The sequence below is a fragment of the Notamacropus eugenii genome, chromosome 1 (genome assembly GCF_028372415.1).
Source record: "Notamacropus eugenii isolate mMacEug1 chromosome 1, mMacEug1.pri_v2, whole genome shotgun sequence".
NCBI classification, from domain to species: domain Eukaryota; kingdom Metazoa; phylum Chordata; class Mammalia; order Diprotodontia; family Macropodidae; genus Notamacropus; species Notamacropus eugenii.
This window is the reverse complement of record NC_092872.1, coordinates 70,051,844-70,123,932: the sequence shown is the minus strand read 5'-3', so window position 1 is coordinate 70,123,932 and position 72,089 is coordinate 70,051,844.

Sequence of the window (72,089 nt, the reverse complement as noted above, 5' to 3'; positions counted from 1 at the left end):
TTTTGACTATGTGTCAAGAAAAGTTTCCTAATGTGTAAGACTGTCCAAAAATGGAAATTGACTGCCTCAAGATATGATGGGTTCCCTCTCCTTTTACATCTTCAGAAATAGACTGGATGACCACTTGTCAGCTCTTCTTCTCGTGGACATGTCAGACTAGATGACTACTGAGGCCCCTTCCAACTCTTAACCTCTGTGATTCTTTGAACACCAAATTGTAAGAGATAAATGCAAAGAGCAAATGACTAAGAGGACTGTTGTATTATTTGGATTCTTTCCTCTCCCTCATAAAAGATATAAGCTAATACCTTTGAGAGGCTATGGAATATATTTCTGATTATCCAAGAGCAAAGTTATGTTATGTCCTTGCATTAAACTGGGCAGTTCACGCTAGTAATGCTAGCCAGCAAGACAGTCCTAGAACAGTCTGGGTGAAAGTAAAAACTCAAAAAATAATTTTAGGTGAGTGATGGGGAAGGAAGTGGTAATTGGGGGTGCTATCCATGACTCTTCTGTAGTTGAAAAAGTCAGAATGCAGTACCTGCGGGGGTGTTCGTATAGGTATAAAATGTGAAGGCAGATGCAGATAGATAAAGGTGCACCTCCTCCACCATGTGGTAGCATCTCTGAACCAGATGGCACCAATGAGAAAGGGCATCAGCATAGATTAGTTAAAATATATTATTTCTCAACCAGGCTATAAACTTCGATGGAATCATCCATAAAAGAGGATTTTGACAGTCTTCAATAACATTTGTGATCTCAACTTCATTCTGAATACATTCTTCAACCAATGTTTGATTTTCTGTTTGATGCCTACCATTTTCCTTGTAAAGAGAATTATAATATCATAGATTTAGAAAAGGAAGAGACTGAATCCAACTTTCTCATTTTACAGATGAGAAAACTAAGGCCTAGGGAAGTTAACCCAGAATAACCAGGGTAGTAAGTAACAGAGCTAGGATTCACAGCAAGGTCTTCTTGACTAAAAATCCAGCATACTTTTCACTATAAAAATGATGTGCCATATTATAAAAACCTTTTGAGAAAGGACCCAGGACTTTTACAAAATACAAGACAACAAGAAGTCTTAGCTTTTAGTAAGTGCTTCAGAAACCTGATCTAAATTTATTTGTGATTTTCACCATCAGAGAGACAAATAAACAAAAAGTGGTATGAGAGATAGAGTGGAAAGAGGGATTTGAATACATCCTAGGACATGAATCAGAGATAGGAGATGTGCCCTCTGCTACATTTGCCTGGGGGGACCACAAGCCTACAAGGACTTTGGGCAGAAAAGGGTCAGAAAATAAAAAGTATCTAGAGTTCTCCCAGAAGGAGAAAATTAAAGGCAAGAGAATGCAGAGATAACAATGGAAAGAGAACCACAGAAGGTGAATTGGAAGGTCATTCCTTTCCATTCACCAGATGAAGAAACTGAAGCCCCAAGAGTTGAAGTGATCATTCCAATATCACACAAGTAGTGAGCAACAGAGCTGAGATTCAAACCCAGGTCTTCTGATACCAAATCCGTATCCTTGACACCATATTGGATCAGTGGCTGCTTTCTGATCCAGGGTTTTATCACAGATGTGGCTGGAACCTTTTTCTATTTTCTCATGAATCATTCTGCCCTGGATTAAACTCCAAAAGAAAAGAAAAAATAGATTTTCATAACCTCAGACTATTTCCATTTAGAGTTCCATCTCTGCCTAGATCCTCCAAAGAGATTTAGTAAACAAACATTCCTTCCATGCTGAGAGAGTAAACTGGGACAAACAGCAGCTTTAAGTCAACAAAATATACTAAGCTAGACTACAATATCCAATAGTACTTAAATTTACTGAAGAAGATTAACTCTCACCAATTACTTGAGTCCTCTCTATCTTGGGAAAAATAACAAAAAGTCAACCAAACTTTTAATTTGGACTATGCTCCACATTTTTTTAATACCAATGATAATACCATAATCCCTGCATTCAAGGAACATCTTTCCTCAAAAAAAAAAAAGGAATCTTTTCTTGGGTTACTTACATATATCTTGTCTTGTTTGTTCTCATATTTTCGCTATGAAGTAGACAGGCATTAAATATATCAACCAAATAACAAGTATCTATTAAGCACTTAATATAAGTGCCAGGCATTGTACTAAGTTTCCAGTGACACAAAGACAAAGCAAAAACTGACCATATCATCTAGAAGCTTACATTCTGATAGGAGACAGCATTTACGTAAATTAGCACATACGAGATACTTAGAAGAGACAGAAGAAAAGTCTTCAAGGAAAGGCACTAACAGTTTGTGGGACTATGATTCCCTTGAGATATGGCACTTGAGTTTAATCTTAAAGGAAGACTTGAATACTAAATTGGGTAAATGAGGAAAGAGAGTGTTACAGGCATGGTGGACAACCTGTCCATGGTTGGCACATGAAGATGGGAAATTGGGAACTATGTGTGGGAAACATGAAATAAGACTATATGACTGGACAGGAACACGTATGGAGGGTAGAAATGTTGAATACCAAAAAAAGGAGTCTACATTTGATCCTAGAGGTATAGGTAGCTACTAAAGATTACTGAGAAGGGGAAGGGTAATATGGCTTAGTCAGACTTACTATATTTTTTAAGAAACTACCAGCTGTATGGGGAATGGATAAGGATAGACGGAACTTAAGGCTGGGAAACCAATTAGGAGGGGAAATGACATTAACTAGGGTGATGGCTGTCTGAGTGAGGATATGGAAATGTGTATAGAGAAAGAAATTGTATGATTTGGCAACTGATTAGATATAGTAGAGAGGTGGGCATGAGAATGAAGTCAAGTATGGCACCAAGTTTACAAAATTGTGTGCCTAGAAAGATGATAACAGATATTCAGTAGGAATACCCAGTAGGTCTAATGCATTATACTAAGTGGTACAAGGGAAATAAAGAAGGAGTCATGAATTTTTCCCATGAAGAATTTGCAATATAGTTGTATAGACAAGATATAAAAACAAAAAAGGTGGATTAGAAGAGTTAATAACATGAGACAACATCAAAAGCATTCTTTCTTTAAAAGCATATAAAGTAAGGATATCTGTACTCTTGGCTTTTTATTTGACATCGTATTAAAATTCTAGCAACTGTGACATGAAAGAAAACACATCACAGAAACTAATACTGGACTTTAAGAGGTCAAAATATCATTATTTGTAGATGGTATGATAATGTATTTTTAAAAATCCAACTTCCTGTACCAAAAATATTAATGGATACAATAAATAAGTTCAGCAAAGTTGCAGAGTAAAAGATTAACCTGGAGTTGGGAAGAGGGGAGGCAAAATGGCAAAGTGAAAGCATGGATTCACCTGAGCTGTTTCACAAATTCCTTCAGATACCTCTAAAAAAGTGAATCTGGACAAATTTTAGAGTGGCAGAATCTATTAGGAGGCAGAGTGTGGCAGACTTCCAGCCCAGGACAGCCTGAAAAGTCAAGGGGAAAGATCTGTTATATTGGGCTGGTGCATGGGTTGCACCAGCACAGACTCAGCCACAGTCCCTGGGTAGTCTAGGTCACCAGCCACAATGCAGATTCCCAAAACTCTTAGCACATGAATGGAGTCAAGCTGAGCAAGGTGAGAGAGAAACCTGCAGCGGAAATAGCGGCTGCTCCTGGGGCTATCAGCCCACAGACTGAATGTTTGAAAGTCACTTACTTGAACTTCCAGTAGCCAAGATGGTGGCTGTTAAGTGCTCTCACTCTCCCTTGATGACTTTGAAAAACTCAGAGAATATTGCCCCAGTAAAAATCTGAAAATAGTGGATCCAACAAAAGGGTACAGTAGTTTTTAGCTCAACAAGTGGGAGAGATTGACAGGAAGGGTGCCTCTTGCTGTGGCTGAAGGAGACCAGTTCAGGACCAGAGGCATCCCAGCAAGCCCCACATCAGTGGACCCACATCAGGAGATCTTGAGCCCAAGGGGGGGTAAAGCCAGTACGTGCCAACACCTGGACCCCAGATATGCCTTAGCACAGCCAGGAGAATTGGGCAGACACCAACACAGACAGGGATCCAGCAGCCACTGAGCCTGCCTGTGCTCTAGCACAGCCCCAGGGGAGGAGGAGATCTCCAGTGGTCAGACCATCCCTCCCCCACACCTTGCAGCACAGGCTTCAGTGTAACCCCAGGGAAACTCAGAAAGACTTCAAGTGGCCTAGGTCTTGGAACATACCAGTCAGCTCAGCACCACATAAGCTGTAGCATTATATAACTTCTAGCTAACAGAATCAGAGGTCACAGCACACAAAGCCAGTAAGCAGGCCCCTAGCTCCAAGAACAAGAAACATAGGACAGAGCCCACTGTGCCCCAGAAGCAAATATCCACTTTAAAAGCCAGAAAAAAAAGGCAATAACCATGAGCAAGAAGTAAATTAGAAAACCAAAGATCATAGAATCTTACTATAGGAACAGGGATGATCAAAATGTAAATTCAGAAGAGGACAACATTGACACTATACCCACATCTGAAACCTCAAAAGGGAATATGAACTGATCTCAAGCCCAAAGAGCATTCTTGGAAGAGCTGAAGAAGGATTTTAAAAGCCAAATTAAAGAATTAGAAGAAAAATTGACTAATGATTTCAAAAATACAACCAGCTCCTTGTAAAGCAAAATTGGTCAAATGGATAAGGAGGTACAAAATCCAACTGGGGAAAATAACACCTTTAACAAAAGGTACAAAAGCTATCTGAAGAAAAGAATTCTTAAAAAAATAAAATTGGACAAGTAGAAACTAATAACTCTGTGAATCATCAAGAATCAGTCAAACAAAATCTAGAGAATGAAAAAAAATGGAAGAAAATGTAAAATATCTCATTGGAAAAATAACTGACCTGGAAAATAGATCCAAGAGAGAAAATCTAGGAATTATTGGTCTACCAGAAAGTCATGATGAAAAAAAAAGAGCCTAGATAGTATCTTTCAAGAAATTATTCAGGAAAACTACTCTGAGGTCCTACATTCAAAGGCAAAATAGTCATGGAAAGAATCCACTGATCACCTCCTAAAAGAGAAACCAAATTGAAAACACCAAGGAATATTGTTATCAAATTCCAGAATTATCAGGTCAAGGAGAAAATACCACAAGCAGCTAGAAAGAAACAATTCAAATATTGAAGAACTACAGTCAGGATCACGCATGACCTGGCAACTTCTACATTAAAAGATCAGAGGGATTGGAATATGATATTCCATAATGGAAAGGAGCTTGGACTATAACCAAGGATCCATTACCTAGCAAAATTGAGCATAATCTTTCAGGCAAGGTGTTGGACATTTAATGAAATAAAGCCTTTCCAGACCTTCCTGATGAAAAAGCCAGAGCTCAATAGAAAATATGATCTTCAAAAACATGATTCAAGAGAAGCATAAAAAGGTAAATGGGGAAAAAAGAAAAAAAATTATCCAGTATGGGAAAACTGTTTACATCCCTGCACGTGAGGATGATACTTTTTAATCTTGAGAATTACATATTTATTACAACATTTAAAAGAGGTATAAGTATGAATTAACTGATATGAAGATAAAAAACCTAATTAAGGGATATGAAGGGAGAAGAGGAAAGGATGAGGTTGAAAAGAGTAAATTACATCACATGAAGAGCCATAAAAATATATTATAGTAGAGGGAAGGAGGGAGATGAGCATTGTTTGAACTTTATTCTCATCATATTTGGTTCATGCATGGAATAACATACTCAATTAAGTATAGAAATCTCACTTGCCCTACAGGCAGTGGAAGGGGAAAGAGTAAAGAAAAGGGAGGCAGGCTGCTAGAAGGGAGGGAACATTGACAGAGGCGGTGGTCAAAAGTAAAACTTTTGAGGAGGGGAAGGGAGAAAGGAGAAATAAAAGCATAAATGGGGTGTAAGGATAGAATGGAAAGAAAGAAACAGATCATAATCATAACTGTGAATGTGAATGGAATGAACTCTCCCATAAAATAGAGGCAGATAGCAGAATGGATGAAAAAACATATTCATTCAATATGTTGTTTACAAGAAACACATTTGAAACAGGGAAATACACACAGGGTAAAGGTAAAAGGTTAGAGTAGAATATATTATGCTTCAGCTTACATAAAAAAAAACAGGGGTAGCAATCCTATTCTCAGACAAAGTAAAAACAAAAATAGATCTAATCAAAAGAGATAAGGAAGGAAATTATATCCTGCTAAAAGGCACCATAGATAATTAAGCATTAGCATATGTATACACACACACACACACACACACACACACACCCCCATCCAAATTCTTAGAGGAAAAGTTAAAGGAATTACAGGAAGAAACAGAAAAATTACACTAGTGGAAGATCTCAACCTCCCCCTCTCTGAATTTGATTAATCTAACTTCAAAATAAACAAGAAAGAAATTAAAGAGGTAAATAGAAATCTGAAAAAGGTAGATATGATAGGCCTCTGGAGAAAACTGAATGGGGATAGAAAGGAATTTACCTTTTCTCAGTAGTACATAACACTAACATAAAAACTGACCATGTACTAGGGCATAAAAACCTCACAATTATATCAGCAAGTACCCCAACATACACAGGGGAGTCTGTTATCACAGGTTCTTAGATCTGCATTCATAAAAGGAAAGGCAACTTTTTAGCAGTCATTTTAAGCAAGCACATATATCATTCCTTTCACCAAGTATACATATATCATTCAGTTAGTTCAGAGAATCAGCACCGTGAATTTCAAAGAAAATACAGAGAAATCAAAAGATCAACAGATACAGCCTCCTCTGCCTGAATTCAAGAGACAATTGGACCCCAACTGTCTGACCATAGTTACCAGAGAGGGAAGCATGATATCTGGGTTTTCAAAGCCAGGGAGCTCCTTAGCAGCTTTCCAGAGCCCTCATCTGACCAAACAAACATTTTCAATCAATAAACCCCAAAGTAATCAACAGACATGGATTCCTTTCCCTGACCATAATTCAAAAGAAAGGTACAGCTATTGACCATTATTACCAGAAAGGGAAGCACGATATCTGGATCTCAAAGTCAGGGAATTCCTTAGTGGCTTCCCAGAATCACCATCTGGCGCTCAAATCTTATTACCAAAATCTAAGCCCCAAAATAAGACCTTGACTAAGAGAATTTATAACTTTTTTTAGAGCCAGAGGGCATCACATCCCTTTGACCTAGTGCCTCAATAGAAAAAACAAAAGGTACTTGAATGCTCCTACAAAAGAATTCCCTTATTCAAGTTTCCCGCTGTTGGCAAACCCATCAAAGAGTGGGAAAGATATTTAATCACATTAAAATAATTAACAATACAAATACATATACTGTTTCTAGTTAAAGAAAATTTTGTTTCTGTACTTTACTCCTTGTAAAGACTCTTGATTGATAAAGGCAAGATTCAATCAGAGGCACTTGATTATTCTAAAACAAAAACAGCAAAAGATCCTGTTTTGATTGCCATCACAACAATCCAGTGCAGAAAGGCACCAATAGTCAATGCATCCTTTTCAGATCATGATGCAATAAAAGTTATATGGAATAAAGGGTCATGGAAAGATAGAAGAAAAATTAATTGGAAACTAAGTAATCTAATTGTAAAGAATGAATTAGTCAAACAACAAATTATATTCATGAGAATGACAATAATGAGATAACCTGCCAAAACTTTTGGGATGCAGTGAAAGCATTTCTTAGGGGAAGTTTTATATCTCTGAATGACTACATGAATAAAATAGAAAGAGATCGATGAATTGGGCATGCAACTGAAAAACCTAGAAAAAGAACAAATTGAAAACCCCCAATTAAAACCATCAGCAGGCAATATATGTAGTGAGGATAAACTAGATGCATTTCCATTATCACCACTGTTATTCAATATGGTACTAGAAATGTTAGCTTTAGCAATAAGAGAATAGAAATAAATCCAGTAAAAAAAAAACTACTTGAAATAATAAACAACTTTTGCCAAGTTGCAGGGTACAAAAAACCTGCATAAATCATCTGCATTTCTATATATTATCAAAAAGCTGAACAGCAAGAGATAAGAAAAGAAATCCCATTTAAAATTACTGTAGATGCTATGAAATATTTGGAAGTCTACCTGCCAAAACAAACACAGGGACTATATGAACACAATTACAAAATATTTTTCACACAAATAAAATCAGATTTAAAAGACTGGAAAAACATCATTTGCTTATGGGTAGGCTGAGCTAACATAATAAAAATGACAATTCTACCTAAATTAATTTACTCATTCAGTGCCATACCAAACAAACTACCAAAATGTTATTTTATAGAGCTAGAAAAAATATCAAAATTCATTTGGAAGAATAAAAAGTTCAGAATATCAAGAGAATTAATAAAAAGAAACATTAGGGAAGTTGGCCTAGCCATACTAGATATTAAATTGTATTATAAAGCAACAATCATCAAAATCACTTGGTACTGGCTAAGCAATAGAGGGGTTGATCAGTGGGATAAGTTAGGTACACAAGACACAATAGTCAGTGACCATAGCAGTCTACTGTTTGATAAACCCAAGGAACCCAGCTTCTGGGATAAGAGCTCACTGTTTAACAAAAGCTGCTGGGAAAACTGGAAAATAGTGGGGTAGAAACTGGGCATAGACCAATGCCTGACACATGGGTACATGATTTAGGTATAAAAGCTGACACCATAAACAAACTAGGAGAGCAAGGAATAGTTTATTTATCAGATTTATGGAAAATGGAGGCATTTATGACCAAACAAGATATAGAGAACATTATGAAATGCAAAATGATAACTTTGATTACATTAAATTAAAAAGTTTTTGCACAGAAAAAGCCAATGCAAACAAGATTAGGAGGGAAGCAGAAAAGTGGGAAAGAATATTTACTATTAGTCTGAAAGGCCACATTTCTAAAATATATAGAGAACTGAGTCAATTTTACAAGAATACAAGTCATTCCCCAATTGAAAAATGGTCAAAGGACATGAACAGGCAATTTTCAGAGGAAGAAATTAAAACTATCTATAGTCATATGAAAAAGTTATCTAACTCACTACTGATTAAAGAGATGCAAATCAAAACACCTCTGAAGTACCACATCACACCTATCAGATTGGTTGACATGACAAAACAGGAGAATAATAAATGCTGGAGAAGATGTGGGAGAGTGAGAACACTAAATCATTGCTGGTGGAGCTGTGAGCTGATCCAGCCATTCTAGAAAACAATTTGAAACTATGCCCAAAGGGCTAAACGAATATGCATACCCTTTGACCTAGCAATACTGTTTCTAGGACTGTATTCCAAAGAGATCATAAAAATTGGAAAAGGTCCCACATGTACAAAAATATTTATAGCAACTCTTTTTGTGGTGGCCAAGACCTGGAAATTGAGGGGATGCCCATCAATTGGGGAATGGCTGAATAAGTTGTGGTATATGAATGTATGGAATACTATTGTGCTAAATGAAATAACAAACAGGCTAACTTCAGAAAAAACCTTGAAAGACTTATATGAATTGATGCTGAGTGAAGTGAGAAGAGCCAGGAGAATGTTATATACAATAACAGCCACAGTGTGGGAAGGCTGTTTTTTGATAAACTTAGCCCTTCACAGCAATGTAAGGATATAAATAAAACATTTCCAAAAGACTCATGGTACAAAATGTCATCCACATCCAGAGAAAGAACTATGGAGTTGGAACACAAAATGAAGGTACCATTTTCTCCTTTATGTTTTGTTTTTCTCATGGTTTGATTCCATTTGCTTCAATTCTTGTTTGATAGGAATGTATGGGTAGAACCCATATAAGATTGCATGTCATCTTGGAGAGGGAGCAGGGGAGGAGGGGGAGAAAATTTGGAATTTATGGAAATGATTGTTGAAAACTGAAAACAAATAAATTAATAAATTTTGGGGAAAAGTTTAACCCACAAAAATCACTTGAACCCTTATTCATTCATAGTATAGATAAAGCAAACATACTATCAAGATGCCCTTTTTGTCATAAAAACAAGAGTGAGCATATATTTTGAAATTAATCTATGCAGGAATGCTCAGGAACTATGTTCAGGACCACTGTAAAACTATAATGACCAAAACACTGTAAAGCCATAATGACCAAAACAAGTTCCTAAACCAATGGAAAGATATTTAAACTTCAAGGACAGATTAATATAGCAAAATGGCAATACTCTTCAAATTAATTAGTTCATCTTACATGATAGCAAATAAAATGCTAAAGAACTTTCTTTAGAACTAGACAAAGCCATAATGATATTTGTACAGTAAAATAAGGCCATAAGAATATCAAGGAGAACACTGAAGTGAATAACTGAGAAAGTTGAACGTTCACTTTTAGATATTAAAGTCTACTACAAGGAAAAATATCATCAAGACTATCGAGTATCAGAGGTATGTAGGAAAGGTGAGGGCACAGACAGAGAAACAGAGCAATTGACTAGAATAGATATAACAGGCATTAAATCAAATGTATATAAAGATTAGTGTTTGGTAAATCTATTGAAAACAACTGGCTAAAGGAGTCATCATTAACTAAAGAAATGTCATATTGCCTAACAATCTTCTAGGAAAGGAATTTATATATACATCATACAACAAATATCCAATTTAATTCCAGATGCATATGAAACAAAAAATTTTTAACTATAAAAATGATGGGGGGAAGGGACATGTGGAGCCAAGATGGTAGAAAAAAGGCAGGGACCAACCCGAGCTCTCCCAAATTGCCTCCAAATAACTTTAAATAATACCTGAGAACACATTCTGAAGCCACAGAACCCACAAAAGGATAAGAGGTACAATTTTCCAGTCCAAGACAACTTGGAAGGTAAGTGGGAAAGGTCTGTCACACCTGGGAAAGAGTTGAGGGCACTCTAGAACAGGTTATACAAGAACAAGCCACAGTATAGGAAACCAGCAGCTGTTTTTCAAACTCTCAGCCCACAAATGGTAAAGGGACTGCTCAGAAGATCACAGGGATTCCTTTTCTGGTACTAGGTGCAGAACTATTTTGCATTATACGTACTTGGATCCAAGTCACAGTCCTAGGACAAGAAGAAACACTAGCAAATAAAAGCTTGCAGTTGCAAGGGAGTGGGGACCCTGGTTGTTGTTGTGGGGTGGGAAGAAAATGTTTGTGATCACTCTCAGATCAGAGTAGAACCAGGAGAGTAGTAAACACACCTCTCCTTAAATCATACCATCTTGGAAGAACTGAAAGCTTACAAACCCTCAGAATTAGTTCTGAAAATATGTACACAAAAATACCTGAAGCTTGGCACAGTGCCCCTTCTACCCAGGAGCAAAACCCAATTTTAATATAAAGCTAAAAATCAAGAAATATGCTGGACAATGATCAAACAACAACAAAAAATCCTGATCATAGAAAGTTACTGTGGTGGCAGGAGAGATCAAAACCCAAGCTCAGAAGGCCACAAAACAAAAACTGCTATATCTAAAACCTCAAATCAAAATATGAATTGGTTTCCGGTTCTAGAAGAGTTGAAAAAGGATGCTTAAAAATCAAATAAGAGAGGTAGAGGAAAAACTGGGAAAAGAAATGAAAGTAATGCAAGAAAATTATTTTTCAGAAAGAGTCAATGGTTCAGTAAAGGAACCACAAAAAAAAAAAAAACTAAAGAAAATAATACCTTAAAAAAGATAATAATAGGTCAGATTGTGAAAGAGGCATAAAAATTCAATAAATAGAAGAATTCCTTAAAAACCAGAATTAACTAAATGAAAAATGAGATACAAAAATTCACTGAAAAAAAGAACTCCTTAAAAAGTAGAATTGACCAAAGAGAAAAGAAGGTACAAATGTTCAATGAATAAAATAATTCCATAAAAATTAAAACTGGGCAAGTGAAAGTGTGCAGGAGACACTGAGAAATAATAAAATAAAGTCAAAAGAATGAAAAAAACAGAAGGAAATGTGAAATATCTCATTGGCAAAACAACTGACTTGAAAAAATAGATCAAGGAGAGATAATTTAAGAATTACTTAACCACCTGAAAGACATGACCAAAAAAACCGCAAAATAACTTAGGTATCATCTTTCAAGAAATTATCAAGTAAAATTGCACTGATATTCTAGAACCAGAGGGGAAATAGAAATTGAAAGAATCTATCAATCATCTCCTGAAATAGAACCCAAAATGAAAACTTTCAAGAATATTGTAGCCAAATTTCAGAGATCCCAAGTCAAGGAGAGCAATCAAAAAGAAACTATTCAAATATCCTGGATCTATACTCAAGATTTTGGAGTTTCTACATTAAAGAAATGGAGAGGTTGGAATATGATATTCAGTAGGGTAAAGGAATTAAGATTGCAACTAATTATCACCTATCTGGCAAAACTGAGTATAATCTTTTAGTGGGAAAAATGGATATTTAGTAAAACAAAGAACATTAAGCATTCCTGATGAAAAGATCAGAACTGAGTAGATAATTTGACTTTCAAGCACAAGACTCAAGACAAGAATAAAATGATAAACAGAAAAGAGAAAGCATAAGTAATTCAATAAGGTTAAACTGTTTACATTCCTACATGGAAAGTTAATACTGGCACCTCCTAAGAACTTTCTCATTATTAAGGCAGTTAGAAGGAGCATACATAAACAGAGAACATAAGTATGAATTGAATATAATGGGATGATAACTTTAAAAATAAATAAAATTAAGGGTGGCAAAGAGGAATGCACTGGGGGAAGAAGGAATGGAGAAGTAAAATTGAGTAAATTATCTGACAGAAAAGAGGCATAAAGGAGCTTTTGCACCAGAGGAGATGATAGGGGAAATAGGCAAGAGCCTTTGAACTTTATTCTCATCAGAAATGGCTCAAAGAAGGTCTACTCAGCGCAGCAGCAGCCCTTTTTCTCCACAGCTTTCAGCTATGTTCCCCAACTCCTCAGCAACCATGTCGAAGGGACCTGCAGCTGGCATTGATTTTGCCACCACTTACTCCTGTGTGGGTGTCTTCCAACATGGGAAAGGGGAGATCATTGCTATTGCCCAAGGAAACAGGACCACCCCCAGCTACATCACCTTCACCAACACAGAATTGATGATGCTGCAAAGAATCAAGTTGCAATGAACCCCACCAACACAGGTTTTGATGCCAAACGTCTGATTGGTGGCAGATTTGATGATGCAGTTGTACAGTCAGACATGAAGCACTGGCCTTTTACTGTGGTGAATGATGCAAGCAGGCCTAAGGTCCAAGTGGAGTACAAAGGGGAGACCAAAAGTTTCTATCTAGAAGAAGTATCTTCTATGGTCTTGACCAAGATGAAAGAAATTGCTGAAGCTTACCTTGGGAAGACTGTCACAAATGCCGTAGTCACAGTACCAGTCTATTTCAATGATTCCCAACATCAGGCCATTAAAGATTGCTGGTCTCAATGTGCTCAGAATCATCAATGAGCCAACTGCTGCTGCTATTGCTTATGGCTTGGACAAAAAGGTTGGTGCCAAGAGAAATGTGTTGATCTTTGACCTTGGAGGTGGTACTTTTGATGTCTCCATTCTTACCATTGAAGATGGCATCTTTGAGGTCAAATCCACAGCTGGGGACACCCACTTGGGTGGGGAGGACTTTGACAACCAAACAGTCAACCATTTCATTGCCGAGTTCAAGTGAAAGCACAAGAAGGACATCAGTGAGAACAAGAGGGCTGTTCGCCATCTTTGCACCACTTGTGAATGTGCAAAATGCACCCTCTCTTCTGGTACCCAGGCCAGTATTGAGATTGACTCCATCTATGAAAGTATAGACTTCTATACATCAATCACTCGAGCTCATTTCAAAGAGCTGAACGCTGATCTCTTCCGTGGCACACTGGACCCTGTGGAAAAGGCCTTAAGAGATGTCAAGCTAGATAAATCACAGATTCATAACATTGTACTGGTGGGTGGTTTCACTAAAATTTCCAAAATCCAGAACCTTCTGCAAGACTTCTTCAATGACAAGGAGCTCAACAAGAGTATCAATCCTGATGATGCTGTTGCTTATTGGTACAGTTGTCCAGGCTTCCATTTTGTCTGGAGAGAAATCTGAGAATGTGCAGGACTTGCTGCTGTTGGATGTCACTCCTCTTTCCCTTGGAATTGAAACTGCTGGTGGAGTTATGACTGTTCTGATCAAATGTGATACCACCATCCCCACCAAGCAGACACAGACCTTTGCCACCTATTTGGACAACCAACCTGGTGTGCTTATTCAGGTTTATGAAGGTGAGAGGGCAATGACAAAGGATAACAACCTGCTTGGCAAATTTGAGCTCACAGGAATCCCCCCAGCACCCAGAGGTGTTCCTCAGATTGAAGTAACATTCACACAATGAAGGGACGTTGATGCAAAAGGCATCCTCAGTGTTTCTGCTGTGGATAAGAGCACAGGTAAGAACAAGATCACCATCACTAATGATAAAGGACATCTGAGGAAGGAAGACATTGAGCGTAGGTCCAGGAGACTGAGGATGAGAAGCAGAGGGACAAGGTGTCTTCCAAGAATTCTCTTGAATCTTATGCTTTCAACATGAAGGCTACCATAGAGGATGAATAATTGCAAGGCAAAACTGGTAATGAAGACAAAGAGAAGATCCTTGACAAATGTAATGAAATAATCAACTAGTTGGATGAGAACCTGACTTCTGAGAAGGAAAAATTTGAGTATCAGCAGAAAGAGTTGGAGAAGGTCTGCAACCCCATCATTACCAAGCTGTACCAAAGTGCAAGAGACATGCCAGGAGGCATGCCTGGTAGATTCCCAAGGGGTGGAGCAGCCCCATCTGGAGGTGCTTCTTCTGGACCCACCATTGAAGAGGTGGACTAAATAACAGAAGAAAGAGCATTCCACACAGCTTTCCAAAAGCCGAAGGACTCAAAATTTGTAGCCAAGGCAGTAGCAGTTTAAAAGTACCATTTAAGCTACTGTGTAAATCTGGACATTCTGAATACTTGAATGTGTGCAGAGAGAGAGAAATGAACAACATTGCACTTTATCGGTACTGTAAACAAGTGGAAATGCAATTCTTGTCCTGGACAATAAAAACTATTTAAAATTGACACCGTTAAAAAAACAAATAAATAAATAAATAACAGAGTGACTCAAAGAGGGAATAGCACACACATTAAGTTGGATATGAAAATCTATCTTACTCCACAGAAGAATAGAAGGGGGAGAGGATAAGAGAAGGGAAGAGCTGAGAGAAGGCAGAGTAGATTGGGGAAGGTCATAGTCAGAAGCAAAACACTTTTGAGGATGAATAGGCTGAAAGGAGAGAAGAGTAGGATGAACAGGGAGAAAATAGGAAGGAAATACATAGTAATCATAAGTATGAAAACTATGAAAAAATAACAGCAAGCATCTCTGATAAAGGTCTCATTTCTCTGATACATAGTCAAATTTATAAAAATAAGAGCCATTCCCCAGTTGATAAATGGTCAAAGGATATAAACAGACAGCTTTCAAAGTAATCAAAACTATGTATAATCCTATAAAAATGTTCTAAATCACTATTGATTAGAGAAATGCAAAATAAAACAACTCTAAGGTACCACCTCACACCTATCAGATTGACTTTAATGACAGAAAAGTAAAATGACAAATTTTGGATGGGATATGGAGAAATTGAGATACTAATGCTCTGTTAGTGGAGTTGTGAACTGACTCAACCATTCTTGGAACTAAGGCCAAAAGGTTACAAAACTATGCATACCCTTTGACCCAGAAATACTACTACTGGATCTGTATCCCAAAGAGATAAAAATATAAACAGTACAAGACCTACATGTACAAAAATATTCATGGCAGCTCTTTTAGTGGTGGTAAAGAATAGTAAATTGAGGGGATACCTATCAATATTTGGGTAATGGCTAACCAAGTTGTGATATATGATTGTAATGGAATACTATTGTGCTATAAGAAATGAAAAGCAGGATGCTATCGGGAAAACCTGGGAAGACTTACATCAAATGATGCAAAGTCAAGTAAGAAGAACCAAGAGAACAGTAAATATAGTAACAGCAATACTGTACAATGATCAACTGCAAATGACTTAACTCTTTTGAGCAACACAATGGTCCAAGACAATTCCTAAGGATTTATGGTGAAAAATGCTATCCATATCCAGAGAAAAAAACTGATGGAATCTGAATGCACATTGAAGCATACTTTTTAAAAATTTTTCTTGAGTTTTTTTACCTGTGTTTCCTTTTACAACATGACTAACATGGAAATGTTTTGCATGACTACACATGTATAAGCTATGTAAAGTTGCTTGCCTTCTCAGTGAAGAGAGTGAGGAGGGAAATAATTTAGAATTGAGAGTTCCAAGAAACAAATGTTTAAAATTGTTTTTACAAGGGAAAAAAATATTAAATATTTTTTAAATAAAAATCAAAGAGATAGAAGAAAATAGAACAATGTACTTAATAAAGGGGAAGATTTTATTTGGCAATATGACAAATTATTAGGGAAAACACATATTTTATGCAGGAAAATTTAAAACATATGTATAGCATACAACTAAAAATAATATGAGAAAATTTTTTAAAAAATAGAATCATAATAGAAAACTGTCTACAACCTCTGACCCAATGATACCACTGCCAGTATGTTATTTATTGAAAGGAAAGAAAGAACTCATGAGTTGTCTTTCCCTTATAACAAGAATGTCAATATTGATGTGGTTCAACTCCTCAAAATAGAAATCTAATTCATTAATTGCTGGACAAATTTCTCATTCTTAGGATTTTGGTTTGGTTTGGTTTGGATCTGTGACTTCATTAGTAGAGAGATCTTCCTCAAGGAAGCATCCACTTCTCTCAATGCAGATTAATTCTTGCTCTTACTAGCTGTGTGACCCTGCTCAAGTCACTCAATCGTGTATGCCTCAGTTTCCTCATCTGTAAAATGAACTGGAAAAGGAAATGGCAAACCACTCCAGTATCTTTGCCAAGAAAAGCCCAAATGGTATCACAAAGTGTCAGACATAACTGAAAAATGACACAACTTGCTCCACAATTTATTCCTCACAGTTTCCTGGAAACAGTAAGACACTAAATGATTTGGCTAGGATCACTCTGCCTTTATGTGTCAGAAGGATCATCTGAACAAAAGTCTTCCTGGCACTAAAACTGACTCAACACTTGTATGCTTCTCCCATATTCTGAGAGTACCAACAGTTAAATACCTGTATACCCTAAAGAAGACATCCCCTACTTCTTTACTGCCACTATGTCACTCACCACCATTGTGAAAGAAACGATGGGCTTGAAAGAGTTATTTCGCTTCTCTTGGCTTCAACTTACTCATTTATAAGATGAAGGTGGTGGGGAAAATAAACATCTTGGATAATCTTCCAGCTTTGAAACCCTATGGTTCTACGAAACTCTTCTTGATAACCTTGCCTCCTAAGACTATAATCCAAAGACTACTTTGTAGACCTCACTTGAGGCATGATATACTGAGATTTTAAAAAATTATAAAGATATGGTAGATATGACACTTTTGTATCATAATAGTGGGAATGCTATCTTGCATTTTTATCATGAAAGTATACAATACCACCCAAAAATGAATTATGCATGAACAATCATGATCATTTCCATTTTATATTGCAGCCTGGGCTTCTCTGCGTATGACTGGTTCCAGCATGGAGGCACCTTTGAGGCCTTTTGAGCATGCCTAGTTTATCTGACATGGAATCTGGGGATCCTTTTCAACTGTCTGCCTGTATCTTTAAAAGTGGTGAGACTAAACTGTCTGCTCTCTTTTCTGCTATGCTTTTACGTCTTCAGTCTTTCTGATGACTCCTCTTCACTAGGAGGACTCCTATCTGTTAATCCTGGCATGGATAACATGAACTGAACCAAGATGGGTTTTGGATTTGTAACAGGGACTGTGCTCTATAGAAATGGAGTTAAGCTATGAACCTACTAATCTTCTACTCCCGAGGGACTGAGGTGGAGAAAAGGATTATGCCTCCCACATGTTGGAGAGAGTCAGTTTATGATTATTTGTGATTACACCTTCCGAAGTGAATATGTTCCTTTGTAAAAGGTCCTTTGTTACAACAGTGAAGAGAAAAAAGAAAAAAGAAGTTAAATCCTATGTCCAAGCTTACACAAAGGGTTCTGTAACAGAATCAGCCCTGGAACCAAGTCTCCTGAATCCTAGTCCATTGTCACGGATTGTGCTGTACAATAATAAATAAAATTTTCTGAGAGTGACAGAATTAAAGTTTGAATGCCATAGTCCCCTGTGTGAAAGAATTCTAACTCAGTATTTGCCAGTCCTCCTCATAACAGCTCTTAGCAGCCCTGAGGGTAGAGACTGTGGACTAGAGAGATGTAGTATGCATTGAAACGTCAATCAATAAACATTAATCCCCTACCATGTTCCAGCCACTGTGTTAAGGTCTAATGGAGGAGAAAACACGCAAACCATGTAGAAATAAAATATATACAGGATAAGTTAGGCATAATTAATAGAGGGAAAGCACTAACATTAAGAGAGATGAGGAAAAGCTTCTCAAAGAAGATGGCATTTTAGCTGGTACTTAAAGGAAGCCAGGAAGTGGAGACAAAGAGGAAGAGCTTTTCAAGTACTGCAGGACAGTCAGTGAAAATGCCCAGAGACTTGGAAAAAGACAATCTGGATCTGCTACATCTACCTTTGGCAGGCTATTTCACCTCTCTGTGACTCAGTTTCCACTGAATGAGAAAGTAAAATGAGAAAGTTGGACTAGATAGCGTTTGCCCATGCCTCAACTTCACTCCCTCCTTCCTTCCTCCTCACATATTCCCTCTCTTCCTCCAAGATACAACTCAAACATCATTTTCTGTGTGGAGCCTTTCTTGAACTCCCCCCAACTGCAGGGCCCTCCCTCCAAAACAATCTCGTATTTAATAACTTGGAATGTATGTATAAATAATACATATGTGTTTCTATTTCCTAACAATAGTCATGTTGTATATATCTTTAGATGACCTTGTTCTCACCTCCTTTAGAACATAGCTCCTTGAGAGCACTAGTAGTTTATTCTTTGTACTTGTATTCCCAGTGCCTGGTGAATACATAGTAGATATTAACAAAGCGATTTTTATTTTATCAACCAATAAGTTTATTGATGTAAATCTATGATGCTATGATCCTAAATCCATTTCTTTAAATGTGTGGATATTAAGAAGTCCAAGGTTCTTCTCAAATACTTCAACAATATGTAATTTCACCAATATGGGCACTCATTCCACTGATGCAGATTTCAATTCTTCTGTAACTGAGGAGGTCTTTGAGAGTTCCTATGGCCAAAATGGTGGCCACTTTATGGCCAACCTGGTGATAAGTTAGTGAAGTTAGTGAGCTGGGCTGTTCCTTGTACGTTGAACATACATTCTGTCACCTAAGTCCTTACCTGAAGCCTTTCCAATGAGATACAGTCAGCCAGAGAGTGTGTGCTGCTGATGAATCCTTAGAGAAGTTAGGGTCATCTCCAAATTCTAATGGAGCATCAAAGAAGAACCTTAGTGTACTAGGTTCATTGTTACTAATTGACCTGCTATCAACTCAAAGGTCATCAGTTGGGGAGAAAAAAGCCCGTACCTAGGTTCTTTCTTTTCTTTCTTGATATTCTTTTTAATGGAAGCAACCCTGTTTCCTTTAGAAAATCCTGGATACAATCTTCACTCATTTCAATCAGTCCTCTTTAGTCTTCTCTATTTCCCATTCATTGATTTTTCAAGTAGTTTCCTCAAAGGGTTCAACCTCACCTTGGATGAAATTCCATCACCATAAAACAGAAGGTTTGAAAACTGAGGCATTATTACAAAGTAATAAGACTTAGTCCTTAGACATGTCAATATTGCAAATAATAATAGGTAACATTTATATAGCCTTTACTATGTTCCAGGTGCTGTGCTAGGCACTTCACAATTATTATTTCACTTGAACTTCACAACAACCTTGGAAGGCAGGTGCTATTATTATCCCCACTTTACAAAGATGAGAAGACTGAGACAGATATAGGTTAAGAGGCTTGCCCAGGGTCACACAACTACTAAATATCTGAAGCCAAATTTGAACCAAGATCTTCTTAACTCCAAGTATCACACCCTATCCACTGTACACCCTATCCACTGTACACCCTGTCACTAATGATATGAATTACATCTGTATGTTCTCTTCCTCTGCAGCTCATGTTCTCTCATTAGTGCTACATGGGTTTGGGGGAAAAGGGGAGGAAGATGAGGTTGGAGAAGAAGGGTATATCCAAATACTGGAAGCATTCTTCTACATTTAAATTCCCGAAAAACCAAAATATTGGTCACCCAAAGGCAATGGGGAGATGTATGGTGTACCTATATAATAAATAGGGCATCTCATGCTACAAATGATGAATTATGTACACAAAATGAAACAAAAGAAATCATCAAAGATATATATGGCCACAAAGGGTTGTTTGTTTGTTAATTAACAAGAATGAAATTATGGTCTATAGATTAAACTATACCTTAAAAAGGAATCTTTTTAATAGTCATACCCAATGATGTGCTGGTAAATGTTTAGCAACCTGCTCTCTGGAGGAGAGGGGGGTAACTATACGTGCCACACACCTTTAACTTTTAACTGCCTTTTTCACATTATTCCATCACATTCTTAATTCCAGAAAATCAACAAAACTATAAATCAAGCCTTGATTTGTAATTGCTGAGATGTAAATGTTCATGTTGAAAATTTGACAGTTGGCTTTCAGCCGTCCCTAACAACTGGCTCCTAGCAAACTCCTTGGCCATACCTCAGTACATTATCACCATAATTAGTCCCCATGGACTTGTAATGACTATATTTTTCCAGACTGGACATCCTTTTGTAAGTAGTACATTACATGTATCTTACACAAATCCTAATTAGAAAACCCAAAAGATTACCCAATCTCCCCACTAGTTACCATACTACACTTACTTTGTATGTATTTGTATTTATTTACCCATGTGTGTATTGTATTACTCCGATATGCGTACTCTTTCAGAGTAGAGATTTTTGCCTTTGTAGCCATAGCATATCGTGTGGTTGTCATTGTTTGGTTGTTTTTCAGTCACATCTAACTGTTCATGACCCCTTTTGGGGTTTTCTTGGCAAAGATACTGTAGTGCTTTGTTGGGTAGCTAGGTGGTGCAGTGGATAGAGCACCAGTGCAGGAGGCAGGAGGACCTGAGTTCAAATCTCACCTCAGACACTTGACACTCACTAGCTATGTGACCTGGGGCAAGTCACTTAACCCCAATTGCCTCATCTGGCTCATCTCCAGTCATCCTGACGAATATCTGGTCACTGGATTCAGATGGCTCTGGAGGAGAAGTGAGGCTGGTGACCTGCACAGCCCTCACTCAAAACAAAGTCAAGTGCACATCATGTCATTATTTCTCTGATGGCATGGTCTTCTTCAGCAACAAAGGACAAACACACACACACACTGTATTGCATTATTGTTTCCTTCTCCAGCTCATTTTACAAGTGAGGAAACTGAGGCCAATAAGGTTAGGTGACTTGCCCTGACAGCTAGGAAGTGTCTGAGGTCAGATTTGAATGTAGGAAGATGAGTCTTCCCTATTGCAGACCAAACCCTCTATCCACCTAATTGCTCACAGTACATTTAGGTACCTAATAAATGTTTGCTATAAATGTTTTTCTTCCTTCATATGTTTCATTTCTACAATCTACTAATAGGTCTGATAGTACTAAGTGATTGGTTTGTAAATAGTGTCAGTGGAAAACTGGAAACTCTTCATTAAAACCTTAAAAGAACAGTTAATGGAAATGTTCTAGATGTGTATTAAACGATGCTTGGAGAAACACTGTCAAAAAGCTCAAAGAACGACGTTCTATCAAATACATACACTAACTAAAAATCAAGTATTTCCCTGAAAACTGGGTGATTTCATACCTAACAGTTCATTTATGTCAACTCTCTTCAGCATACAAAGAACTGAATAGAAAACTGGTTGTTTTTATTTGTTTGTTAATATTTTGGGATCAAAATATTATAGGGGGAAAAGCATCTTGAGACCTGTTTAGTAAATACTGATTCCAAAATATGTCTATTTTAAAATATTATCAATTGACTTTTTTATTAACTAATTAATTTATTTTTAGTTTTCAACATTTACTTCCACAAGATTTTGAGTTCCAAATTTTCTCCCTCTCTCTCCCCTCTGCCCACCCTAAGATAGTGTGCATCCTGATTACCCTTTCCCTCAATCTGTCCTCCCTTCTATCATATCCCCCACCCTTCTCTAAACCTCTTCCCCTCTATTTTCTTATAGGACAAGATAGATTTCTATATCCCATTTTCTGTATGTCTTATTTCCTAGTTGCATGCAAATATAATTTTTAACATTCGTTTCTAAAACTTTGAGTTCTAACTTTTCTTCGTTCCTCCCTCCCCACACACCCTCATTGAGAAGGCAAGCAATTCAATATAAGTTATACATGTGCAGTCATGCAAAAAACTTCCGCAGCAGTCATATTGTAAAAGACTAACTATATTTCCCTCTATCCTATCCCACCCCCCACCATTTATTCTACTCTCTCTTTTGACCCTGTCCCTCCTCAAGAGTATTTACTTCTAATGACCCCCTCTGCCCATTTGCTCTCCCTTCTATCATCTCCCCACCCCCTTTTATACCCTTTCTCCCTGCTTTCCTGTAGTTTAAAATAGATTTTCATACCAAATTGAGTGTGCTTGTTATTCCTTCCTTAAGCCAAATCCAATGAGAGTAAGGTTCACTCTTTCCTCTTACCTCTGCCCTTTTCCACTCCACTGAAAAAACTTTTTCTTCCCTCTTTTATGTCAGAGATATTTTACCCCATTCTAATTCTCCCTTTCTTCTTCTCCCAACATATTCCTCTCTCACCCTTTAATTTATTTTTTAGATATCATCCCTTCATATTCAATTCACCGTGTGCCCTCTGTGCCAAGCCTAGAGGCCTGTATTGGGCTACCCGAGTCTTTCTTACCTGTCCAGGTCTTCGGCTGGCCACGCCGGATGCACGTATGAGAGAAAGGACGTTCCAGAGTCAAACAGGGGTTGAGCTTTATTACAGGGTTTCGGTTACAAGTGCAGGGGGTCTTCTTTCTTAGGACGAAGAGGGGGAGATTTCCTAAGAGGCTAAGCTTAAGGGTGGAAGTAGAAGTACAAGCGGGGAGAGAGGGGGAGGGGAGAGAGGAAAGAAAAGAAGCGGAGCCCTACTTTTCTCTTTGGCTCCACACGTGCTAAGAGCGCTTTTAGGCTTCCTCAATCCTACTTAATCTTCAGCCACACAGTTTGCATCTCAATACCATGCTGTTAGGTAACTAGGTGTGCTCCAATCCGGGACGACCTCGAGGGCAGGGAGACTCCACCCATCAGGTATCTCCGGGGGAGAGGCGGAGATACCCGAGCTAGCCGAGCTAGCTCGGTCTGACCTTCTCGAACCCCCGCTGTTCATGGAGGGCCTCGTAAGACTCTAAGATTTAGAAGTCCCACTTTTACCTGCCCGAGACTGTCCACACGGAATTGAGCTTCCAGTCCCAACACCTCTGTCTATTTGTATATAATCCCTCCAACTACCCTAATACTGAGAAAGGTCTTAAGAGTTGCAAATATTACTTTTCCATGTAGGAATGTAAACAGTTCAACTTTAGTAAGTCCTTTATGATTTCTCTTTCCTGTTTACCTTTTCATGATTGTCTTGATTCTTGTCTTTTAAAGTCAAATTTTTTGTCCAGCTCTGGTCTTTTCATCAAGACTGCTTGAAAGTCCTCTATTTCATTGAATGACCATATTTTCCCCTGAAGTATTATACCCAGTTTTACTGGGTAGGTGATTCTTGGTTTTAATCCTAGCTCCTTTGACCTCTGGAATATCATATTACAAGTCCTCTGATCCCTTAATGTAGAAGCTGCTAGATCTTGTGTTATCCTGATTTTGTTTTCACAATACTTAAATTGTTTCTTTCTGGCTGCTTGCAATATTTTCTCCTTGACCTAGAAGCTCTGGAATTTGCTGCAATATCCTGAGGAGTTTTTCTTGAGATCATTTTCAGAATCCTTTCGATATATATTTTCCCCTCTGGTTCTAGAATATCAGGGCAGTTTTCTTTGATAATTTCTTGAAAAATGATGTCTAGGCTCTTTTTTTATCATGGCTTTCAGGTAGTCCAATAATTTTTAAATTGTCTCTGCTGGATCTATTTTCTAGGTCAGTTGTTTTTCCAATGAGATATTTCACAATGTCTGCTATTTTCATTCATTTGGTTTTGTTTGATAATTTCTTGGTTTTTCACAAAGTCATTAACTTCCATCTGCTCCATCCTAAACTTTAAGGAATTATTTACTTCATTGAACTTTTGGACCTCCTTTTCCATCTGGCCAATTCTGCTCTTAAAGGCATTCTTCCCCTCATTGGCTTTTTGGATCTCTTTTGCCAGTTGCATTAGTCTAGTTTTTAAGGTGTTATTTTCTTCAGCATTTTTGAGTTCCCTTTAGCAAGCAGTTGACTCATTTTTCATGATTTTCTTGCATCACTTTCATTTCTCATCGAAATTTTGCCTCTACTTCTCTTACTTGATTTTCAGAATCTTTTTTGAGCTCTTCTATGACCTGAGACCAATTCATATTTTTCTCGAAGGTTTTGTATGTAGGGATTTTGACTTTGCTATCTTCTGTTTGTATATTTTGGTCTTCCTTGTCACCAAAGTTAGATTGTATAGTCTAATTCTTTTTCCAATTTACTTGACTTTTGAGCTCTTTGTCAAGGTAATACTCTGCTTCCAATGGTGGTTGGGTGGGGGGTGTACTATCAGTAGCTAGGTGCTCCCACAATCTGTGGTCCTACAGCTCCAGAAACAGCAGCAGCTGCTGTCACTCCTGCTGCTGCCCCTGCTGCTTCAGCTGCTGCAGGCTCCTCCACCCCCTCTATCACTCTGCGGCTGAGACCAGACCACTCTACTCTCTCACACATGTCCTACAGATTTTTTCCACTGAACTTCCAATTTGTCCTCAGTGTTTTGGGGTCATGAAGTCTGGAAACCAGCACAGGTGCCAGAGATTTAGTCCCCCAAGGCCTGCTCAGGTCCTATCTGCTCAGGTCCCTGTGGGCTGGGTCCAGCACAGCCCACTCTGGATTGTGCTCTGCTCCCAGCCCAGCATGATAGACACTTCCTGTTAACCTTTCAGGATGTCTTGGGCTGGAGATTTATTTCACTTCTTCATTCTTTAGGTTCTGCAGTTCCAGTATTTATTTAAAGTTATTTTTCACAGATATTTATTTGGGTTTGGGGGGAGATCTATAGTAAGTCCCTGCCTTTATGCTTTCATATTGGCTCTGCCCTTATCAATTGACTTTTTAAACCTGATTTTTTTATGTTACAAGACTTTCTACTTCCCCAGATTATCACTATAGCTCATTGGGGACTTTAGTTACTCAGTCATGAGTGGAAATGACAGTATCTAACTCAACCTACATTTATTACATGCCTTTAAATAGGTAGAAATAAGGTTTATGACTATGATTTTGAAGGACAAATTAGATCAGGAATAAAAGCACGTCTACAATGGGTAGATTTCAACCTATAGTGAATGTTTGTAGCTATATACAACTCCCCATAGAGAGAAGCTTATAAGGAAAATGCAGTTGATTACTAAGGACATTTCTCCAGGTTATCCTGTCAGCTCTGAAAATGAAATGAATGAAATATATTTAGTGAAATTATTCAGAAGCAACACTGTTATTGTGGTTACTTTTGTTGACCTTAAAAACTTTATCTTGTACGTGATGATGACAGCAGAACTTCTTTTGCTTAACATTTCTATATTTCAAAGTGCTTTGTACTCATTATTTTGGGACATCTAGGTGGTACGGTGGTTAGAGAGCTAGAACTGGAGTCAGGAAGACTCAAGTTCAAATCTGGCCTCACTTATTAACTAACCCTAGGCAAGTCACATAACCCTGTTTGCCTCAGTTTTCCTCATCTGTAAAATGAGCTGGAGAAGGAAATGATGAACCACTCTAGTGTGTTTGCCAAGAAAACTCCAAATAGGGTCACAAAGAGTCAGATATATCTGAAATGACTGAATGACAACAAATATTAGCTCACTTAACTTCAGTTTCTTCAATTGTAAAGTGAGAATGATAATATTCATATTACCTACTTCAAAGATTTATTGAAAAGATAGTACCTTGTGAACTTTAAAAGGCTATAGAAATACACATTGCTATTATATTTAATGTGAATAGCAATCAGGAAGAATACAAGACCAAGTAATATCATCCTCATTTTATGGATGAAAAGGATGTATATATGGAATAAACTATACCAGTTACAATGCACTGGGTGTGTCTTTGTACTAATTTTAACAAGAATACTTTCCATTTTTAATGGATCTCACACATAAAGCAATTTAGGTGAATTCTGTTTGGAAAAAAATTTGAATTTAACAAATTAATTATTTACTAACATTACACTATATATCATTTTACTCTATTGATAGAGCATGCTCTACCCAATTAATATTTAATCATCCCCAAAATCTGGGGAATAAAGACAACTGCTTTTAATTGGACATTTTAGATAAATCAGAGAAGCTTGCAATACAGAGGAATATTATTGTGAATTATTTTATAAAAACATATTTTCTCTTTTGTACAAATAAGGATTTTTTTATATTATTAGTTTAAGAGCATACAACAGTATCACATCTATACATGTTGGGAAAGTGAAAAATTGATGTGATATTATACATGGTTTGAGCCCAAATATATTTCTCAAGAAACATGGTGAGTGTTTCCTTGAATTACTTAGTGTCAAATGTGTATATGTAGGAAAGGAAGAACAGGTGTATGCCTGAGGCTGTGGGCGATATACAGCTAGCTACTTGTCATTCCTCAAGTCTATTTATGGGGAATAAGGAAATTGTCTTAGGGCTGGTGTTTGTCATTTTGGAGGTTGGAAACTGCCCTGAGTGTGGAGATGGAAGATCATAAACAGAGGAATCCTTGGCTGAGAGAGTACTTGGCTTTATTGATGATAACGGAGACAGCTATCTATGATCATGAGAGGCAGGAAAAAGCTAATGAACGAGATGATGAATGTTAGTGAGTTGAGCCTTACAAATATTTTCTGTGTACATAACTGGCAATAACTTTTCTATCAGTATTATCATTATCATCATCATCATTATTACCATATAATTATAGATAGTTTATCAGGTTTTTTATAGATTATAGATAGTTTATCAGGATGAGGTCATTTGGGGGGGCAGATGTAAACATCTACATGGACTAAACTAGGTTCAAAACTCTTTGATTGCATCCCTCTATTGAAGGCAGGGACAGAACCATTGCCAGCATGTTGGGATAGCTGAGAGTGTCAGCTCTACACATATCATCCCATTCAAACATCATTGAGGATGAGTTATTAAGTCTCAGTATTGAGGATAATTTGATTGACTAAGGTTAATGTGGATCAGAACCACTTGTTTGTACTGAGCCTGTGAAAGGAGATGATAAACCTTCCAGAAGCCTATTAGAGAGATCCAAAGAGGGCTAAGCATAGATTGGAAACTAGGGAACTGAGTAGTCTTGGGACCCTGGAGAGAAGGAGGAGGGTTTGAAGTGTCTCCACATGGATTCTGCTCAGAGTAGTGAATGCACATTAGCCTCAGGGAGCCCTATGGAGAGGCAATAGCAAAGCCTCCTGACCAGTGATATGGCAACCATTCTAGGGAGACAGTATCAATGTAAACAAATAGACTAAAGTTTACATTATAATTAGTTATTTCTATATTTAGGGACACTTCTACATAATTGGCCAATAAAATCAGATGTAAATAGTAAATAAAATCACATGATCAGTGTTCTTCAAGTTTTTTAAAAAGCATTATTCTTTTCTCCTAGTGAACTAAAATAAATAATTCAAATCAATAAAAAAAAAAAAAGCTTTTAAAGCCCTTACTATGTGCACAATATCATGATGGGCTTAGAGAGAGATTCAAAACTTGGGCTGTCAGACTCCGTGGACTGCCCAGGATTGTAATAATATTGCCTTTCCAGACCTAAACCTTTAAATTCCTCTCCTACCAGATTAACAAGATCAAACCTTGCTATGGGCAGCCTATTTGAAATGTAAAAGCTGCCATCTTATTTCTGGGGAGATCAAACCATCCTTGGGAGGGAAAAAATCCTCATCAGTGCTTCCAATACTTGGTATTCTTTTTTCCCCAGAAAACTGAGGCACTGATTATAGTAGAATCCAATGGTATCTTACTGAATTTGTTAACTAAATGAGTTTGAGAGAGGGAGGTATTGGCTAGGTCCCAGTTCAAGTAAGTAATAATTATAACCCATTTTCCTAATCTACCCTCATTGTTTAGAATGAATCAATCCATAAAGCTAAAATACAGAATGTTAGGAAGTACATTTTGAACAAGAGTAAATGTGTCAAAACTTTAGATTGCCCATTTTTAACTGAGCATAGATCAGTCAAGTGCCCTTTCTTTGTTTTCCTCCTTCCTAAGCTTTTAAGATAATCTTGATTTAATTTGGTTTTGTTTATTTCCAAATAAATATCCAAGCATATGTACTTTAAAAATAATGAACATATGTGTTTAGATTAAAATGGAAGGTGGGGAGAGCAAGTGAAAATATATAAACTGCAGCTATTGTAAGGCCTACCTCGCTATGTTTGCCAACCTCTGAAGTCTGGGAGAATTTCCCATTTCTGTGCCCGCTGGAAAGTCTCCAAATAGTTGATTTCAGTACATACTCACAGGACAATGCCAAGTCATCCAAAAATGGGAGGATGGGATTAGGTTCTTTGTAACACAAATACTGCAATCCTATCAGCATGATCTAGCTACAATCCCTTTGTTTGTAAGGCTATTAAATGATTAAAATTATATTTCAAGATCTGAGAGAGTAGTGGAGATAAAAATGACATGCAAATACACCAAGTATTACACAGAGGGGTAGGGGATGTATGGTTTGTTAATTAATCAGCTTGACAAACAAGACCTCTTCTCCTTACAATCAAGCTAGTTTTCCTTTTGAAATGTGTATTTTTCACAAACAATTGTCTCATGATGAAACAGAACACATTACAAAGAAGAATCAGAATGCATTGTTTGGACTTCCTTTTCTCCAGATGCCATTTCCTTAAAGGCATGCCTTGGTAATTGATTTAGGTAAAGAATGAAAAGAAAGGAACTGCTTTTGACGATATTAATACAGTCATTTGGTGAAAAGTGGATGAATCTTTAAATTGGCTAAATCATTTGCATAGACAAGTGTCCCACCTATTACACAAGTCGTAAGTTATTGACAACCTGTATGTGAATCAGGCTTTTAGGTAGTCATATTCCTCCATTGATTTACAGTATAACTTCAGATATTTTGTATCTTTCTTTCTGATTTAGCTTCATTTAATGTGATTCCAAGCACTTCGTTTCCATAATCTGCCAATATATTGCTCTCTGCAAACAAACACTTAACTGTACCAGAAGTATTTTTAAAACATTAAAGAGAAAGCTTAAAAGCTTAAAGAAGCATTTTAAAGTACCCTGTCATGGATCCTTCTATAAAATGAAGATTTATAGAATCATAGGTACTAAGACCCAAAGAGTTTTCAGTGACTTTCCCAAGGTTACATAGAGATTAGGTAGCAGAGTGAAGATTTGAGCCTGAGGCTCTCTACCTGTAGATCCAACATGAAAACAATTACCCTTTGACTCATTGATTTTAAATCAATGTATGATCAGCTATTGGGTTATAGGATTTTCTTTCTTGGTAACATGGGTTATGTTAGCACTGAAAAACATCAAATATTTTAAATACATATATTTGAGTACATACTTTAATAGTACTATATAGTTCCTAAATGTAAAGATGAAATATTTGCCTTCTTTGGTGCTATAGAGATTCAACAATTTTGCATTTTGCTTATGATTTGAAATTATGTAATCATTCCTCTATTAAGTAGAAATGAGCAGTATAATCAGCTATAATAAATGCAAATGTAGGGTCATAATCAACCCATTTGGCTCTGACGCCTTGATGAGGTACAAGTATTTTTTTTTATTTAATCAGTCAGAACCAAGTATGAAAAAGACCTGTATACCTGCTTGAATCAATCAAAGCCTTTTTGCAAGAGACTGGGAAGAGACTTTGTATAAAGAGGAAAAGCTTTCTCAGAACTAGAGAAGAAGAAATTCTGAGGTCTGTATTTAACAATCTTGTCTCTACAGGAATAATTAAGGATATAGACTGGTAGAAATTCAAAAAGAAGATTGATTTTTTTCACCTTCAATTTCTCCTTCTAACGCCTATCTATCCAGAGACACTAAATATAAACTACTATTTTCTTACCTATATGTTTTCAGAAAGTTGAATTTTGCCTTAACCATGCTAATATGTGCAAATGAATATGTACTTATATGTATATGTATGTGCACATATGTGTTTTGGAGAAGAACACAGACTTCGATGAAATGTTAGGAATTTTTCCTAACTGGCGACTCAGAACAATTATGACTAAACTCAAAATTTTTTGTCTAAAGTAAATTCCTGAAAGCTGAAGAGAAGGAAACCAATGGACCTTAGGAGCCCTCAAGGCCTAAAATGAGTTGTATATTATATAGAGTGATACATAAAGAAATTCAAATGAATTATGTAAACCACTGACTCTCTGCCTTCTCTGTTCCTCTTATAACCAATATGGGAAAATGGAATCTACCAGACTAACCAAATTGGGCCAAACTAAAATTTTAGATCTGAAAGGCATCTTTAAAATTATATGACACAATCATTTAACAGTTAAGGGAAAAGAGACACAAAAAGATTAAATGATTTGCCCAAGGTCTCACAACTAGTTAGTGGCAGAGCTGGGATACTACAGAGGGGCAGCTAGATGGTGCAATAGACAGAGTCCCAGCCCTGGAATCAGGAGGACCTAAGTTCAAATCCAACCTCAGATACTTATTGAGGTAGCTAGGTGGTATAGTAGATACAGCACCAGTGCAGGAGTCAAGAAGACCTGAGTTCAAATCTCACCTTAGACACTAACTGTGTGATCTTGGGCAAGTTACTTAACCCCAATTGCCTCATCCTGGGTCATCTCCAGTCATCCTGAGGAGTATCAGGTCACCGGATTCTGATGACTCTGGAGGAGAAGTGAGGCTGGTGACCTGCACAGCCCTCCCTCCCTCAAAACAAAGTCAAGTACAAGTCATGTCATTATTTCTCTGATGGCATGGTCTTCTTCGCCAATGAAGGATGAACACACAGATACTTATTAGCTCTGTTATCCTGGGCAAATCACTTAACTTCAATTGTCTAAACACACAGAGAAATGCCTTTCTCATTGGCTCTTCCGAATTCTACCCTCTTTGCCCTGAATAAGCCTACAAACATCATTGTACATACAAATACAAACAAAATGAAACAATCGTGTGAGGAATGTGCAGCATTTATTAGGAACCAATTATGTGCTAAGCATGGCAACAGATATTAGAAATACAAATGCAAAGGCAAAACAGTCTCTGTCCATGTTTTACTAGGGAAAGATAACATAAGGCAGAAGCAGCCAGGAAAGGGAATTTTGAACTGGGATTTATAGGGTTGGTAAATGGAATACTCAGAGGCAGCTAGGTGGTGCAGTGGGTAGAACAGTAGGCTTGGAATTAGGAAGACATCTGGCCTCAGATAAGCTTTCTGGCCCCTTGGTAAGTCATTTAACCCTGTTTGCCTCAGTTTCCTCATCTGTAAAACGAGCTGGAAAAGGAAATAACAAACCATTCTAGTATCTTTGCCAAGAAAACCCCAAAATGAGGTCACAGAGAGTCAGACATAACTATAACAACAGAACAACAACAACAAAAAATGGAGTACTGAGGGTGGTATAATACCTCACTCTTTTCAGAACCAATTATCATCTTAATCTAATTACTATTCCCAGAGCAAGAGGTAGAAATTATATAGAGAATTAGAGGAGAAAGATTTTAAGCCAGAAAGGAAGGGAAGGAAAAATAAGTACACAGCTACTGGGCAGATGAGACAAATATCAGGTAGACAGCCACAGATAGGATGAGAAACATGGTCTGGGGGCTACTAGCATTTTAGGTGAGTTTGCTCACTTGTTGGTTAGGCATCCATTTACAGGGTAGAGTTCCAAAGCTAGGTGAATTAACTCCCCAGGGAGGAAGAATGTTGTCTGAAACCATGGTCCTAAGGGTGCTTTAGGCAGGGAGATTGGTAAAAAAAAAAGAGAGAGAGAGAGAAATGAGGAAGTAAAAGAGCAGGTGGTAAGAAGCCTTGTTTGGATGACTGTGGATGATATATGAGAACCAGCTGAATGAAATGAGAATGTGGAGCTTAAAGAAAAGAAGATTTAGGAAGGTATGAGAGTTGTCTTCCTATACTTGAAGAGTTGGTCCAAGGAAGAATGTTTATAATTACCCTACTTGACCCCATGAGGCAGAAAAATAGATGGATGGATGGATGGATAAATAGATAAATGAGTGGACGGATGGATAAATAAGTATATGAATGAATGAATGATAGCTAACAATTTAAAAGTGCTTTAATATTTCCAAAGTATCTTAGAGATAACTTCTCATTTGGTTCTCACAACAACCCTGTGAAGTAAGGGCTATTACTATCTCCATTCTACAGACAAAGAAACCCAATCTGACAAAAGCAAAGTGACTTTCCCAGAGTCACACAGCTAGTAGACATGTAAGGTAGGATTTGAACTCAGATCTTCCTCATTCTAAGTCTAAGACTTTGTCTACTGAATCACAGAGGTAATCCTTGGCAGAACTAGGAACAACAAAGTAGAAGTTGCAAAGAGACAAATTTAAGCTGGAGGTAAGGATAAACTTTCTAACAATCAAAGTTGTTGAAAAGAAGAATGGGTTGTTTTGGAGAAGAGCAGCTCCCCCATCACTGAAGGCCTTGCAGTAAAGACTGGAAGACTTCTTTTTGGGTATATTGTAGAGTTAATGCTTGCCCTGGTACAGGCTGGGCTCTCTGGCTCCTGATGTCCCTTACAATTCAAAATGGTGTAATTTAGCATGATTCTGTGAATTTAACAGAGACTTTGAGTTGAAGCATAGACACTTCCCTCTGCAGTGCAAAATGGCTGGTCATCCTGAAAGCTTGTAAACCAGTAAAGAAGTGCTAGATTGCAAACAAGGTATGATGTCTTAATCTGAGATGCAATTCATTGCCTTTTCCCATGCCTCTCAGCTATGGTCAGTTTTAGGGGAGTGGCATTTTGGTTTTTGGTATTTTTTTTTTAATTTCAATACAGAATAAAGAAAAGTCAAAAGGTTGAATCATGAAGTCTCGATTCTTATGCAGATAAGCTCATTTGTTAAACCCTGGCCTTAAAGACGGCCATGACTAGAATTTATTAACTCATTCAAATTGATACTATGAGGCCAGTCCTGAGTCATTGTGTAGTGACTGCCTGCTTAATTACCCATGGCTAAAGAGTTAACAGTCACTTTGGCTGATTTGTGATTTTTCTGGTACTATGTAACTCACTGGAGATGAACAACACAGACCATTGAGTACCCACTGAAATCTTGCTTTGGAAATACCTGAAGGACACTCTGAGCTCTTCCCAAATCCCTTTCCTGATGCTTTCCTGCCTCCTGGGTTACCAGAATCCATGCCAGAGTGATTCCCCAGCAGGCAAGTTCCTGCTTTGAGTGGTCAGCTAAAGTGCCAGGCTGTACTGGTGAACTCCAAAATGAAGCAGTGTAATTTTATTCCAATTATACTCTTAGTACCATGATGTCACAGCATAAATTTGTACTTCTGCATGCAGCTCATGCTGGTGTGATGACAGCTCTTAAAATATTGAGTGATTGTGGGCCCGTCAGCATAAAATTATTCTAACATGGTGCCTTTATTAGTGCTTCAATAAATGCCATTTTTCTTGTGTTCCGAGGTGGCATTTGCAAATGAGCTAATTTCTCTGCAGTAAAATAATTGTGTTGCATTTATTTTGCAGAGGGGGAAAAACAGCCCTATTACATAAAAGGGGCTCTTTTTCCATCAAATCTACATTTGCTGTAGTTAGGCAAGTTTAAAAAAGAATGCATTAACTAAATGACTGGGTAATTATTTAAATGAACTCACTGCTTTAAAAAGCTGTGGATGGGATAAGCACCTTAAAAAAAAAACCTTATTATTATAAAAGAGATGGCAAATTAGTCATGAAAGTATCCATCCTGAAAGTAAGGGGAAGATGGTGTTTGCTGATCAGTGACAGGTATTTCAGTGGTTCATTGTGTGTCTCAATTATGATGAACTCTACTGGATAGCATGCTGACTCCCATCTCCAGGAACAGCAGGGCTGGGAGGTAAAGCACATTTCAATCTGGGAATTTTACCTGTCTATATCCTCAAGAACTCAGAGTCCTAGAACCTCAGAACTAGAACAGTCATCTAATCCAACCTCTCACCCAAAATAGTGTGGGTACCAATACGAACCCCCAGGGCAGGTTGTCACGCAGCCTCTGGTTGAACACAGACAGCTCATTTCTGTGATGATTTAAGCACATTCTTGGGGGGTGGAGGGAAGAGGAGGATCCTGAAACTTCATCCAAATTCACTATTTGAGTGTGACTGTCAGATGTTGGAGACTGGAGGGAAAGTGACTAACTCTGAATTTTCCATGACATAAATTATAGATTAATGTTTCCTTCCATTTTACAGACTCAGGAAAAAAAAAAGATTAAATAAAGGTGAAATTTAGAAAAAAAAAGTCTTCCGAGGTACTGTGTTAGGATTTAGGCCAGTAAAACAGTAAATGATGCAATCAGTTCAAGGTATTACTAGTTCTAACAAAAGTTACTAGATTCCTGACTTCCATACTGCACTGAAGCTCCCCAGCGATTATATTCTTAAGTTAATAGCTCCAATTTTTCCTTCACCAGTGAACAATGAAAGACATGGGAAAAAGTTAGCTTTAAACTACACTTGTTTAAAGGTATATGGATTCCCCAAACTCAGAAGGAAGAGAATGATACTGTGATGAATTGGCAATCCTAGAGAAATACCTTAATTTGTAAAATAGACATTTACTAAAAAAAAAAAAAAAAAAAAAAGTCATCTGAGAAGTCAAGAGAATAGATTTTACGTAGAATATTATTGAAGGGGTAGGGAAGGGAGGAGGTAGGCTAAAGAGTTGTGAATTTAAATAAGCTCCATCTTACACAAAGGCAGAGTATGTACAATCTATTTTTGCTGTGATTTGAGGAAGGCTGGAAAGCTTTCAGGTCACAATGCCTGTAATTCCACCATTAGAGATCCTACAAGTTAAATAAAAGATTGCTATAAGTTAAATATATGTTTCCAAGAATACTCTATTAAAATGCAAATATCTCCAGAGAATGGAGAAAAAGATAACACATTAATTCTTTATGTCATTAATGTTAATGGGGATTAACTTATCATTTTCTAATGTGACAACCAGCTGAGGGGTAATAGGACATAGGATGTAAGACAAATAAGTCTTAATGGGGGGCAAGGGAAGAGGAGTGGAAATAGGGAAGACAGAAGGAAAGATCCACAACATCGGAACAGCAACCCAATCCAATAAACATTTAGTAAGTGTCTACTATGTGCCAGGCATTATGCTAAATGCTGGGGATACAATTAATAAAAGAAATTCAGTCTCTATCCTCAAGTTTACAATCTAGAGGAGAGACAGCATACAACAGGAGGCAGGAAAGCTAGGGGAGGTGGGGTGATATCTCATAAAGGGGAATCTTGTTCCATGGGATTGAAACCAGGTGGGACAGCAGATGTAGCATGAGCTTGGTCCAGTTCCTTAATAAAGGAAGGGATTGGAAGAGTTTAGTATTTTACCTACCAGCCTTCCATTAAGAGAGGTGACAAGACTGAGGGAGGTGGTATCAATAGCAGCTTGCATTAGAAAGTGAGTTTAGAAGTCATGAATTGAACCTGGCAAGTAGGCATCTTGTTGTGTAGAGTTGAAACCATTCCAAGTGGAGAACAGGCCTGGATAAAATATCGTATTAGGAGGTTCTCAGTAGCTAAAGGACCAGACAAGGGCATGGAACCAGAAGCAGAGGAAGCAATCTAGGAGTGATAGAAAGGGTCAAGGAAGGTGAAGAACTTTGCCTACTCAAGAACTTAGTCTCTTTGATTCCAAAGATACATTATCATCACAGGAGAAGTTTCCAACAAGATGTCAAAGGGTTTAAAGTAAAGGATAACAAAGGCTTATTCACAGTGTTCAAACGATTTTGAATTATCATGACGAGATTGGCAAATTCCAGAGAGTGAAACCATTGAGAACTGAAAGGTGGGATGCACACACTCACCTGGAGGATTCGTTCCCATGGTCCTTGTTTTACTGTCCCAGTGGTTCCTGGTGGATCTTCCTACTTCCAATTCTTTCAAACGTTTCCATGATCTCCTTCAAGGGAAATGAATGAGCTCATGGGTGAGACACCTAGGGACAGAGGCCCCCAAGGGCCTACACACTACTAGGTGTATTTTCATCAGGATGGAGCCCCATAACAGACACAGAACTTTCTGAGAAACAACATGATAGCAGGGCTTCTTAAACTGTAGGTTATGACTCATACAGGGTCACAAAAAATTTGGTCACAGTGAAAGGTTTTTGAACAAGCAATGGCCAAAAATTAATTAAAAATCAAATGTAGCAGGGTTTGCCCACGTTGCATCACACAACCTTACTGCAGGCTTGGTTCTGAACACAAAGCATGCACACTTTGGACTGCACATGCTCTCAGGCTACACAGAGCCAACGAATGCTGCCAAAACATGGAAAGGGATCCAGTAAAAAAGTTTAAAAAGCCCTGATAATAGAATGAACACTCAATGTAGAGTCTGAATTTAGGGTTTGAATTCTGTTTCTGTTACTTGCCTGTGTGACCTTCGGCACACAATTAAATTTTTTGGATCTCAATGTCCTGGTCCTAAAAATGACCAAGTTGGACTAGATTACCTCAGAGATCCCTTCCAACTAAAACTCTGGGCTATTATTAGTGAGTTATCACCTTATCTTACAAGTCCCTGCCTACCATATTTCCAGAGCATCTCCAACTAAGGTTATCTTTTTTTTTCTCTCTCCTTTCCCACCCTGGGAACTTGGCCTCTGATTAGTGAGTCTTCAACTGATTTTACCTAATCCTGGGCCATCAGTATTCACTGGTTTGCTTCCTAATGTTACCCACTGGACTGTCAGTGCAGTGCTCCTCATATATCATCTTTCCTTTTTAGAATGTAAGCTCATTGAAGATAGGCCTTACCTGCTTGAATTTATATTCCTGATGCTTAGCTCAATGTTTTACACAGTAAAATGGGGTTTTTTTCTTCATTTCAGCTTTTGATCCTATAAACTAGATTTCTTTCATTAACTTCTTCAATAAAAATGCTAATAATAGCATAAGACACTGTGTGATGCTGGACAAGCCACTTAATCTCTTTTGCCCTCAGTTTCCTCATCTGTAAAATGGGCGTAATAATATGCCTACTTCACAGGGGTTTTTCTGAGGATCAACTTAGCATGTAAAGAGTTTTGAAAATCTTAAAGAGCTATATAAATACAAGGTGTTATTACTATCGTTATTAATGTATCACTTCAATGTTAGCAAAACACTGTATGTAAAGTAAGTCGTTTGATCTCACACTAACTCTGAAGTGTTTACCACTTTCAGACATGAAGAAACTGAAACTCAGAGGGGTTAAGTGGTTGGCCCATGGACAAGTTTTTGAGGCAAAACTCAAACTCAAGCCTTCCTGACTCCAAGTCCAGAACTCTGTTATAGCATGCTGCCTTTCAAAATAAAAAAAAGACTCTCCAAATGAGAGGCAGTGAATTATTCTTTCTCCTCGGTGATAAGCCAATTGCAATAATATATTTTCCAATGTCTTTTCCTTTACTCTCTTTGGAGGAAGAAGAAGCAGTTGGTTAGTGATGACATAGGAAAGTCACTAGACAACCAGAAGCCTACTCAGGAGGTTTCCTCATTGGCCAAAAGTGGTAAATTAATAATTGCCATCTGGAGCATTCCCATGGGTCAATCTAAAATCAGGCAAAAATATTCTACTCCGAATTAGAAGGTTAAATAATTTGCCTAAAGTCACACAGATAGTGAATATTTGAGGTCACATTTGAACTCATGTCCTCTGGCTCCAGATCCTAGTTCAAAGATGAGGGTGACTAGGAAAAACTTTGTAAAAGAATGCAATCAACTGTAGCAAGCAAAGTTCACAGCATCTTGATTTACAGCCATTCCTCACTCTTACTGAGTGGGTAGTCCATTAAAACTCTAAAGTATTTTTCACATTAACTGTGGTCAAGCCATATCTTTCTAGTTCTTTACTTATGCAACCAAATTTTTGAAGCTAAGTATAAGACATACATTTGTCACTACTACATTTTGTCTTGTTAGATTTGGACCATTTGGCAGTGATACCAGACTATTGAATCACTTTAAACCCTTATTTTGTTATCTAAAATGTTGGCTTCATTCACTCAGTTGTGAAAAGCATATTATCAATCAAATTACTGATAAAAATGTTGAACAGTGCAAGACTAAGGACAAATCCCCATACTACATTACCAGTGATCTCTCTAGGTTGATGTTAATTCTTTAATAAAGTAAGGAATTTTTTTGATATGGTTGTTTAATAAGAATTAAAGGAGGTAACATATGTAAGGAACTTTGCATACCTTAAAGTGCTATTATCATCATCCAACTCACATTTCTCTATATTGTCACTAAGTATAATGTTAATCAATTCTAACAATTAATTAGCCAACAGGGTGAGCTACTTCTGATTAGATATAAAATTATTATTTAAATCAAAAATTCTGACTTAATTAGGGTCATTAACATTCATGAGTAAATACAAATTTGTTTGAATTTTCATGTCTTGTGATTTGCAATGAGGTCCAAAACTCAGTCAATATTTTTGTCTGATAATCCAATAGATTTTATTAAACAAATAACTAGCACAATTAAAGTATCAATGGATGAATAATTAATAATTTTGCTATTAATTTTTTTCTTTAGATATTAGCTATTATTAAACCTTTCCTATTCTGTTTGTTTATATCTTTATTATTTCTTACTTTTTAATTATTAGTGATAGGAAGCATTTTCCATGGAAAAAACTGATGGTTTATATTTCTTCTTTTTAAAACTATCTTTTTATATCATTTGCCTATGTATGTGTTTAGAAATAATTTTTGGTCTTCTATATTTATGTCAATTCTCTCTATATACTGGAAAATAGTCTTATTAGCTCTGTCTGATACAAAGATTTTTCTCCCTATTCTTTAACCTCTCTTTTGATTCTAGCTGCATTGATTTCATTCATGCAACATCTTTTTATTATAAATGAAACTATTTTGTGGTCTCCTCTGTTCCTTCATTTATTAAAAACTTTTCCCCAGTCATCATTATGAAAGGCACTTCCTTCCATTTTCTCTAATTATTTTATATCAGCTACATCTTTTGTACAAATATGCAATTATTTGTCAACAATATTGACATGAAAACAAACAACTACCATGAATAACCTTTATTATAAATTTATACTTGCTACTTTGAAATTTATTTTTTGTTGTACAGCTTTATACAGCTTGTAGATGCATATATACTATATACTACAGCTGCACATTTAGTTTAAACCTGCAGAAGACTTTGGAACACTATCATCTTTGTTGAATTTCTGATTAGCAGGTAGTATGTTTAGGTGTAAAAAGTGTGAAAGGTATCATTTAAAAATGATAAATTTAAGTGGGCTATTGTAATTTTGTAGGCACTCAGAAGAAACTCAAAGATGAAAATAACTGGAATCCTGTTTGTCAAAACATTAAAGTGTTTGCATATACATCTATCCCATTCTCTACTGACAAAATCCATTTTATGAAAACCATGAAGTGAAAAGCAATAGGAGTGAGGGAGGAGGGCTGACAGGGTAGTTCCTGCACAGAAGACAGTCTCTACAAGTACAACATTCTACCTTTCACTTTTTTGCCTTTATACAAGTTGTTCCTCATCTTTGGAATACACCCACCTCTTAATCTCCATCTCTTTCACTGCTTACTTCAATTCAGATGCCTTATCTTAGTGAAGACTTTTTGCTCATTTACATACAGGTTATGTTAGCACCATTCTCCCCACATACACTATAAGCTTCTTGAGGTAAAGGATTGTTTTCATTTTTTTTTATCCTTCTATTTCTGCTGCCTATCAACGAGGAAATGCTTAATAATTATTTGTTGGACTGAATTGAATTAATTTCAAGCTAAATCCTGAGAGCCACATAGAATTACCTAGAGCTGGTTTTCCTCTAACAAAACTGAAGATTTCTCTTGAGTTTCACCTTCCAAAATAGAGGGTTTTTTTCCTTGATCTGGTGTTCCAATTGGGTTTGTACAAGTCATTTGAAAATCCACTTGGATAAACTATCCCAAACAATGACATACAATTAGTCTTTGAAAAAGGTAGAGTAGATAGTCAATCACCTACCATCTTAGAGATAAAAGACAAAAGATAGGAAAATATGGCACACAGGACCACTAGAGTTATATTAGAAATCCCTCCCATTTTGTTATTCATACTCTGTCATAGACAAACAGCTTAATCACAAGCAAGGGAGCATTTTAGTTTTCTTGTAAGCACAGGTGAAGTGAGTCTCCATCAGATTCTGGTGGCAAATTAGTATCTGGGGATAGGAATAGGGATAGCCAAGTGGATAGATCAGGCAAACGGGTGGTGAGGCACCACAGCTCTGCTTAGGTACAAATACCAACACTTTCTATTGGTTGGAATCTTATCCTTCCTTAAGCCTCAGAACAAGTTCCCCCTCTGCCACCTATCCTACTTGGACCAGTTTTGGAATGCTGCATACCACTCATAATTGAGTATTTATTAAGCACCAGCCATATGTCAAGTATTTTACTAGAACTTGAGGACCCAAAGGCAAAATGAAACAGCCCATGCTCTCTGGGGACTAACATTCCATAAGAGGAGACAACATGCATGACTTGTATAATCTGTCTCAGGGGTGGGAAGTAGCAGAGTGATAATTCAGTAGCCATTCTACTACATCATACTAATTTCCAGGTTCTTCTAATTCCTACTAATGAATGGTAACTAAATCCTAAAATGGAGTCTGTCCTCCTATATGTCTTCATCCCTGTCTGATCTCCACATCCAACTTCTGAGACATCCTGGCCACAGAATCTTACATAACCCATACATATCATTTTTGGTCTGCTTTGTCTTCCATCTAAATCCAGACTTCCATCTATATTTAAATGACAGCTAATTCTCTATGAAGCTTTTCCATGGTTAAACAGGGTATTTTGCCTTCAAGCTCATATGAGACATTTGATCTTAGTACAAAGTTTCTAAGTTACAGCATCTATTATTAATTTTGCTTTGTTGGTTACATTTTATATAAATCAATCAAGTATTTATTAATACTATATTCTCATGATTATACATATATAATCTATATCAGATTGCTTGCCATCTTGGGGAGGGAGGAGGAGAAGGAGGGAAAGAAAAAATTTGGAATTTTATAAAATTTTATAAAAAATAAATGTTGAAAACCATCTTTACACATAATTAGAGAAAAATAAAATTCTATTTAAAATACATCCTGTTCTGGGCACTGTGTCCTCCCTGCCAAAATACTAATATTTAACTACTTTGTATATATTTGAAATGATTAATTTCATGTATATGCTGCCTATATTTTTATATGTACTTTTTAATTTTTTTATTTTATGTTGAACTAAAGAAATAAAACAAGCATTTCCATAACACAGTAAAATAGAAAAAAATGATTGTACATGAAACTGCAAATCTGTTATATACAACTTACTATTCATTTTAAATACATAATAAAGTTATCATGTAACTTTGTTTTTTTCTTTTTTCTTTCTTCCTTCTTCCTCTCCCCCAACCCCAAGACCACCTCCATCACCCCACCCCACCTAGACATGGTACTTTTAATTTCCCCCATTAGAATGATAAGTTCCTTAAGAGTAGGGTTTGCTTCATTCTTTGTACTTGTGTCTCATACTTATGGCTGGCATATAGCAAATTCTTAATACACTGTTGTTGGTTGGTTGGTTAGTTGCTTGCTAGTAGATTTAGCATTGAACCCAGTGATACAGCATAGAATAAAGGTTTTTTTCTGCCACTTTACCATTTGATCAAATCATATAATCTCTCTGAACCTTGGTTTCCTTTTCTATCAAATGGATATAACATATTCCCACTACCTACCCCATAAGGTTTTTGGTGGAAATCATTCTATAAATTTATATATGTGACTTGCACAGAATCATATAAAGTTATTGATGCATATGAGAATCACTTCATATTTAGGTACCATGGATACATTTGTCCATTAGCTATATTTAATTTTACTGTTTGTCTATTAGTTTATGTAGCTAGGTGGTGTAGTCGATAGAGTTCTGGCCCTGGAGTCAGGAAGACTTGAGTTCAAATCCAACCTCATACACTTACCAGCTGTGTGACCATGGGCAAGTCACATACCCCTGTTTGCCTCAGTTTCTCTTCTGCAAAATGAGCTGAAAATGACAAACCACTCCAGGATTTTTGCCAATAAAACCCTAAATGAGGTAAGCAAGAATTGGGCAAGACTGAAAACAACTCAACAACGATTACTAAATTATGTTGTTGTTTATGCGTTAGACCTATTTGGCATTATTATTTAATTGTCTTTATGCATATTTACTTGCACAAATAGACATGTACTATGATGACAGCTGCATGTATTGTACATGCAGCTTAGATCTGTAGTCATTAGAGGGCCATCCAGAATTTGGGACTAATACACTTAACTGTACCCCAGTTGATTGGCTGTGGACAGCAAATATTTAACTAGGAGGAGAGTTAAGGATGTCGGTCTTCATAGACTTGATCACAAAAAGGAGTTGGATAATGAAGTATAAAAATGTGGCCACAACACTTGATCTTTTTATTAGGTATAAATGTGTCCCTTGAGTGAATTATACAGGAAGAAATAACACAGGATGGGCCATGCCTCCAGGTGACTCTTAAAAATCAGTTTAATGAGTGAATCCAGGACAGAAATTGCAGCAGTCTTGTCCTGAGTTCACCTAAAATCTTAAACTCAGAATCCTGACTCCAAGGTTTAGGAGAAGGCGAGCAGCTAGGGAAAGTGAGGTTCTATTTAGGAGCCTAGTTGAATAAAGACTCTTCCTGAAGTTGAATCAACTCTACTGGTATAGGTGGAATTAGGCTCAGGAGATAGAGCTGCATATGTGAGCCCTTCATAAATTCCTACTTACAATGTATTGAAGGTGGGTAAAGAGGGACTTTAAAATGGAGATGAGGGGATTCCCTCTTAAAATTTCACATTATAGAACTGAATGCCCCCAATATTTATTTGTTCTCCCTCTTTCCTAATTTTGCTTCCATGTTTAGAACTCATTTCATCAGTGGCACAGAATACCATTGTTGCTGAATCAACAGCATTTTAAAAAATTCGTAAAGAATTCTTTCAAGAATGAAGGCAGGAAATAAAGCAATGCAAATTAAGAAACCCATGTTTGAAAAAAAAATGTGATGCTTATGAACACAGAGACAGAGGAGTGATATAAACATCCTAAAGAAACTGAAAATAACTACAAATCTCCAATCTGAAGGAGCTGAAAGAGTTCTGTGGAAACTATCTCTTTCCAGTGAGGAGACAAAAGTGCTACTGAAACCTCTATGGCAAACCCCCATGTTCTCCCCACTCCAAAAAAACCCCAATAGCAAGTGGGACTGTACTGACCTTGAACTGTAACAGCTTCAAAACCCAAGGATATGGGACAGAGCAGGGGGACAGATCAGAGCAGAAGATGGAGGAAACTTTGGGTCTCCAGGTTACTTACCTGTCCCACTTGCTCCCCTGAAATCTCAGAAAATTGAACTTTGAAGTGAATTAATGCCTAGAAACAAGAAAGCTGCTCTGGGTAGAAGTGTTTGGGATAACTGATCATAGATTTTTGAGCTGGAAGGGATATAAGAGGACATAAAGCCCAGCCCCCTTATTTTGCAATCACGGAAACTGGGGAAGAGAGAGGTTGTACCTAGAAAAGGCTTGCCCTATCAGGTAGGTTCAATATCTGAGGTAGATTTGAACCCAGACCAACTTGTCTCTAAGTCCAGCACTCCTTACTCCACCTTTCTAAGATCCGTCTAGCCTCTCAGAGTCACACAGTGGGATTTTAATGAGTTCAACATTGGTTTGATGGTTAGGGACCCTGAGCACCATTACTGTATCCACCTCTCATTCTATGCACTTGAGCAAATCACTTACTTCCTCTGGACTTTAGTCTCCCCATCTTTAAAAGGCTTTGTTAATGACTGCCAACCATCTTACATAATGTTCTGGGGAATAATTGCCATTTTTTTTACATTTGCAGTTTGGCATAGCAGAGTCCTGAACTTGGAGCCAGACTGACAGGTTTGACGCCTTCCTCAGACATTTACTAGTTGTTTGGAATTGGCCAATAGTAAGTAAGTCCCAGCCCAAGCCTCACTTGCTCATTGTCTGGTTCTGATGGCCCAGAGTGAGTACATACTGCAATTGTTTTCTGTTCTGTCCAGAAATTCCCAGACTGATTCTTTTGAGAAGGCAAACCAGGTCATTTTTTGTCTCAATTATTACCTAGCCTTTGATCACTGAAAGGGTGTATCTTCAAACTGAGACCTGGTAAAGTCCTTAGCTTAAAAAGGTCAAGATCTACCAGTGCATCCTGGACCATTGCCAGTAATCTTGACCTAGTTCTTGCCACTGGATTCTGATGACTCTAAGAAGACAGAGTAAGACTTTGCACAACTCTGCCTCACTTAAATCCAATTCACTTGAGAATCAAGACATCACCCTCCTGATGTCATTGAACCTCTTTGAGAATGAAGAATGAACAATAAACAACTAGTCATGTGACACTGGGCAAATTCCTTACCCTTTCCAAGCTTCAGACCACTTGTCTAAAAAATGTACAAAATAACAGCACCCAACTGATTCATAGTTGTCATGAGAATGAGATGAGACAGGGGTGAAACAAAGATGGCAGAGTAGAAGCAGGGAGTTGCCTGAACTTTCCCACCAAACTCCTAAAAATACCTGTAAAAAATGACTCTAAATAAATTGTAGAGCAGCAGAAGCCACAAAATGACAGAGTGAAACAGATTTCCAGCCCAAGTCAATCTGGAAGACCAACAGGTAGGGTCTATTGCACTAGGCTCAGCGCTAATCACAGCCCAGAGTGGGCCACTGTAAGGCCAAGAAAAGTGGGATCTTTTGCTGTTTTTGTTTTACTAAAAGTGCCTCTGAATAATGTGATTAAGGAAGATCTTTCCCACCCATTATGGAGCCTGGGAAGATTGGTAGGAAGGTCCATACCTTTTGTTAATAAGGCACTGTTTCTCAAGGAATGTGATGCCCTCTAGCTCTAAAAAGTACATAAAGATTCTGAGGTACAGTTTTATTTTGGGATTTATTGATTGGAAGTGTTTGTTTGGCTAGACAAAGACTCTGGGAAGCTGCTAAGGAGCCCCCCAAGTTTGAAAACCCAGATGTTGGTATACCTCTCTCTGGTAACTATGGTCAGACAGTTGGACTTGTCTGTTGAATTATGATGTATGCATTGATTATGGTCAGGCAGAGGAAGCCATGTCTGTTGATCTTTGATTTCTCTGTATTTTCTCTGAAGTTCAAGGTGCTGATTTTTTCCCTTGAACTAACTGAATAATACACGTGCTTGATTAAAGTGATTGTTAAACCCTTAAAAGTTGCCTTTCCTTTTATGAATGCATATCTAAGAACCTGTGATAGCAGCTTCCACCCCCCCCATGTATATTTGGGTGCTTACCATTTCAGCCATGCTGGCACAGACGAGACTAGCTTAGGCCTCAGGGCTCTGAATCACTGGCAGCTGTAGTGGTTTCCAGACTTCTCAACCCAGAAATGCCAGACAGCCTTTTTTTTATTAAATTATTTTATTTGTTTTCAGTGTTCTACAGTCACTTCCATATATCTTAGATTTTTTTCCCCTCCATCCCCTCCCTTCCCTACTCCCTCACTGAGATGGCATATAGTTTTATATAGATTAGACACATACATTCCTATTAAATACATTTTCACCTTAGTCATGTTGCATAGAAGAATTAAAATGAATGGGAGAAATCATAAAACAAAACAAAACATAATACAAAAGAAAATGGTCTGCTTCACTCTGAGACCAAATTCCATAGTTGTTTCTTGGCAATTTGCCTCAAGAGTCCATTGGGAATTTTTTAAGTCCTTGCATTGCAATAAAGTAATAAGTCTACCAGAAAAATTCCTCGCACACTGTGGTTGTTGCTATGTACAAAGTTCTCCTGGTTCTGCTCTTTTCACTCAGCATCAGTTCATATAAGTATTTTCAGGCCTCTCCAAAGTCTTCCTGTTCATCATTTGTTATACCATAATAGTACTCCATTACATTCATATACCACAATTTATTAAGCCATTCCCCAATTGATGGACATCCCCTTGATTTCTAGTTTTTGGCCACCACAAAGAGAGATGTTATAAATTTTTTTTACATGTGAGACCCTCTCCCATTTTTATGATCTCTTGGGGATACAGTCCTAGAAGTGGTATTACTGGGTCAAAGGGTATGCACATTTTTGTAGCCCTTTGGGCATAGTTCCAAATTGCTCTCCAGAATGGCTGAGTCAGTTTACAGCTCCATCAGCAATGAATTAGTGTTCCAACTCTCCCACATCTTCTCCAACATTTATCATCTTTCTGTTTTGTCATGTTAGCCAATCTGATAGGTATGATGTGGTACCTCAGAGCTGTTTTGATTTGCATCTCTCTAATCAATGGTGATTTAGAGCAGTTATTCATACGACTACAGATAGCTTTAATTTCTTCCTCTGAAAACTGCCTGTTTCTATCCTTGACCTTTTATCAATTGGGGAATGACTTGTATTCTTGTACATTTGACTCAATTCTCTATATATTTTAGAAATGAGGCCTTTATCACAGACACTAGTTGCAAAAGTTCTTTCCCAGTTTTCTGCTTCCCTCTTAATCTTGGTTGCGTTAGGTTTGTGCAAAATCTTTTTAATTTAATGTAATCAAAATTATCCGTTTTGCACTTCATAATGTTTTCTATCACTTGTTTAGTCAAGAATTCCTCCATTCTCCATAAATCTGATAAATACACTATTCCTTGCTCCACTAATTTGTTTATAGTATCAATCTTTATATCTAGATCATGTACCCATTTGGACTTTATTCTTGTGTATGGTGTCAGGCATTGATCTATGGCCAGCTTCTGCCACATTGTTATCCAGTTTTCCCAGCCATTTTTGTCAAACAGTGAGTTCTTTCCCAGAAGCTGAGGTCCATGGGTTTATCAAACAGTAGATTGCTATGTTCATTGGCTACTATGTCTTGAGCACCAAAACTATTCCACTTGTCTACCCCTCTGTTTCTTAGCCAGTACCAAGTGGTTTTGATAATTGCTGCTCTATAATACTATTTGAGATCTGGTAGGACCAGGCCATCTTCCCTAGCGTTTCTTTTCATTAGCTCCCTTGATACTCTGGACTTTTTGTTCTTTCAGATGAATTTTGATATTATTTTTTCTAGCTCTAGAAAATAATTATCTGATAGTTTGATTGGTATGGCACTGAATAAGTAAATTAATTTAGGTAGAATTGTCATTTTTATTATATTGACTTAGCCTACCCACAAGTAGCTGATGTTTTTCCACTTACTTAGATCTGACTTTATTTATGTGAAAAGTGTTTTGTAATTGTGTTCATATAGTCCCTGGCTTTGTTTTGGCAGGTAGACTCCAAAACATTTTATAGTGCCTACCCTAGCTTTAAATAGGATTTATCTTTCTATCTCTTGCTGTTGGATTTTGTTAGTTATATATAGAAATGCAAAAGATTTGTGTGGGTTTATTTTGTAATTTGCAACTTTGTCAAAGTTGTTCATTATTTCAAGTAGTTTTTTTACTTGATTTTTTGGGATTCTCTAAGTTTATCATTATATCATCTGCAAAGAGTGATAACTTAGTTTCTTCTTTACCTATTCTAATCCCTTCAGTTTCTTTTTCTTCTCTTATTGCTACAGCTAATATTTCTAGCACCATATTGAATAATAGTGGTGATAATGGATATCCTTGTTTCACCTCTGATCTTATTGGAAACTCATCTAGCTTATTCCCATGGCATGTAAAGTTTGCTGAAGGTTTTAGGTAGATACTGCTTATTATTTTATGGAAAGTTCCATTTATTCCTGTGTTCTCCAGTGTTTTCAATAGGAATGGGTGATGTATTTTGTCAAAAGCTTTTTCTGCATCTATTGAGATAATCATGTGGTTTCTGTTAATTTTGTTATTGATAGGATCAATAATGCTAATAGTTTTCCTAATATTGAACCAGCCCTGCATTCCTGGTATAAATCCTACCTGATTATAATGTATTATACTCATGATAAGTTGCTATATTCTTTTTGCTAAAATCTTATTTAAAATTTTTATATCTATATTCATTAGAGAAATTGGTCTATAATTTTCTTTCTCTGTTTTGGCTCTTCCAAAGACAGCTTTAAAGGTCAGTGGGAAAGTTCTCTCACCTGGAGGAGAGAGGAATGTGGTCCAACCCCAACCCCAGCCCAAGACCCAACACCAGCCTTAGCCCCAGGCAGGCAACAGCCACTGCCCCAGTGGCAGCTGCTTCTGGAGTTCTAGGCTTAGAGAGAGGGGGGAATCAAGCAGCTGGTCTTGGTCACAATCATGAGTGGCAGTCCTGGGGCGAGGAGGAGAGCTGGCATGGCAGAGGTGCCAAGGGGGAAGGTAATAGGAGGGGAAGAATAATAGAAAGGATGGCAGATTGAGGGAAGGAGTAATCAGAAGCAAACACTATCATGGGAGAACAGGTCAATAGAGAGAATGGAATAAATGGAGGGCAGGACAGGACAGAGGGAAATGTGGTTAGTCTTTTACAACATGACTGTTATGGAAGTGTTTTGCATGGCTACACGTGTATGACATATCAAATTGCTTGCTTTCTCAATGAGGGTGGGTGGGGAAGGAGGAAGGGAGAGAATGTAGAACTCACACCTTTAAAAATGAATGTTAAAAGTTGTTTTTGCGTGCACCTGGGAAATAAATAGTACAGGCAATGGGGTATAGAAATCTATCTTGCTTTACAGGAAAATAGAGGGGAGGGGGTTAGAAGAAGGGGAATAATAGAAGAGAGGGTAGATTGGGGAAAGGAGTAGTTGGAGTGCACACTGTCCTGGGGTGGGGGGAGGTTAGAGATAGGAGAATATTTGGAATTCAAAATCTTGTTGAAGTGAATATTGAAAACTGAAAATAAATAAATTATATTTTAAAAAGAGAATGAGATGAGATATTAGGCACAACACAAAACTTAACGTACTATATAAAGGTGAGCAATTGTGATTTATGTTCGTCACATGTAGTCTCTCAGATGGCCATATCACTACTGAGAGGCACACAGAGTATATTTTTCTGTGAAAACTGCCATTTTAGATTAGTTGGAGTACCAGTTAGAAAATGAGAGTTTATAGACATTAAGAGCCTTACCTAGGGTCACATGGCAAATGTTAAAGCCCAGATTCAGAACTAGGGCTCATTCTTTTCTCTATACTAAGCATTCCCTAACCAAGAAGGCAGCAGATATTTCTCCCTCAAACTCCACAATTAAGAGCCCTGGCAAGATTTTAGCCAATTCCCATTTCTGGATGGGCATGTCTTGCTTCTTAGATGTTTATTAAAGGAAGAATGTAATCAGTTTTATAATGTTCCCTAATTCCCTGAGGTCTATCCCACTAGCTTTGGTTCTTTCTGTAGACTCTCTCACTTACCTTTGTTCTACAGGTTTAGGGAGGTCAGTGGTCTCTTTTCTTTCTGAGATCTGGCCTCCAGGAATCCCACCCCACCCTTGTCAGAATGTATTTATTGAAATTGTATCAGCAGACAATCTTTTCCTCCAGTATGTAAAGAAGTGATCTGATCCTGCTTAAACATTTGATTATACTCCCTCAACTTCATTGGATTCAAGTCAACAAGACTTTATTAACCATCTCTTAAGAGAGCCAACCTAGTACAGAGGGGAAAAGCACAGAATTTAGAATCAGAGAACCTGGGTTCAAATCCTATTTCTACCCATTACTTGTGGTGTGACATTAAGCAAGTCTCTTAATGTCTCTGGGTCTCAGTTTCTTTATCTATTAAATGAAACTGTGCCCTGAGATAACCTCTGAGACCCCTTGGAGTGATAAACCTATGACCTAATGTACAAGATACTGTGACAAATTCCAGAATGAAACAGCTTCTTTCCTGAGCAATGACATCTACCTCCTTGTTCCTACTCAATCATGACAGTTCTAGCTCCCAACTCTGAGCACTTTCTTTGGCTGTCTCCCACATCTGAAATTCTTTCCCTCCTCATCTCCAGCTCCTATTTCCCCTGGCCTCCTTCATGTGTTAGGCAGCTAAAATTCTACCTTCCACAGTAACCTTTTCCCAGTCCTCCTTAATCTTAGTGCCACCCCCTAAGACTGTTTCACATTTTTCCTGTATATATCTTATTTGTACCATGTTGTTTACATGTTGTCTCCTCTGTTAGACTATGAGGTTTTTGAGAGTAGGGACTGGTTTTTGTTGTTGTTTGGGGTTAGGAGTCTTTGGGGGGGATGTTTTCAAAGAGGTTGCCTTTCTTTATGTCTCCAGTGCTTAGCACAGTGCCTGGAAAATAATAGATGCTTAATAAATATTGGTTCATTGGTTATCTCCAAGGACCTTATATTCTACTGGGCAGGGGGGTGGCACAACATGTATTTAAGAAAGTAATTGCAAAGTATATGCACATTAATACAAAGTAGTTTCACAGGTGCCTGTTTATAGAGAAATCTCCAACTTCTTCGAGCAAAAATCAAAGACAATGAAAAGTTAGAACGAAGTATATTTAGAAGAGATGCAAATGGTGTTCAGTTATATCAATTCCATTTCTATCTTCATGGAATGTTATTGACAAAGGACTTCAGAATTGGAAGAAACCTCAAAGAAAATTTAATATAGCTTTTATCTGAGCAGAAACCTCTTTTACAGTATCTCCAAGTTAACATACTACTTCCAATTGATGACTTTAAACTCATTATCTCCCAACAGCCCATTTCATTTTTAGATAGCTCTAATTGTTAAGGGAAACATTTTTTATTTTCTCTTCAGTGGAGTTGAAATTTGTTTGTCTGCACTATCTACCTCTGGTTTCTAATTCTACATTCTGAAGTCAGTCCTTCAAAAATTATGACAGCTATTACTGTTTTCCAAAGTCTTTTTCTCTCTGAGTGAGCTGAAAGGAAACAGGAGCTATCTGTTGGCGTAAGTGGTAGTGAGAGATGATGGAGAATAAGCATTGATAAGCATTGCCTACTATGTGTGAGGCATTGTGTTAAGTGCTTCACAAATATCTGATTTGATCCTCACAACAACTCTGTGAGATAGGTGCTATTATGTTCCCCAATTTGCAGTTCAGGAAAGTGAGACAGCCAGAAGTTAATTGACTTGCTCAAGGTCACACAGATAGTAAGCATCCACTTTCCTTCAAATGATATACGAATTGTGTGGTTCTGAATCCACATTAATCCTGATTTGGAAATGCTCCAGTTTGTCAATATTCTCCTTAAAATTCAGTTCTAAGAAATGAACTCTACTTTCTAGGTGTGATCAAGTCAGGTAAAACAGATCTATTTTAAAAGACTACGAAGAAGATTGTGCTTCTTAATGCAGACAGGTCTATCTCATCTTTTTAAGTTGCCATGTCATTCTCATATGGAACTTGCAATTCACTAAACCCCGCCCCCCCAGTACTTTTTTCCTCATGAACTGTCAGGTCTCCTCCATCCTGTAGTCATGCAGTTGATTTTTTTTTTACTTTGTATTTATTCCCACTAAATTTAATCTTATTAGATTTGGCCCATCTTGCTGAAATTTTTCTGAATATCATTTCTGTCATCTAACATATTTGCTATCCTCCCGGCTTTGTACCATCTGAAATTTAATAAGTTATGCATTCATCTAGATCACTGGTAAAAAATGTTTAACAGAAGAGGGCCAAGGTTGGAGCCCTGTGGCATTCCATTATGGGCCTTATGCCATGTTGGCATAAATCCATTAATCACCATTTTGTGGATCTGGTTGCTTGACCATTTACTGATCTACCCGACTGAACTATTGTCTAACTCACATCTATCTTGCCCACGAGAAATATGGGAAGAGTGATCCAAATTCTTTACTGAGATTTAGGTACGTTACAGCAATCACTCAATTGCCTACTCTAGTAACTCAATCCAATAAGAAAAAAATGAGATTAGGTTGGTCATCTTTCCTTGATTACCTCATTCTATACTGGCTTGTAATGATCACTGATTCTCTTCCTATGCTTTCATAAACTGTCTCTTTAATAACGTGCTCTAAATTTTGCCAGGAATTTAGTCAGTCTCAATGGACTATATTTGATGGTTCCATGATTTTCCCATGCCAAAAATTATATCTAACAAGTATTCATCTTTATTTAAACCACTCAATCAACTAGTCAACCCACTTACCATTAACCCCTTCCCAGGAAAAATCAACATCAAGGCAGAAGTTTCTGGATATATGTATGCATGTATGTATATGTATGTGTATATATATATTTACATATGTCTGTAAACATATTAGAGCATCACATGTATTCTTTACATGAATGCCATAAAAACTTGGACTCCACTCCAAAGGTTAGGCAGGAACTGCTTTGCCATAGTCAAGATACCAGACTCATAGTTAGGACTATCAAAAAGGAACATAAGCCAAAGGCAAAGGATGGAGAAAAGAGTAGGCAAGAGTGAAAGAGAGCTGGATTTGTCATTAGGAGACTTGGTTTAATCTTCCAACTCTATCACCTAAGAATTACATAATTTGAGACAGATGACTTTACCCAATGTATGCTGGTATATGTGTAACAACCAACTCTACAGGGGAAAATGTGCTAATGACATTTTCAAGTTTCATCTGCATTAGGAATATTTTCTCTGTCACTTTCTGAAGTCTAGGCAGTCAACAAAAACAATAAATCAAGGCCTGATCTATAGCATTTGCCAATTTCTGAGATAGAAATGCTCGCACTGAAAATTTAACAACTGGTTTTTGTAAGGTGGCCCGAGCACATCCCTCACTTAACTTTCGGAACTTAGCTGTATCATCTGTATAGTTCTTGCTTCTCTAGACCTGATACATTGATGTTTAATAAATACTTGTTGATTGATTGACGTGTAAAATGGGAATCATAGTCTGCTTACTAATATTTCACGAGATTGTTGGGAGAATAAGATGAGATAATGGATATAAAAAAGATTTTTAAATATAAATCTCTTTTTTAAAATGTTAGACTATTATTATGAATTAAAGTAATAAACCTCACTTCAAACCTTTCCCTATTTATCTCACCCTCCCTACACTCTCTCTCTCTCTCTCTCTCTCTCTCTGCATCCCATACACTTATATCTTCTTATAAGATGTACTCCACAGAGTGTGCCTTGAGCACAGTGTCTCAGCATTTCATGCTGGAGCAGACAACTCTCTAGGGCTTAGGGAGAAAAAAATACATCAATCAAGTCATTCTGTGGAAAGTGTGAAGAATATTAAAGTCTTGGAGTGGGCTAGTGGTCTGTTATTACATTCATCATAACAGTATAGTCTCTCAAAGAAGATTTCATTCAGAGAACTATAAATTTGTTACAAATGAACCAGCTCCTTATTAAATATCAGAATGCGTGCTGATACCTGGGGTAAGTGCCATATTTTTATTTTTAAAGAATAGGAGCCTTAAATTATTAAATTACTTTTGCTATGGTAATCCAGAAAGAAAAGAGATAAATTGGAAACAACACAAGGGGTTCAGGGGATTATAACGATATGATGCTGAAAGCAGATGCTTACCAAAGACCTTAAGAATCTATTCCATAGAGGAAATGTAACTGAGGCAAAAACACTTACATTTGACCCTGAATCACAACCCTATAGTCTAGGGATCATCTTGTATTCAATTCTCTCTACACATAAAAAGAAACCTACATGCCTTGCTTTGACACCAGTGCAACATGTATGATTGACAGACTGGGTAGCACCTACTAGGAGGACTTGTCCCAACCAAGACAGTCCAAGATCATAATTCTCTGGAAATTGGCATCATCAGGACCAAATCTGTACATTCATTTCTCTGGCATTTCCCCTGTAAAACCAAGAGTATAGAGGGAAGGAAGAAAGGAAGGAGGGAAGGAGGGAGGGAGGGAGGGAGGGAAGGAAGGAAGGAAGGAAGGAAGGAAGGAAGGAAGGAAGGAAGGAAGGAAGGAAGGAAGGAAGGAAGGAAGGAGGAAAGGAAGGCACTGTGCTAACGTCTTTGCAAATATTATCTTATTTGATCCTCACAACAACCTTGGTGCTATTATTATCTTCCATTTTATAGTTGAGGAAACTGAGGCAAACAGAGGTTGAATGACTTGTCCAAGGTCAGACAGCTAGTTAAGTGACAGAGGATAGATTTGGACCTAGATCTTCTGACTTCCCACTGTGCCATACTGAAAATTAGTGGTAAAGCATGTATTATATAATTACTATGAACTAAGCAGATACAACTGCTTACAAATAGAGATATGAATGCTCATAGAAGAAAGTGAGATAGTCACTGACCTCCAGAAACTAATATTCTAATGGAGGAAAAGAAGACCTAAAGAGGAGCTAGAAAGGCAATGGGAAGCAGGGTGGCTGCTTTTAAAGAGCCTGGTTCCATGCAAGATAAGCCAAAAGCTCACCAATCAGAGCTAGAGATGATTGTAGGACAGGTATCCTTTTTTTGTGTCCTAAATGACTTTGTCACTCTGGTGAAGCCTATACACCCCTTCTCAGAATAATATTTTTAAATGCATTAAAAAAAATACACAGAATTACAAGGTAAAGCAATTTTTTTGAAAAGCAGTTGTCTAGAGATCTATCTGTAGATCTGTAGATATCTATAGACTGATCTATAGACATTTATAAATTTAGCTATTGATCTATCCACATAGACAGACAGACAGATAGGGATAGAGATATAAAAACGCCCTCAGCAATTTCCAAGATTTTATATTGGATTCAAATGAACCTGTCCCTAATCAGAAGACAATTGTGATTCTAGCCTCAAATGAGCCACTTTTGGAGTTTCAAAGGAAAGTAATGTGGCACAGGTTGGAATAACATATGAATCCCTTTAGGTCACTCAATCATTGCTTCTCCTTAGAGTTTTGAACACTTTCCATGGTCTTCCTGGTAATTCCCCTTACTGTTTGGGCTTATTTCCAATTGTCCTTCTGCCAATTAGAAGGCACCTAAGGGAGGGCAGACAAGAAAGGACAATATAGTCAAAAGCCTGACTATAATGCTGTACTTGGGACTCATGCTGGGGGACCACCTAATAGGTAAAACCTCCCTCCTAATTAGGTCCTTTTAGTATTTTAGTCACTAAGCCTCTTTGAATAGGGACCAAAGTACCCTTGTCACCTACTGATTTTTGCTGTCTAGTTGAATAGTGTTTTAGCAAACTCCAGTACAATAACTCTAATACATATACCATTTTTCTTCCAAAGGACTTGAAGTACTTAATTCATATGATCTCATTCATGCATACGTCTCCATGAAGTAGATAGCAGACAGAAATGCTCATTTCCATTTTATAGATGTGAAGACTGAGGCACAATGGCATGATTCACCCTATTTTTAATATACCAATTCACAAAGAAGAGACAAGGGGACAATTCCCATCTCCTGAACCCCAACCTCATGTTCTTTTTTTTTACCATATAATACAATCTCTTAGCCTTTTCTGGGCAACTGTCCATTACTTGACTCTTACAAAACCCCTTACCAGAATACCAGCATGCTAAAAGAAAAAAATAATAATAATTAAATCGAATTTTGGATCTAAAAACTGCAGTAATTGTATTGCATACCATGTCTGTGGTCTTAATGTAGATTTCTTTTTGTTTCCTTTTGCTCCTTCCTGCTCTGCTAATAGCATGCTCTTCAGCATAATCAAGTTGCCCAGCCAACTGAGCTCTTAGCATTACTGAAAAGTAGAACCTGAGAACAGCGTGGGATCACTAGGGCTTTTTCTCCCCCCATTCTGTGACAAATGGAACACTGACTAAAAAGGAAAACCATTCTTAAATCCAGTTTGGGGTATGTTAAGGTTCTTACCCCCCTCCTTAGCTGAGGCTAACAATTTCTGCAATTAAATTGAGTCAAGTCAGGGACTGTAAAGTGCATAATCAATGGACTGACATCTCTCAGTATTTTACCTTGTGGACAAAAAAAAAGATAGTTATTCTCAAGATGAGTTGTTGTTATTAAAAACTAAAACATACCCAATTAATAGCAACATTTAATAGAAAAGAAGAAAAGGTAAGTTAATGTGATATTACTAGGAAAGAATTAAAAACCTGGCTTGAAATCCAGAGTGGCTTTTAGGAATTAATCTACTGCTTCCACAGGCCTTTTCTAAAGCCTCTGGTGTCTAACAGTTTCACCAGCACAACAACACAAAGGCCTGTCTTTTTAAGGATTCACCTACTGAGAATGGATACAACCCATTTCTTCTTAACACCTGTCCATACCTATCAAATACAGTTAACAGGAAGATACTGCTGCAAGATAGATACTCACAGACCTCCTTTCCTCATCATTCCCTTATAATGATAGCTAGCATCTATATAGTGCTTTAAGCAAAGCATTTTACTAATATTATCTCATTTTGTCTTCACAACTACCCTGAGAAAGAAGTTCTGCTATTAACCCCATTTTACAGATAGAGAAACTAAGACAGACAGAGGTTAAGTGACTTACCTCAGGTCAACACAGCTACTATAGGATCAAATTTGAATTCAGGTCTTCCTGACTCCAAGTCCAACATTCTATCCACTAGGAAACCTAACTGAAAAATCAGAGGAAGGGAAGCACTAGAAGTCAGAAATCATGTTGTTCTTACCTAAGACAAAATAATTCCCAGAGTGGTTGACCAGGGTGCAAGGGAAGACCCTTAAGGTTGGAGGAAGGGAAGGATTTTGTTCTCCAAAATTCATTTTTCAAATAGAAACTGTGAGCTAGAAACTTAGCATTGACCTGTCTATCAAATTTCTAGAGATCTAGATATGGCACAATATGATTGCTACCTATGTTTCTCCAGACTTCCATGTTTCTCCCCTTTGTGGGCTCTTTCTCTTTGTGGGATTGAACTTTATCTTTGTAGGATTGAGAGGAATCACTCATAAGCAACATCCCATTTCCCACTTCCATGCTCCTGTGCTGACTGCATGTATTCTTCTACTTCATAGAATTCCTAGCTCCCTTCAAAGCATAGGTCAGGTGCCATTCTGTAAACAAGGCTTTTCTTGACTACCCCCCAAGTAGTTTTCTATCTCTCTTCGAATGGCACATTATTTTGTATATAATCATATTTAGCTTTCTTTCTAGATGTATTTCCCTTTAGGGTCATAGGATTCAGATTCAAAACTAAATGGGAACTTAGAGGTCGGAAAGTCCAACACCCTCATTTCAAAGATGAAGAAATTTATGTTGGGTGAGTTCAAAGGACTTGCTCATAGTCACCCAGGTAGTAAGTGTGGCTAGTAGGAGACAGAATTTGGGCCCAGATCTTCCTTATTTCAAATCTAGCACACTATTCAATACACTATATGTGCATGCATGTGTGTGAATGCTTACATTCAAAGAGCTTATATTCTACCCTCATATATATATATGTACATATATGTATTTGTACGTATATATATATGACACATATTTTCACAAAAATGAAGATAGAATCCAAACCCTTTGAGGGCAGAGGTTGTTTCATCATTGCTTATCTTTCATTTTTGAAGAGAAGTCATGATATCAAAGGTGATATCTTGACTTGCTCCTGAATTGGATTTAAGTGAGGCAAAGTTGCTTAAAATCATCCGTCTCACTTTCTCTTCCAGAGTCATCAAGACAAAAGTCAAGATAACTGGCAATATTGGAAATGCAGAAGATGACATTGGCATTTTCAATGTCTGACCAAGCTCTAAACCCTCCACAGTGCCTGCTTCAGCCACCTTTATGGCTGTTGGAACAAACCGTTCTCATCCACCCATTCCACCAAGGGGAGTCTTCACAAGCTTGGGGTAGACATTCCCCTAACTCACCAACAGGCTTGAGGCTTGTCAGTTACCCTCAACGTGATGTAGCCCATCTGCCAATAGTGTATTGGTGTATAGAATCTAGCTCTGATAAGGCACCAAAGTTGCCCTCTCCAATCAAATAGCAATAATTTAAAAGGCTTCCTACTACGTGCCTAGAGATTCCTCTGAGAACTTTTATATATGGCCCATATAAATCTCTTATATATGACTCATTCCTGTTGATGAAAGAGGAGAAAGGGAAATTTACCAGGCTGTTGTTGTGGCAGTAACTATACAGTTTGTGACAATGATAAGTTTTGAGTTATTTCTTCAAGCTCTTAGAACACAAACACATTTCTGGCCGGGCAACTTAGTGAGTCAAGAGTTTTCTAGATTTAGGGCACACAGATGCCAGATATGGATGGGAGGGGGTGTTGTTTGGGATTCCTAGGTACCACCAGGGAAAGGCAATAGAGTCCAATGGAAAAGAGTGCTGATTCTGCGGTCAGGGGACCTGGATAAAAATCCTTGCAGTTGCTTGCTACCTTATCTGTGAAACAAAGATGCAAAAGAAGGGAGTCTCTGAGATCGAGTCACCATTTCCAGTGCTTATTAGGAAGGCACTTCTCACAGCACTTAAGGAAGGACACTTTCACTATCCTTTCCAAAAAGTGGAAACACTATGGAGGAAACTAAGAGTTTAAGAATCTTTAAGGAGCATAAGCCAAAAGATGAATGAGTCCTAAGCCCTTCAGACTATGAGCTTGGATTTTTCTACAAACAAGTTCAGAGGGTCTGTTCTGTGGTCCACTCTAGTCTCTCCTGAATATAATGGAGAAACTTCCTGGAGAGGCAGAACAGACCACACTCCATATCCCCGTCTTCTCAGTTCTCTGTGGGAGTCCTCAGCTAAATCTCCCTAATTGCTTAAAGCTTGGATTTCGATTCTTCATACTCCAAGGCCTGAAATCAATTCATTGTCTGGCAACAGCTGCAGCATTTGTCACTTGGTTCCCAAGAAAATGGGTAATTCTGGGAGAGAAACATGTTAATAGCTTTCGCTTTCAATTGGACGGTTTAATAATCAAAATTTTAATTTATCGGCCAGGTGGAGAATGGGGTGGGGTGGGGGAGAGGGAAGAAGTTAAGGACAGGCTAGTCTGTCAGGAGTAACGTGTCCTTTCTGATCCCACCAATGGAGACAAGCAAGATTGTATAACCTCATTAATACCATAATTGGCATCTGGAATCTGTTCAAAAATTCCGATTTACTTTGTAACAGAGGATTATGGTTGAATTTGGAGTTCTTTATGGTCTGCAGATGCTTGTGAAATTCAAATATAAAAACTGTCAGTTAAACATCTCGTGAAAAGCTCTACCTTCTACTAATCTGAAGGAACATGAACAACTGCTTGAGGGGATGAAAACTCACAATATGTTTTGGTAGCTAACCACTTACAGAAACATTAACATTCCTGGACAGGGTCTCTCCTTGAGCTTCTAAAGTAACTTAGGAGCTATCAGAATTCAGCTCTTAACAGACTTCAACACAGTAGGGGGAAAAATTGTCAGTCACAAGCTTCTAGTATTTATGAATTATTAATGTTGGCTATATGGGTGTTTTTTTTCAAATTTTGCTTTTGTGTACGTGTTCAGCTGAGTAATTCAATAGACTGATGGAGACATGAATAGATATGCTAACTAGCACCAGGGCTAACCTTTCAAGTTCGTTAAAGCTGTCAGCTTTCAATGAAATATTTTCATTTTTCTTCTTTTCTGAGAACTTGAATATAAACATTATTTGTACACTGGAATCAGAAGGTGCTGGGGAGACAAAGGAGACCCCCCAGGAGTCACATTTTAAGACTGAGATGCCAAGAACAGATCAAGAAGGGTGTCTTTAAAAAAAAATCCTCATTTACAAATCATGTCACCAGAATGCATTCATGGCATGCCACTGATTGAAGTCTTTGCCAGTCAAACAGGGTATTGGCATGTTCCCTGCCCCACGCAAACACTTTGAAAAGGGGGATAGAATTTGCCCAAAAAAAGACAAGGAAGCAGAAGGTCGGGCTGGAGTGCTGCGTCAGTGTGTGGGCTGAGCATGGAACAAAAAGGGTATCTTACGTTCATGGTAAAGATAGAATAAAAAGTTGGCAACAGTCTTTTGTCTAATCAGGGCCTCTTCCAGGAACAATAGGGAAGTGAGGGGGCCCACTGTCAAGTATTCCACCAAAATTATCAAGCTATCCAAGTGCTTGAGGATTTTGCCTCCATCTGTACTTTCGAAGGGAGCCCACCCGCATCCCCCCCACCCCCTATACAAAGCTTACTCTTAACTCCTTCCTATTCTCTGTTAACAACGAGGTTCTCTATTGCCTTCTGTTTGGAACTGAGTCTTCCAGATGAAATATGCTCTCACCAAACATCATATTTACAGTGTAATCTTACCAGCATATGTCACTTCATACACTGTAACTTCCCTCTATCTCTGTCCTTAGCAGAAGGGAATCTTTTTTATATGACTTTTTTTTAATCCATTCCTTAATGCTAAAGGGATGGTTTGCTGCCTTTAAAATACATTACTGGTCACCAGTTTATAATTACTTTTATTTATCATCATCATATTATTACTATTATTATTATTATTATTATTATATCAAATAAGAAAGCAATGAAAATCCAAATGAGAAATCCATTCTAGCTGTAGAAAAATAATGTAATGGATTTAATACCGCAGCATATTTCCAAAGAACTCAGAGTTCTGTGGATCTGATTGTATACTTATTCACAAAATACCTTGGAGGTTGATTGGGTGGGTAGGTGTGATCCTTCACGGTTTGGCCCTGGAAAAAGAAGTAAGGAAATATAAACTCTCTTTGTAACTCCATCAGCCAGTTTAACTTTCTCATCAGCCATCTAAAATCCAGATGAACTGTGTCTTCTACATAGTGGTCTGTGCCATTATCTTTCTTCTATTTCCTGTAGTCTCCATTTCCAGCTGGCCATGAGGAAAGATACAACTCCTTCAAAGCAGCCTAGAGCACTGGACTTAGAGTCAGGAACAGGAGTTCAAATCCCACATCATATACTTTACTATCTAAGTGACCCTGGGTAAGCCACTTAACTTCCCTGGCCCCAGAATAAGAAGATTAAACTAAATGATCCATTGCATTTCCAAATATGTGATCCTATGATCCATCCTTTTCCTTTCACACCCTGAAAACAACACACCATTCTCTTGGTTATAATATGTTGAATGTTAAAGCATTAAAGGTGAAAAATAGGTTGAGGAGGAAGAGCAAGAGTATATACCAAAAAAGAAGAAAAATGTATTAAAAGTTGCAAAGATTTTTATAGCATAATATTGAGTCAAATAACTAAGTATGGGTTAACTAGGTCATCTGTGATTCTCTTCCCTCCAGTTTAGTTTCCTAGCTGGCCTTGACCTTAATATTAAATCATTCATAATTTTCTCACACTGTGGATTTAGCTGTCCAGATGATTGTGTTCTCCAACCTACTGTGTTTCACAGTCTAGAGAGTCTAGATTCCTGGAGACATTTGGTTTGATTACTCTTGGAATACTTTAGCCCAAACCACTAGTCATAGTCTGGGAAAGTCCCTTCTGCTATTCTCTCTCCCTTCCAAGCCTCCTCTGTACCTCCAGATTTCCATTGCAAAATATTTTTCTCTATCCAGGCCTTAAATTTATCACTGGCCTTAGGGTTTTAACCTTTCACCACCTCATCTTTTCTCAAAAGGCCTTCACACTTTTAATCCTGGAAATACTCTCATTCTGTCTCCTGTGTCTCCTCTGTCTCCTCTCTCCTTATGGCACCTCTTCCATTTGTGCCCTATCTTAACCTAAGATCCTAGACCTCTACACTCCTTACCACATGACTAGTCCTCTCAGTCTAATTTGAGGTTTACTTCTGATCATTTAAGTGAACACAAGTTACTTAAATAAGTTTTCTTACTTCCTTGTGGCTCTGTTCTATCTGCTCTTTCTCAATCAAGTTTAGTTGACAGACACATCAAAGGGTCAATTGGCTCCATGTACCTTTTTCTGTTTTTGAATTACTATAGGGACTCCAATCACTTCCCTACCTCAGGATGCTAAACTACTAACCCATGGGCATTTCTCTGACACTTACCTTATCCCTAAGGTTTGATTCCACAGAGAATATGTTTTGACCATAATTACAAACAAAAAATATATATGAGATAATATGATCAACATAAACTTAACCCATCTCCCTCCAATAATTGATGAGGATCAGTGCCCCATAGTAGAAGACAAGTAATATTCTCATTTTACAGATTAAAATTTTGAGGCAAGTACTCCCCTGAGATTCTAGATATCTCCCAACAGACATCTAATCTTATCTTCTACCTGGACACTATTATTCTAACTAAAAGAACAAATACAGCCATCTATAATGATGAAGATATTTGTACATAACTTCTCTATGACAACCAAGGTGACCTCCTAAAAGTCTATTCTCCATTTTTGTTTTGGGGGCAACCCCTTGTAACCATGAAGTTTTCCTTAAGTATTTTGATATCAATAAAACCCAGGTTTCAAGCCTGGTACATTTTTATAAGATTCTCCTCAATGGCAAGAGAACTTGTAAGGAGGGAAATCTGCCTCTGTGTTCACTATGTTAAGAAAGTTCCACATTCTCTTTGGGGATAAAATCAGAGAGAAAGAGGGGAAAAAACTTTAGGAAGCAGCAACAAAGACATATAGGGAAAGCAGTGTCTCAATATGTCTTTGATTTCCACCTTGCCTTCCTAGAGACTTTAGGGAATTTTCTCTGGGATAAGATCAAGTACTCTCTCAGTTCACCTGATATATCTTTCTCCCAATGAGATTTCATTCACACTGCATATTATCTGGTATATTCTAATCTGTTTTCTCTTTGCTGTCTACTTGGTTAAAAGCATTTATTCACCATTCCCTATTTGTCATAGTTTAATATCTGGTGGGAAGGAACAAAGCCTTAACATAGAGGGTACCATCTTGAACCATAGAATGAAATAATTTCCCTTAGCCTAGAAATATTTAGGAGGCCAGATAAATATGATTATAGCCCAGTATCTTCTCTGTTGAGAATGGAGTGATCAGCCTAGTTGCATCAATCTCCTATTACTCTCCAGGTAGGAACAGAGATTCCTAACTGGGCAAGTTTACATTCATGCCTCCTTGCAAACCACATTTATGGAACCCATGTGAACACCCACAGGCTACATGGGACATAATATGGAGGCAAATTTATAGAAAATAATAATCATTATTAGTTCTTTATTTTTGCAATAAATTGCATATTTTTCAGCCTTGGTAAGTTTTTCTGACCTGTGATTCTGCAATCCTTTGCCTTAATTGCCCTTGTTATTAGCAATACTTAAATTATCAACATCTTTTTCTTTTCTCTTTTCTTGTGTCTATCTCCCTCCATTTTCTTCTCTCTTTTGCAGGATCTTCATCTTCATTTTTGGTTCTTTCCTCTTTTGTATGTATATATGCATATATGTATACATGTATATGCACATACATACACATATATAAATATATATCCTCCCCTTCCCCATGGATATCAATGCAAATGACTCAAAAACATACTCTTCTAGTTTTCACTTGTCTCTGAAACTCTTGCCCCACATGTCTTGCTGCCTGCTGAAATCTCCGCCTGAATTTTCCACAGGAATCTCAAAGTCATCAAGTCCAATTCATTGTCTTCCCACCTAAACCCACACACATCCTTCTGACTTCCCTGTTTCTGTCAAGGACACTCCTATTCATTCTGTCACCCAGCTGAATAACCATGGAATCATCTGGAACTACTCACTCTTCTGCACACTCCATATGAAATCATTCACCAAGCCTTATTATTCCATCTCTTCAATATCGCTCACATTTATCCACTTCTATCCACTCACCATTCACAACACAACCACCCCAGTGCAGGTCCTCCTAACCTCTTGTCTGGACAATTGCAGTAGCTTCTTAATTGATCTCCCTGAATCCAGTCTCCTCTCCCTCTCTAATCCATCCTCCACATAGCAGCCGAATGGATATTTCTTAAGTATAGGTATGATCATGTCACTCCACTGCTCAAGAAACTTCCTTGGAATCTTAGTGCCTCCAGGATAAAATAGAAAATCATCTATTTGGCACTTTGAGTCCTTCGTGATCAGGATCTAGCCCATCTTTCCCAGCAAATTACCAATCACTCACCTCCCTAATATACCTATTATAATTCTAGCTAAAACTGGCCAACTTGCTACTCTCCATAATAAGACATTCCATCTCCTATCTGCTTTTGTACATGTAACTGTCCTGCATGCCTACAATGTTCTCCCTTCTCAACTCTTAGAATCTCTGGATCACCTCAAGTTAAGTATGCCTTCCTTTAAGAAGCCTTTCTTAACTCTCTTTTGTTTTACCCTTACTTTCAAATCATATATTTTCTGTAGATTCTTCATTTATTTATTTGTGGATATGCAATATTCCCTCAGTCAAAGACAAGCTCCTCAAAGCCAGAGACTAGCTCACTTTTGTACTTGTATCCCTCAGTGCCCTTTCCCTTATGTCAGGCTTCTGCTCTAATCATTCCATTGCTTCCCTATTCAAAAGCTGAGTGATATCCATTCTATGTAGCACACTTGAACTTCTCAACCTTCTTTCTTTCCCTCCTTCCTCCAATTTCTACTATCTCCATAACTGTCCATGGAATATACTTTTTGCAAAAAGTTAAACCATCTCAGATTATTTTTTTCTTGCATTTTCATTCTTCATATGGTGCTGCAATGTCTTTTGTCATGACGTGTTTTGGTCCATTTGGTTTTGGGGTATTTTTAGGTTTGAGATGCTCTCTTGCTTATTAAATTATTACATAGCATAAAAGCATGAGTGTTAATATGTATCTGGTTCCATACTCTCTCTCTTGAAGACTTAAGAAAATCTTAGTCCCCTCCCTTTTACCGACTATTAGTTGAAAGAGGGAGTGAGATAAAGAAAGACAGAGAATGGACACAGCTGATGCTGAACATAAAAGGGTCCTGAGGTCTTTGAAGCTGATCTACTGTTGTTGTGATGATCAGAAGGAATGTCTTAGTAATCAATCCTCCATGAGAGATAGGTGCCTCCTGTTTTTGTCCACCCAAGAAATCTTCCTCGGCAGCTCACTATTTCATTATTCACTATGGAGTTGTTCCTAACTGGTTCTGTGTGTCCGTTCAAAAACTAGGCAGAGAATTTTTTTCAGAAAAGCTTCAATTGAATTCAATAAGCATTTATTAAGCACTGACTGTATAGGAGGCACTGTTCTAGGTGCTAGATGTGGCTAAAAAATATCTCGAAGCAAGAACATCAAATCCAAAACGTATACAACATTACTACAAGGCAATTTCAAGGCATTAAAAGAATGCACTAACAAGTGGAGGCATCAGGAAGGGTTTTCAGTAAGTAGTATCCTAAAGGTAGACTTTAAAGGAATTTGAGATTCCATGAAATAAAAGTGTGGAGGTATTGCGTTCCTGGCATGGGAAATGGACTGTACAATGGGGCAAAGGTGGGAGAGGGACAGGCATGGGAACAGCCACAAAAACATCCAGTATCAGGAGAAAGAGCAACAAGAAAGCCAGTGTCACCAGATTATATGTAGAGGGAAGTCAAGTTTAAGAAAAAGGTTGTGAAGGACTTTAAAAGCCAAAGAGAAGATTTTATAGTTGGACCTGGAGACACAATTGAAAAGGATTAAGTAGTTCCTGCTACGTGGCAGGAACACTGCTAAGCTCTTTACATATATTGTCTCATCTGATCCTCACAACAACCCAGTGAAGTACATGCTGTTATTACTGCTATTCTACAGTTGAGAAAACTGAGGAAAAGAGAGGTTAAATGACTTGCCCAGGGTCACATAACTAGTAAGTGTCTCTGGGTAGATTTTAACTCAGGTTTTTCTTACTCTAGATATAGAGCTCTATCCACTATGCCACCTAGCTGCCTCCAACACTGAAGGTTATTGAATTGAAGATGAGGGAGAGGGTGACATGGTCAGATCTGCACTTCAGGAAGATCACTTCAATAGCTGAGTATAGCACAGTATATATTTTTAATAATAGTACATGATAAAAATGTCTTTGAACTTTTGTTCATTATCCGTGCTCCAGATAGATAAGGATACTTCCCAAAAGGAGTCAAGATAGTTTAAAGGATAAAAAACTTTAATGAAAGAATCCCCAGTGATGACATTTATACAGTGGCTTCCAAAGGAACATATTCCAAATTAATCTTCTCTTTCCTCTCTTGACATTATATTCCTGGAACATTAATTTTTAAAATCAGTTAACATCTACCACTGTCTACATTCAAAATAATAATAACTAACATCTATATATGCTTTGAAGTTTGCAAAGTGTTACATATATTTTATCACATTCATCCCTACACCCACCCTGGGAGGTAGGTTCTATTATTATCCCCATTGTACAGATAAGTTAACTGAGGGGGAGCTAAATTAAATGACTTGCCCATGGTCACGTATAAATTATCTGATAAATATCTGAGGCAAGATTTGAACTTGGGTCTTCCTCACTCCAGGCCAAGCTCTCTACCTACTCTGCCACTCAGATATCTATGGATAAAGGAATTTAGTCAGAGACAAGGAATTTTCCTAAAGATAATTGTGTGCCTATATAATACTGGTATCTATTCCAGTTCGATTGTAAAATAGTCATTTTTTTTTGCCTTCCTCCTATTTGGGATTCCCAAATGGAAGCACAGAATGCTTAAATGCCCATATCTACTACACAGTGTCAGATGCCAAAATAAAACTGTTTTTATCCAATTTGATCCAAAGCTACCATCCTGAAAAAGCTACCTCTTTCTTTTTTTTTACTTTACTTTAAAAATGCGGTACATTGTGGTTATTTACATGTATCACTCATCAAAATATTTTCCATGTCAAGTAAACCTAGTACATGTTTAATGGAAATATATCTCCTAATATAATTAGGAACAAAAATGTTGCTACCGCTGATAAAAATAAACAGTCTAAGCTTTATTGATCAGTACATTGAAGAAACATCAGGGGCTACTTTGGCAGAATATACTGCATAGTTTTATACCTACATCTATGTCGCTGTATTATTCAGACAACACATTCTCCTGCGACACTATCATTTTGGTTGCATACTTTTCATTCTACCCATTTGACATGAAAATAAACAGGTTACTGCGAACCATCTAACTTATGTCTATTAACAGAAGGGATGACTGGAAAGGGTACAACTGCTGAGAATAACAAGATTCAGCCGAGCATAAGGATGCTAAATAGAACATGATTGTTTTATGCAAGAGGGTCAAGAGTCAGAAGTCAGGGAGGGAAAAAAATCATAGGTGTTGAAATAGGAACTGAACATACTTAGAGAGTTAATTAGACTTGTAGAGCTTTTTCCAGATGGTGAAGAAATAGTGTGGGAGAGAGAGAGATGAGCCAGCTATGGAGGAGTCAAGGATGAAACACAAAAGCAAAGTCTGCTATTGGGGGAGAACAGGGTACAAGTTGGAAACAGGAACAACCAAAAATAGAGAGGTGGGGTTTGGGGCAGCGAAGAGGGAGGAGAGTCATCTGTACAGGGATCTCTGGTGGTTACAAGGGTGTAGAGCACAATGATTCCCACTCTGGGGCCCAGGAGCATTTACAGATATTTTTCAAAGGGCCTATAAGTCTACATGCAAATTCCCAAATAAACAAACATTTTGTCTGTATACTGACAGTTTGCAAATACATTCATATACATGTATATATATGCATATATATAATTCATATTTTTAAAATATATGTAGATGTTAATATGATCATTGCAAGACAGGATATCTAGAATTCCCAGATTGCAACCAATTAAAACCAAAACCTTTTAGGGATGTGCTTGAGGCAGAGTTTAATTGACTTTAAGTGACTTTTACAGTGACATCAAATAAATTCATATTTTTCTGATTCCAAGTCCATATTCACTATAATTCACCATTATATAATAATAAATAAATATAAAATGAATTATTAAAATATAATATATTACTCACTATTCACTACAATATACCATAATTAATAAAATATAAATTCATTTTTAAATGTTATTGAAATAATAGTACCTTTTTTTTTTACTCATCATGCATTTTCTCAATCATTTTCTCAACTAATAATATAACTACTGTCAAATAGGGATGGGGGGAATATTTTAACATTAAAATGGCAACTCGTACCTTGAAAACTTCTGGTGTCCCATCCTAAAGTAGAAAGACCAACAGTGGCCTCAAAAATGGTTTAAAGGTTGGTCTGCCACAAGCTACAGTGGATTTAAAGTTAGACATTCCCCCAAGAGTCCCTTTCTCCAGCTGTTTGCAGACCAAATCAATAAAAGCTCAGGCTGCAACCAAAACTCAACTGCAGATGTGATGAGCAACAGATGTTTTGCCTCATTTCCCAACCAGACTGGAAGGAGTGGAATTAAAGAATTACAGAGAAAGCACACTCTATTTGTGTAAATTGAGGTATTTCTATATCCTCTATAACCTAATGTAACATTTTGTTCTTCAGTTTCCAAGGATTGGAGCAAGCGATCTGTTTAATCTTTCAAATTCTTTTTGTATAATACTTTGCATGTCTCTTAAGCATTCTTCCATTCACACATTTTTTGTGCTTTTGAAGTAAATATTTACTTTTAAGGATAGATAGCCTTTATAGAATGCTTTAAGGTTTTCAAAATACTATACCTGTTACCTCATTTGATACTCACAACAACATTGGGAAAGGACATGCTTATAGTATATCCATTTTACAGATAAGGAAACTGAGGCTAGTGATTTCCCGAGGGTAAGTCAATCAGTCAAGAAGCATTTTTATTAAGTGTTTTACATTAAGTGTCTACTATGTGCCAAGCATTGCGCTAAGCATAGGGTTACACAGCTAGTACGTGCCTGAGGCAGGATTCAAAACTAGACCTTTCTACCTCTCATCTTGCTCTCTATCCACTGTGCCACCTCGCTGGTAAAATGTGCAAGAGAACACTGATAGACAATGGTGGGGGGGGGATTTTTTTTTTTTAATTAGGAGGTACAGTACATAGAGCATTGAGCCTGGAGTTAAGTAGAACTGAATTCAAATCTAACGTTGGACATTTACAAGCTGTAGAACTCTGGACAAGTCACTTAACCCTGTTTGCCTCAGTTCCAAATCTCAGAAATGAGCTAGAAAAGGAAATGGCAAACATTCCAGTATCTTTTCCAGGAAATCCCCAAAGGGGGTCACAAAAATTCAAATGTGACTGATACAACTGAATGACAACATAACATGAAAATCATGTTCATTTCTGTCCATTCTTTGAACAGGAGACATGAACATACAACATTGTTGAAAAAAATTGGGCAGCTAGGTGATGCGGTGGATAGAATATTGGGCCTGGAGTCAAGAAAAATCATCTTCATGAGTTCAAGTCTAGCCTCAGACACTTGCTTGTGTTCATCCTTTGTTGCTGAAGAAGACCATGCCATCAGAGAAATGATGACATGACTTGCACTTGATTTTGTTTTGAGTGAGGGAGGGCTGTGCAGGTCACCAGCCTCACTTCTCCTCCAGAGCCATCTGAATCCAGTGACCAGATATTCATCAGGATGACTGGAGATGACCCAGATGAGGCAGTTGGGGTTAAGTGACTTGCCCAAGGTCACACAGCTAGTGTGTGTCAAGTGTCTGAGGTGAGATTTGAACTCAGGTCCTCCTGACTCCTGCACTGGTGTTCTAACCACTGCACCACCTAGCTACTTCTTAGTCTCAAACACTTACCGGTTATGTGAATGTGGACAAATCACTTAATCCTGTTTTCCTCAGTTTTCTCATCTGTAAAATGAACTGGAGAAAGAAATGGCAAATCACTCTAGGATCTTTGCCAAAAGAACCCCAAATAGGGTCACAAAGAGTCAAACACAACTGAAATAATTGAACAAAAACACTTTAACTGACCTATAGAGCTAAGAGCCTATAGAAGGATAAGACGTGCCTAATTAAGTAGAGCACAAGATAATAGTTAAGTGCAATGAGTAGCATAAGCCAAGTGTTGTGTAAGGTCTGATGGGAAAGAAAGATCATTCCATAACAAAAGAATCAGAAAAGCCTTCCTGGAAGAGTTGAGCTTTAAAAGATGGATAAGAATTCAAAAGGTAAAGATGAAGTGAGAGACAAAAAGGCATTCCAGGAATAAGGAGCAGGATAAGCAGAGTCAAGAAGGAAAGAAAGTGAAGGGCATGGACAGGGGGTGGAAAGTAATCTAATTTAACTAAATAAAATAAGATGTGAAGAAAAAAAATGTGAGGGAAGGCTGGAAAGTAGAGGGACTTAATACCAGACCAAAAATAAATGACCTTTATTGGTAGCCTACGATTTAGCAAATGAAGGGTCCTAAAAAGGGGAAAATCTTGACTTGTTCATAAGGATGCTATGTTCACACTGCAGCATCACCATATGGGGCTATTTCCCCAACTCCCACTCTCGTTAGCAAGCCAGGTCCCTAGAGGGTTTCTAGAGCAGATCACTACTCTTAGAGTTCCAGAGGTAAGCCCGAGGTGCTGTTCATAACATTGTTGCTCATGACCTCCCATCAGTGTGTTTCCCATTAACAATAATTAACCAGACTTCAATTAGCTTTTAGTAAAGGGTATTTACTAAGGACACACAGCGAAAATAAAAAGCCAGCTGTTACAGAGCATCCTCACTACAACCACCACCCCCAAGACGAAGGAACACTTTCACTCTCTCACATAAATATCTACAGATTCCTGGAAAAGAGTGGGCTTAAGCTCATAGTACAATGATAATATGACAAATGTGTAGAGCGCACATCTGCCCAAAGGATGATTTTTCACCACTCCTGAATAATGAAAGTCCTTTTTTCTAATATTAGACATTCTTGTCTGGTGCAGGGAGTGACAGTCCTCAAATCTGCTTCCTTCCTCAGGTTATCTATCTTACTATATTTGCCTGTGTTTATGTTTCTCCTGCTTTGTCTTTGATTTCTCCTCTGGAATTGTGTCCCTATCTAAAACTTGTCTGAGACAGGATTTGAACACAGGTCTTCCTGACTTCAAGTCAAATACTCCATTCTGTCTTCCTAAAAAGCAATTATATATTATTATTATTACATATATATGTATATATATATATATAAAATTACTTGAAGACCCATAGTGACAATAGGTCAGTCTCTTGAAGCAGATCATTACAATTTTGGATACCTCTAATTGTTTGGAAGAGTCTTTTTACATTGAGCTTAAATTTGCTTCTGTAATTTTCACCCATTGTACCTAGTCTTGCTCTCTATGACCAAGAACAAATTTAATCTCTTTTCTGTATGTCGGTTTTTCAAATAGTTGAAGATTGTTATCAAGTCCCCCCCAAATCTTTTCTTTATGATAAACAAGCCCAAATGCCTTCAATCCATCTTGCCATAGCATAATCTTGAAGTCCCCCAACTTCCCCATCACTTCAACCTAGACACTCCAGTTCTCAATGTCCTTCCCCAAATATTGTACTCAAACCTGAACATAGTAATCCAGATGTCACCAGACTTATAGAACTGTCACCTCCCTAGTCCTAGATATTTAGCCACTCCTAATTCAG